Source organism: Lacerta agilis, chromosome 11 (genome assembly GCF_009819535.1).
Source record: "Lacerta agilis isolate rLacAgi1 chromosome 11, rLacAgi1.pri, whole genome shotgun sequence".
Classification (NCBI taxonomy): Eukaryota; Metazoa; Chordata; class Lepidosauria; order Squamata; family Lacertidae; genus Lacerta; species Lacerta agilis.
In genome coordinates, this window is record NC_046322.1 from 33,615,082 (window position 1) to 33,686,363 (window position 71,282).

Below are 71,282 nucleotides of genomic sequence, written 5' to 3' on the forward strand. Positions count from 1 at the left end.
CTAGCCACCTCCCAGGGACGCGGGTGGCGCTATGGGTTAAACCACTGAGCCTAGGACTTGCCGATCAGAAGGTCGGCGGTTCGAATCCCCGCGACGGGGTGAGCCCCCATTGTTCAGTCCCAGCTCCTGCCCATCTAGCAGTTTGAAAGCACGTCAAAGTGCAAGTAGATAAATAGGTACCACTCCAACGGGAAGGTAAATGGCGTTTCCGTGCGCTGCTCTGGTTCGCCAGGAGCGGCTTAGTCATGCTGGGCACATGACCCGGAAGCTGTACGCTGGCTCCCTCAGCCACTAAAGCGAGATGAGCGCCCCAACCCCAGAGTCATCCACGACTGGACCTAATGGTCAGGGGTCCCTTTACCTTTACCTTTAGCCACCTTCCATACCCATAGCCAACACCAGTTCCCAGGGGGCATTACTAATCAGAGTATATTCTGTAACACCAGAAACTAGGACAGAAGGGAGCAAATGTGAGACTGTAGAATTTTTCAGAATTGTCCTAGATCCTGCAGCCCAATCCAACTAAATCTGCTACTTCTTCTTCTGACAAATAAATGAACTGCTACTATCCCTTCATCTTAAATGCCAGGGGCAAGAAATTCCTAACTATTGCCCCTGCTGCCTCAGAGGTCAGCTGGAGTCAGACAACGTTTGGAGTGCCACAGATTCCCTATCTCTGTGAAATGGCATGGGTTGCCCCACAATAACTTCCATACCCTCCAACATTTCTCCAGTGAAAATAGGGACATCCTAAGGTTGCAGGTTGCAGGTGGCACTGTGGTCTAAACCACAGAGCCTAGGGCTTGCCGATCGGAAGGTCGGCAGTTCGAATCTCCACGATGGGGTGAGCTCCCGTTGCTCGGTCCCAGCTCCTGCCAACCTAGCGGTTTGAAAGCACGCCCCAAAGTGCAAGTAGGTAAATAGGTACCACTCTGGCGGGAAGGTAAACGGCGTTTCATGCGCTGCTCTGGTTTTGCCAGAAGTGGCTTAGTCATGCTGGCCACATGACCCGGAAAAACTGTCTGTGGACAAACGTCGGCTCCCTCGGCCAGTAAAGCGAGATGAGCGCCGCAACCCCAGAGTTGTTTGCGACTGGACTTAACTGTCAGGGATCCTTTACCTTTACCTTTAAGGAAAAGTGGGACATTCTGGAATCAAATCAGAAACTAGGACAGCTTCTCTACACCAGGGACATCCCTGGAAGTTAAGGACACTTGGAGGGTCTGAACTTTATCTCACCTTACACATCCCCATTTGTGGACATGACGCGATACATATTTAGCCATGAACATGAAAGGATCAGGCCTATTTTTGTGAACAGAAAAATTGTGATTGATGCCTGTATGCATACCTCAGAACGCTTGCCACAAAAAGTTCTTCTCAGTGAGCACAGCATAATGAAGATAATGTTAGGATTTTTTTATTTTGTTTTGTTTTTACTCTCACAGAGGTGCAGTAGCTCTAGACATATTAGCCGTGTTCATGGACTTTGATGTGGACCAAGTGCTCCCCTGAAAGCAATGTGAGTTGTTAGTCATGACTTAACAGTGCAATCCTAACCATGTCTACTCAGAAGTAAGGTCTACTGAATTCAGTACTGCTTACTCCCAGGCAGATGCCTAACTCTAGATTCAGCTCAGTACAATATCTGGTTACTGGCAATCCCAAAATAGAAAAGCAAAAAAGTAATTTCCCCACATCTAGCAAGCCTTTTGAATTTATCAGATATTTTCCCCCTCACAGATACTCATTCCTAAAATTAGTTGACTGTACTGAAAACTTACATGATATTTGATCCTCATAAAGAAATGTTTGAGATGCTTACAAAGCTGAAATATCATGATAAACTTAAAAACACACGCACACAAGTTATTTCTTAGGTGTTTGATGAGCCCATGACCCACCCAGTGACATTTCACATTTTGTCATCTGACCCTACCTCCGTCTTCACACACTTGTCAGCTTCTCTTGAGTTGTAGGGATCTAAGCTGTCAATTAATATATAATGTGTGCTTACTTAGATGTCATGTAAAGTTGTTATCCATGTGAAAAGACATCCACTGTCCCAGTTTGCTCCCAGGGCTATGGAGTTTAGAAAAAAGAGGGGGGGAAATCATCTCCCATGGGAAACCCAGGCTTGACAAATGCCTGAGGATTAGTCATGGTCAGCTTTCTCTTTGTGATGCAAAATGACACATATTTGGCTTCTTCAAACTGCATTGAATAAAGACACACACTGAAGAAAGTAGTGCCAGCTTTGTCAAGTCCTTTACTTATTTATTTACGGTAATAACTTTGGCATCCCACAGTTACTCGGCTGAAGTGGTTAACAGAATATCAATATCAAAATCAGAACATTAAAATAGAGTAATTCTGTAATATAGTCCTGATGGACAACCTACCAGATATTAGTGAGAGGGTTTTTAAAACAAAAAGGCAAATGATGAGCAGTATCAAAACATATTCAATTTCTGTAGCCCAAACACCCTCCGAAATGACAATACACCGGGGGAGGGGTTCTAATATACAGTGCTGAATACATCAATTTCATTGAATATATGCCTTTCCATTCGTGCACATGCATTGCTCATAGGCAAAATAATACTAAGTTCTTACAATATGTGATAAATGCTTCAGCCAATTGACTTTCTCAGCAATTATGGCTATATCCTAAATGAAACTTCATACAATGTGTGCTAATTAACTGTTTATTAATAGTTTCTGCTGCTTTATATTTCATTTTTGCAAAAGGACTTATTTACCCAATAGTAATAATATCATAATTCAGTGATTGCATTTTAAATAGTACTAAATATAAATTTCACAGCTTTATTTCTCAAACATCCCAGTGTACAAAGCACAGGGAAATTGCCTCTAGGTATTGAAAGTTGTTGCCTTTGTCACACTGTGCATCTAAATTCCCAAGAATGGTTGATTTACTGAGAATTCTACATGTAAAGCTTTTTCATTGTTACATTAAGAGGAAATCACAATCAATATTAATGCCCTCTGCATGGTGCCACTGCATAAAATGTCTTTCAAATGTCTTCACTCCAGGAACACTTGGTTACCCAGGCCAGTACTTAGTTAGGCTTTCCTCTGCATAAAGGATGTATTAGTAATGGATGAGGACTCTGGCATAGTGGAACATAAATACCAAGAATATGCATGTATTTGAATGTTAAAATGCTTAAAAATAAGCAGTCACTTTAGCTGACCAGCATAAGCAGATTATGTATCTGAAAAACATGCAACCACTCATTGCTTTCAGCATCTTGTAAAGCAACATGCTGCAAAGTGATGTGATGTGCCAATGTGGCAACACATACTTTAAGAACCCTCTGCCCTCACCCACATTATTCTTATGTTTTTCTTCTTGAAATATATGTCACTAATGCAAAAATTATGTGCTCAGTCAGTCCCACTGTTGGTGTCAACAGCAGGTGAGAATAAGAATGTCCTGCTGGCTCAGGACAATGCCCCGTCTAGTCCAGCATCTTGTTCTCATAGTGGGCATCAAGATGCCTGTGAGAAACCATCAAGCAGGATTTGAGCGCAAGTGCATTTCCCCCTCCTGTGGTTTCCAGAACCTGGTATTCAGAAGCATGGTTGTCTCAAGCTGTGGCTAGTAACCATTGACAGCCTTCTCCTCCGTGAATTTGTCCAATCACTTTACAAGAGCGTTTACAACCAGCTTACGGGGATATCACCCTCAACCGGAAGTTTTGCCCATATTACAAATTGCCAGTACTAAGCCACAATCCATGAAGCCATAACTCACCTAACTCATTTGCTGCTTCCCAAATGCTACTTATCCAGCTTAAAACCTGTCCTTCTACAATTGCACTATGGTTGGCTGCTTCTTGGAAGAAATAGCTCACAGGACAATCTAACTTGGAGCCCTAGCACTGTTGTTGTACTAAAACCCCTGTCATTCTTTGCCATTGGCTATGCTGCCTGGGGTTGATGCGAGTTGTAGTCCCAAAGATCTGGAGGGCATCATGTTGGGGGAAAGGCTGCCATGGGAGACAGGATGCATCAAGAATGAGCCATGACAAGGACAAGCTCTGGGGAGTGCCTGAGAGACTTGGTTGGATCCCATGGTAGCCAACACCAGAAATGGGAACCACTGGCATGGAAACTCCCTATATCAGCTGGGAGAATTGTGTGATGATCAATACTGCAAGTTATGAAAGGGGTAAAATAGGTTTTTGTGCAGAGGCTGGTTCCAGGGTCCTCCGAACACCACCTCACCTGCTCTGCTTTCATATTATACCTCATTCGGACTGGAGCCGTAAGTTTACCATGTTGCATAGTTAATCAGCTCTTAGGCCGATTAGGGGGTGGGAACAAAATATTGGTGTCTGAGTGGTTGTCCTTGTAAAGCAAAACATCTTTCCATTCTCGTATGTTGCAACCACACTTTTTTCTTCTGTGTCTGCTTCTTTTCTTTGTTTTTCTTTTGAAGGACAACAATTTCACCCATTCTTTTGAAGGACAACAATTTTTTTCTTTTGAAGGACAACAATTTCACCCATTCTTTTGAAAGTCCTTGGGAAGATCTTGGACATATAAATGCCACTAGTATGCATTATGTCACAGATAAAATTACAAATGATTCCCCCCCTTCTAAGTTCAGAAATATTGGCAGGAAGCAAATAATCTATTCTTCTTCTTCTCCGAAGACTGTTTTTAAAAAAAAAAGAAAAAAGAAAAAGAAATCACACATCCCCGCCACCGCCCAGAATGTATCTTCATACCAGTTCACACTTCAAAGACTTTTAGTTTGGTTGCTTTCCCAACATGTAGCATTATAATGATGTAACTTGCAATCCAGTAAATTATATATTAAACGTCTGGACCAAATGCTCTTAAAATACACTCAAAGGATACTAAATGTATCTTGTGCATTCTTTACTAACTCTATGCTATCAAGTAATTGATACATATCCCACAAAGCATCTAAAAATACCCAGGCAGTCTAAGAGATCGCTGCAATTTCTTTTACTCTTTGTAGTTGATGACCACAGAAACCAATTTAAAGATCCAGCTATGGTACCGTTCAGGAAGTTAAGAGGGGAGACCACGTTCTATAATGCCAGTTCTCGCTTTGCACTCCCTTAGTTGCCAACGGCACATTGCGTCAAAAAATAGAATACGCTCAGGAATTAAAACAGAAACACACAATACATCAATAATTTGCATTGTTGTAGATTTTTTTATAATGTAATTTACCAGAAAGGTGCAAAACTGTCAGCTGGGTGAAGAAAAGAAAGAGAGATGTGGCTACAGTAAGCCTAAAGCCAAAATCTCATAGAGTCAAAACACATTGGGTTCAATGCATACAAGTTAAATGTACATAAATTGTGGGTTTACTGTATGAACTTTAAAGCTTAGTGGCCATCTTTTTCTTTCTTTGCCCAAGCAGAAATCCTTGCATGACTAGGATGACTTGGTTGGATACAACCCAATGCACATGCTATTTTTGTAAACCATTAGAGACTGTCCTGGCATTAACCGGTACATAAATGTATTAAATAAATACACTGAAAATGCCATATGTTACTTTAAGATTACATTATGCTCTTACCCTTGTGGTCTTAGATCGTTTGTTTTGGAGTGCTTTGTTTCAAGGGCCATCTTTAGCACCATGGGGAATGGCTGCACTCCATGGTGTTGTTCTAGTACAGGGGTCGGCAAGGTTTACCTTGCCTGGTGTGATGGCCTGGGAGTCAGACTCTGATGCTGAACCTGAGGGATCCCAGCCTGCACAGGATTCCTCGCCTCCAGAACCAGCTGAGCCGGGGCCAGGGCTTGAGCCTGAAGGATCCCCACCTGTGCTGGATCCCCAGGTGCAGGCATCAGCAGAGTCTGCTCTGGCTCCTGATGGGAGGGAGGACCCATTGCCTGCAGGTGCTCCACTCCCAGCCTCTTCAGAGGAAGCTGAGGCAGCCCCTGGGTCCAGTAACCCACCAGCCTCTCCTGAGCTACAGAGGCTCAGGGCAGAGAGGCGAAGGGAGTTAAGTGCCTGCAGGAGGAGTGCTTGCCTCCAGGCCCGGAGGAGAGGCGAGTCTCCGGAGGATCGGGGCGGCCCTAAGCATAGGGCCAGATAAAAGCCAGCCAGACCCAGCCCAAGTTGCGTGAGCAACTTAGTTGCAAGCGTGTGCTCAACCTGCAACCTTGTGCCTGAACCTGCCTTGGACCTCAACCTGCTCCCTGCCTTGCTCCCCGCCGGACTGACCTCCTTTGGACCCCTAGACCCAGGACTGGACTTGGACCTCGCTTCACGGACAAACCCTTGGGGCCAGCACACCTGGGTTGGTTCACTCCAGTGGAGATCCCTCCATGGGCTGGATCGTGAGTGCGCGCGCATGATTTTCAGCGTCTGTGTCTGCGAAGATGCGATTTCCTGTGTCTGTGCAGGCGCGATTTCCGGCATCTGCACAGATGCGCTTTCTGGCACTGCGAAAGCAAGTCCCTGCCAGTTTAGCACAGTGCGCAGGGACTCACCAAGTGAGCGGCTCAGTTCGGGGGCGGCTCATGGGCCAGTTAAACGACCCCCATGGGCCTTAGGTTGTCCATCAGCAAGGTGTAATGGGGAAATACTGAATACTTCTGTGGTTTTTGAGATTAGATGTCAATAATGAACTCATGGACACATGAGCAAATATTTTGCAATGCACGCCTATTGTTTACACTTTCGTTATCTTGTGCAGATTGTGTTTAAATACCTTATCTGCATTATTTTCTGTGAGCTCCTGCTTCTCATTATGGTCCAGTTCCCAGGAGGCTCCCCTCTTGATTGACACACAAAGTAACATCTGGAGCTGCCCTTACATCCTGTTAAAAACATCGGAAGGATGAGCAAGTAAAATCCTCAATGATACACTGGGCAATAGATATTGGCCATAATATAGACATGGAAGCACGGGAACGATCGTGGAATATGGATATAAAATTTACAGCATGTTATGGTTTAAGAGAAAATTATATGAAAATGATATATCATTGGTATCTAACACTGAGTAAACTGGCAAAAATGTATAAATGTAAATCAAACAAGTGTAAAAAGAAAGAAGGTTCTTTTTATCATATGTGGTGGTCTTGTAGTAAGGTTAAAGATTACTGGGAAATGATACATAATGAATTGAAAAGGATGTTCAAAATAACCTTTGTAAAAAACAAACAAACCCAGAAGCTTTTCTTTGGGGAATTATAGGGAAAGGACTACCTAAATTGTATAGAAAATTATATATATATATGCTACTACAGCAGCAAGAATGCTACTCACCTAAAAATGTAAAGAAGCAGAAGTTCCAGCAAAGGAAGAATGGATACAAAAACTTGTGGAATATGTAGAAATGGTGAAATTTACCAGAAGAATAAGAAATCAAGATAACAAACTTTTTTTATATAAAAGAATGGAAATGGTTTATTAAATATTTACAGATAAGTTGCAAACAGATAAAAATATTGGCAGGATTGTTGTAATAATCTGCAGCTTCATAAGGGTATATATTTAAAATAGATAATTAAATGAGCAAATTAAATGAATTTGGATATGCAAAAAATATTTTAAAAAATTAATTTAAGGAACCGCAGAAAGAGGAGGAATGAAGTCAAACTTTGAAATGTTAAAATGATTGTAAAATTAATGAAATGTATAAATTTGAAAAGTATAAATAAAAACTTTTTTAAAAAAATAACAATATAGGAAGCTACTTTGTACTGAGTCTGTCCATCTAAGTGCAGTATTGCTTACAATGACTTTCTGGGCTTTCAGACAAGGGGACAGACACTCCCAGCCCTACCTGAAGACGCTGGACCTAGGACATTCTGGATGCAGTTCTTCTACCACTGAGCTCCTGACCTTCACCTCATTTAGCTCAAGTATTCCAAAACATGTGGAAACAGTCACTGTGTTTGCTCTCACATAGACAGCTTGGGGAAATGACAGGGCTTTATTTAACCTCTCATATAAGGAAACGGAGCCCACAGGCCATTCTGTCTCGGTTCAGCTACCATCGTTTTATTTCCTGAACACTCCTTTCGTTTGTTAGGGAAGTTCAGGTTAGGAACCCACAGCTGTTGTCTATAAGGCAGCTGCCATCAGGATGAAGTAGGCAGGAGTAGTCACAAAAGATAGCATCCTGCTTAACAAACTGGCTTCACCCCTGACTTGACTCATCATCCCAAGGGTGTCACCGCCTTCTTAAAAGTGCAGCTCTGTGAGAAATCCAGCCATTTGGAGATTTTGCAGCTTTGTTACAATTTCCCCCTCAAGTAAAGCAAATGTTTGTCGGCAAAAGGGCATAATGATATTTGTTTGTTTTACAGGAAAAGTTAATACGAGCACCCAGAGGAAAGAGATAAAGAAGAGCAAAGTATTGGGTGACCTTCATCCTAACATTACTCCCAAACGTTGAAGAGTTTGCCTGGTTTCACCCATGGTTTCTGTTCGTTTGCGCTGGCAGTTGCACAAGCCCTAGGGGTCTGCCACCTGGAGCTCCTTGGAGAAAGAAGTGGCATAAAACTGCAATAAATTCCACTATGTACCTTAGTAGCTGCACAACATCTTACAAAAGTGGAATCCAACCATTGGATTTGCCGGTTGCACTAACAGTATGGGCTTTGCACGGGCAGGATGATGCCACTGAATGCAATCCATTAAAAAGTGCTCTGTCCCCCATGCCCTAAATAGGCAGTTGAGTCATGTCTCTGAGCTCTGAAGAGCAAGTATGCTGCTGCTCATCATACAGACAAGTTGCTCACCCAGTCCTACCGAGTACAGGAGAAGAAAGAGATTCTTTCCCTGGCCAAGGTGTGTCTGACCAACGCACCTCTGCTTCCATTCATTACAATGAAGCTGGAATCTGAGACCACATATTGAAATGATGGCACAATTTCTCAGGAAAGCTAGATGCATTATTTGGTTCTCTGCCAGCTACAGAATCCAGAAGAGAAGGTAGGTGATTGTATACAATGATGGTTGTTGGCTTCTGAGCATTGCTATTAATAATAGTGGCTACAGAAACAAAGATACCACCACAATGCATTTCTTGTTTGCACCAGATGAATCGCTGGGAACTTGTTTTGCATGAGTGCTATATGGGTGATTTTCGTGGGTGAAATAAGCAAAAGCATTACTCATTGCCATCTGTGACAAACGATTACCAGATTTTGTCTAGTGTGAGCATATGTCCACAGTAAGCATGTACAGTATAAGTGGAGCTGCATTATAATCTGAAAAGAGCTCACAAAAAAATGGCAAATAATGTAACTGTGAACCTCCTCAAAACACCGCATATATGCATACGTATGTACATGCATACATATGTCTGAGATCAAGAATGAAACTTAAGTGTGACAGACCTTTGAAGAAATATAACAAGGTGGACCAGTTTATGCTAGTTAAAAATAGCTGCAGTCTCCTCCACCCACCCCGCCAGTACAATTTGAAGTAATGTGGTTAATAGTATCACTCAAAGCACCTACAAGCAGTCAGTTCCACAGCATGAGATACCCTCTATGCAAAATTATAGAGTCTAGACTGTTCAGCCAGTCTGGGGGAGTCTGAATAGCCTTAAATATATTGCAATCATAGGAGTGCCTTTGTGTGCATATATAAATATGGGAACTAAAAGTTCAAAGCAGATATTATTGCATGTTATTTCTCAACACCACTAAAGCAGGCTGTTGTGTCCAGAAATCTCTGCATTGAGAAACATATGGGTGGATGGGAAGCAGATCTGGATCTGTGAGTTGATCTCTAGGTGATTATAATTTGCTTATTATTTAGAACAGTGGTTCCCAAACTTTTCCCCGCATGAACTACTTGAAGAATGTTGAGGGTCTTGGTGAACGATTTAATGATTTTCTGCCTGTTGTAGCAATTGTTGTGTGCTGTGTTATATACATTTTTAAATTCTGTTTTACACACATGCTTTGGAGCACCCAAATGAAGCTCATGTAGCATTGGGAACCCCTGATTTAGAGTACTTACACTCCATTGTCTGAATAGGTTCTCAAAACAGTTTTCAATAGATGTACACAATACATTCAGAAAGGTCTCCAAATATAATCTGTAGCAACACAGTGCCAGGTTTATTAAAGCAGCATTCTTTGCCCTCATTTTGAGTCTTCACCAGTTAACTGCCCTGCCAAGCAGCAGATCCACTAAGGATCTCTGAGGTATCTGAGGCTGAGCTGCTGGACCTGAGTAACACAGCCCAAGGTGTGACCAACTCTTTGGTTGTTGGCAGTTCCCAGGCAAGTGTGTTCACTGGGGACCTCTGAGACAAGTTTGAGGTCAGAAAAAGGTGTGGATAAATTATCAGGTGTAATAACACAAAACTGTGAGAGATTGCAGTCAAACATAACTATGTATGTGTGCTAGTTGCAGCAGAAAAGGGTTAAGACCAGAGAGTTCTATATCCTAGACCCAGCTCTCTCCTCTGTGGGGGAGGAAGTGAAGTTTCTTCTATTTCCTTTCCTCACTCTCTTCCAGCCATGTAACCGACCAGGACAGATGTGTCAGAACTTGCTCCAAGTTCAGACCACATCTTTGAAACTATAATGTGCATTTTGCACCCAATAGTAATCTGCATGGAACAATGTATGAATCACACCTTTGGATTTAGTAAGTAAAGGGGTAGAGAGAGGGGGTCAAGAACTTTAAAGCAGACTAAATGGGGTATGCAAAGGGTTTAACAACCTATATTCCACACTATACTGCTGCTTAATTCTAAGACCATTTATAACTCTGCTGGGGGCTCTCTCCTGCGAGAGAGTGTGCAAAGGGCCACATTTTTAATACAGACACCCAGTGCATTCTTTTATTATTTACACATGTAGGTCATAAGGATTCATATAATATTGCTCCCACAAAAACTATACCAAGGTTTATAAATTGGAAAAGTATTTTGTAAGAAATATTGGTAAATGTAAGAAAGAGAGGAAATAATATTGGGTTTAATTGGCAATAACTGTAAATTAGGTTTTTGCATGGAGTCAATGGGTGGGAGCCGGGGAAGTCAACAAGGCTATGATGATACGTGTATTGTAAGGGATTAAATTGGCAAAGTATAAGTGTTTACCCCAGTGAGAGGGGGGTTTATTTGGTATGCTCCTCTTGGTGAGAGAAAGGGGGGTTAGAAAAATTTAATCATGTGCTGTAATTTGACTGTAATTTGGTCATAATTGGAAAAAACCTAATAAATATTTTTTATTTTTTTTAAAAAAAACTATACCAAGGAGCCTTCAAGCTTGTCACTATTTTCAAGTGGAATTTAGTCAAGTACTATCAAATTCAGATTGCTCAATTGTAGTTGATTGGAAGGTCTTCTGTAGCAAACCTACTTCCCAAAAGGATCAGACTTCGTGCAATATGGAAAGTGTTGATGAAATGCACTGGAAGGTATGGGATAACACTTTGCTTTGATGCAATGTCATCTAACCTTCCTGCAACTAAATTGGTATGGATGCTCAATAAACAGGTAGCCTGGAAGCTATGTATAAATAAATAAAAACAAATAAGGGATCTTAGAGAGGAGCAGTTGTATGCACTACGAGTGCCACATTTATGAGGATTAGGACCAATGCTAATTCTTTGGGGTCAAGTCACCACACAGTGATAATGCATCCTCAGTGCTCCTGGGTAAAAACTAGTCTTGTTTAAGTGTTTCCCTGTGGTGATCTCAGATTCACTAAAAGCACTCTGAAGCAGGGAATGCTTCACGTTTATAGGATCTACTTTGTGTTATACTAGAACCCCCAGTTCCACCAACGCGAGCCAGGTGCAAAATTAAAGATCAGGGGTTCTCTGAGCAAGGACTTGTTTTAAGTACCGTAAGTAAGCTCACATTTCTTCCATAAAAGAACTCACTTTCTCAAAAATCAGTTTCTGGTTATTTCAAGCTGTCTTCATTTCAACTGTCTAATGGGTTGGTACTGCCATTTGGTCATTGCTGTTTTTAAATAATTGGGGGGCAAAAACTCAGCAATCTGGTACAAATTACCCAGATTAACCAGTAGATCCTAACCTACTGTCTGCTTTCCTCTGCTTTAAAGTGTTTGGTTTTTCCCCCAGGATGTTGCAATTTGTGAGAGTACCACTTGGCGGTGCTTTCACAAGAAGGCTTTACCTCACAAGTAGGAACATGTGATGACACTTCTACCTCACAATGGGCATTTGAATCAATCTGAATTTCTAATTCCCAATGAAATTTCAAAAAAAAATCTGTGTGTTTAAATTCAAGCTTTTAATATTTTATCCATTAATTAAGTTCTATTCCTAGTGACATTGAGTCCCTCCAGTTTGTTTATTAACCTACCACAGTTATTACATCAGTTGTGCACATTGCAACTGATGTACAACATTCTGCCTCCATAAACTCCAATACCACAACAGTGGGTTTGATACAGTCATCGTACTTCAACTCCCATGCACTGATTCAGTGAGAGGATAAAGCACAGTGCAGTTTCGCTTAGTCTGCAGCGCTTCAAGGTCAGGATTTATTGTAATGTAAATCACAAAGCAATTTTATCTTGACAGAGATTATATACTGTTAAAATATTTCTCGATGAATTTAGCGATGCGTTTGCTTTTTCTTTGCAACTGCTGTGTGAGTTGGACTTTAGCCCAGAAAAGAATGAGATAGCAGCAGCCTGCTTGGTTTACCAGCAACAACTTAAACCTCTCTCCCCAGACCTGTTCAGGGCTCAGAAACAATAAAAGAAAAAAGAAAAAATCCATTGTTCCTGAACCTAGCCCTCTCTCAACCAACTGTGAGTGCGCACACACGTGCATTTCACATAAGTGCATGTGTGTGTGTGCATGCTATGGGTTGTATCCAAAGGTGCCTTTATGCATGCAAACATGCAGTCCTCTCCCAGAGGAATATTTTACACCTTATGTTGCGTGTCATGAAGGAAAGGGGAAACTAGATTCAGCCTCTCACAGAAGCAGAAGCATGAGACCTGCAAAAGATTGCACACTATTTTCCTGACATGTTGGTTGCTCTAATAGAAGTTTTGCACTAATATGGATTTTGGAATTTTACCTAATAGAGGTACTCTTGGGCACTGACTCACAGAAGCATTTTCAGAACTCTCCATTAGATGTTCTCTCCGTTCTTCTCATGATTCCGTGGATAGAATACCACACACTTTGCACAAACACTAATTGGTGTTGAGGAGGAAAGCCACCCGTCCCTTGGCTTTTGTCCTCCATCCACTCACACCACTGAGATATACACACGCATGAGATACACACTTTTCACACGTAAACAGCTGGATGAAGAAAGAATGTAAGAAGAGTCTGCTGGATCAGGCCAATGGCCCACCTAGTCCAGCATCCTATTCACACAGGGGTTAACCTGATGCCTGTAGGAAACCCAGGATTTGAGCACAAGAGCACCTTCCTTTCTCAAAGCCATCAAGGTTGGTGGCCTTTACTGCCTCCTGTGGGAATGAGTGCCATAGTTTAACTATGGGCATCAAAGAGGCTCTTTCTTTTATTGGATGGTTCATGAGTTGAATGGAGCAATCTTAGCTTTCTCAATAAAATAAATAAATAAATGAGTTAAACTCACACAATGCCTGTTTCTTTCCTTATGGAGAATGTATTTTATAGAACACAATAAGATCAAACATGTGTAGATTTTAAATGTTCACTTTTTGTCTGTGGTGCTATAAGGAAATCTGAGATTACTTTAAAAATTAGATGTCTAAAAAAATCAAAGATTACAACAGGTGAAAAACTCTATACCTTTTAAGGTGTCAACACACTGACAGAGTTAAAAGACCACTTTCCCCCTTCATTTCTTCTTCAGATGCTGCTATATAATAACAATAGGTCCCCCTAGTGGGAGGGAAAAGCTAAAATCTATGCTGTTCTACTTCTAAATATATCTGTGCTAATCCACTATAGCAACCTTGATTGTTACATTCAAAGTTCTCTCCCACTCGTAAAAATAAATGCTTGAAGAGATTTAATTAAGCTTTGTATGCCACTTTAATAATATAATGCAAGGTATGCTGTTTCTTCAGTACTGAATTGCTTCATTAAGCAATCACATCAGAAGCCCCACCAGTCCAGATTCAAGCGCAAAAATGGAAATCTACCTGCTAAGTATTTCATCACATTAACAGAATAATCCATTACATTGGATTTAATGTTGATATGTACCAAGTTCCTCAAATAGTATAACAATGCAAAATAAGTGCAGACCTACAACTACATAGTTTTAAAAAAGGATTTGGGGGATATGATGGAAATTAATAGGTAGCATGTTCATGTGTGCTAGTGCACACACTAAAAATGAGTTCTAACATGAAAGCATTGTGTCTGGAAAAGTAAGAAGACAATTCATTTCCCTTTATAATTGGTGAGTTTCATAAGCCTTGTCTCACACTAAGATAATTTATAAAGTAATTTCCTGTTGTGGTGTATATAAAACAGAGGGAACAAATATAACAACAGATAACAATTAAAGGAGAAAAACAAAATTATAAAATGGGCATGTCGAATGAGTACAGTTGTGCATGGGTTAAAATAATGGTGTCCAAGTAAAGAATATTAGCACTATCTGATTATCAAGTACAGTGGTACCTCGGTTTTTGAACGTAATCCGGTCTGGAAGACCAAGTTCCGAAAAGTTCGAAAACTGAAGCATTTTCTTCCTGAAGCATTTACTTCCGGAAACTGAATACGGAAGCCGCGTGGCATGTTCGACTTCCGAAAAGCGTTCGAAAGCCGAAGTATTTACTTCCGGGTTTACAGTGTTCGAGTTCCGAAATGTTCATCAATGAATGGAGACGTTCAAAAACCGAGGTACCGCTGTATATCTTGCCCTCGGCTTGCTACTTTTCCTCCCCTTCCTGGCTCACGTAACAGCTAACTCTGCCCTAAAAATTCAGACTCTGTCGTGACAACTCTGATACGTCACCTACGCCTAGTCTCATATCTAAGTGCTGGAGGAGGAAATATACCCATTTGTCATCTGGCACAAAGCCCCATTTCCTTGGTTCTCTTAATGGCCTATCTGGACTGGCTATTCCAGCATTTGAATTTGTGCTGGATCCAGGAATAAAAGGGTCTCTCATGGAGTCTACTTCCTCTCCACTCTCCACCAAACTGTCCTTGTATTCACAAACTCATAGCGGTATTATTATCTTGGCAAAGTGTGCCAGCATATTTGAGGTGGATTAATAATAGTTTTCAAACACTTTTAAAATAACTTGGGTTGGGGGGGGTTGGCGGTGGAGTAGGGTGGATCTTTGAGTTTTCTGTTAAAAATAGCATGGAGTTCAATGTCAGGATTATGCAACAAAGAGATATTTAAGTCATATTCATGGTGTGTACGTGGCATTGAGAAGCAAGCTGTCTTACGTTTTTGAGATGCAATGCTTACTAGTCCACAGCTAATAGACAGTGCCTGTAGCATGTTTTTGCTAGACAGAAAAGCAAACAATCCTCTGTATGGATTTTTGAAGCTTCGCATGACCTCCTGTTCATCTTTGATATTGTAGCAAAACTACCCAATTGGATTTGTACAGATTTTCCCTTGATATAATGTGGGGATGAAGGAAGATCTTGAAACACTGACCTCTCTTTTTTCTCAGAGAGACCATTTTCCTTTTGTTAACCAATGATGAAAACCTTCTGAATGTCCCTGCAGACTTGCTATAGTGGCAATTATCTCCCAAGACTGGTACAGAAATGATGTCTGGAAGGTTTTGCTGACGACAGCCGCTATCTGATGAAACTCTTGACCTAATGAAAAAATACAACAGTAGAACGAGCTCTGGCGTCTGCACCGGCTAATTCTAGTACAAGACAAATTGTTCTCACTTCTGCACTGGTTGCTTTCCTCATTTAGTCATTAAGAAAATCCAACAATATCCAAACACAGTTTAAATAAAGCAGTAAATCATTCCTTCTGTGTCAGAGATGAATGTGGTTTCTTCTGCAGCCAAAACAGCACCATCCAGGCAGGGATCTGCTAGTGCACATGTGCTCTGCTTCCCATAAAACAGATTTGCTTTTACCTGTGAAATTACTTACCTCATATATGTCCATTTGGCGACTTTGATCTGCAGAATTGGCACTGCCACAGGTACATGGTTCCTTTGGAACTCCCTGCCTATTGACATCAGGCAAACACCTTCACTGTTCCCTTTGGCACCTACTAAAATAATATCTATTTAGGCAAGCCTATGTAAAATTTCCGTTTCCGTGCGCTGCTCTGGTTCACCAGAAGTGGCTTAGTCATGCTGGCCACATGACCCGAAAGCTGTCTGCGGACAAACACCGGCTCCCTTGGCCTATGGAGCGAGATGAGTGCCACAACCCCAGTTGTCCACGACTGGACCTAATGGTCAGGGTTACCTTGACCTTTACATTTATGTAAAATATTGACATGTGCTCTAATCCATGTTTAGCTTATTGTTGATTTTAAACATTTAATCAATGTTCTAAAAAGCTACTGTTAACTGTTTTTACTGATGGTTTCAGAGTTTTCTCCTATTGTAAACTGTATTGAGGTTTGTTTTTAAAGTTAAGAGGTATATAAATTTTATGAAACGAGTAAAATATTCTCCCATGCCTGGAACCAACCCCCTCAGGCTGATCTGGGGGGGGGGGAGTTACCTCATGACTTCTTCCCCTGAACTTTAACTGGGAAACTGACACATGGGAAACATGGAAGAATGGCTATCAAGCACATGTGGTCAGTGTACTTGCTGATTTTCAATTGAAGACCTTCTTCTTTTCTGTTTTTTTATTTAAATAATAATAATTCAGCACTGATTTCTTTAAAAGGTAAAAATACTTCGCTTTTTTATGAGCAGCTGTCAGGCACACAGTAGGCAGCGTCTCCACTTTCCAGTACTTACAAAATAGTGAATGGTAGATGTCATGTTTTCAAGAAATGCAGGCTCCCAAGAAAGTACCAAGTGTACACGACTGAAGAAGTGATTTGTAGAATGAAATAACGGGCACTCTCCCCTGGCAACTTTGAAAGTAAGGCAAGTGCATCAAAAACCCTGTACCCCGTCCATTAGAAATTTGCAGAAATTTCCTAATTTTTGAATTCATTTTCTTTCCCATTGAATGCTAGAGAATAGAAAAAAGAAAAAGAAAGTGGGAGCAATTTTCACCACAGCATTTGCAGCGGCAAGCTTGTGGGAGAAGGTTTGCAGAAGTACCAAAAATGTCTTGAAAAAAGAAAAATCCTAAGGGGAGGACCCTCCAAACAGTGCAATGAGGACTGAGTGTGTTCAGTGGTTGGAGAGCTGATTTTGAGGTGGGAAATTGAATAGAGGGAAGAGCTTTTTTTCCCCCCAGCTGGAACTTTCTGGAAGGCATTCTGACAGCCCTCAGCTAGCCCCTGGAAGTGTGGGGAGAGACATGGCCAGCCTCAGCAAAGGCCCGCTGTGCCTCTGGCTCACGGGGAGACCCTCCCCGGAGCCCGAAGGGGACATCTTCTATAGGCTCCAGAGAGGGTCTCCTCATGAGCCAGAGGTGCAGCAGGCCTTTGCTGAGGTTCTGCAGCCTTCCAGCTAACACATGGGAAAGCTGCACTGAGCAAGCCCCCATCCTGCTCTGGCAGGAGCTGGATAGGCAGGAGGGATGTTAAGGTGCTCAGCTGAGGTGTGGAAACCTCTCTGCCCCTCAGCGGAGCAGCCTCAACAAGCCTCTGGCTCGCGAGGACACACACACACACCCCAGCCCAAAGAGGTGCGTCCTGGCACTTTTTTCTCTAGAAAAAAAGCACTGGGGAAGAGGAACACTCTTCACTGCAATGTTTTGAAGAGAACACAAGGGTCCTCTAGTCCAGCCCCCTGCAATGCAGGAATTTTTGGCCCAACGTGAGGCTCAAACCCACAACCCTGAGGTTAAGAGTCTTATGCTCTGCCAGCTGAGCTATCCACCCGATTTGTCTTCTGTACATGTTAGCACATCATTTGAGTATCAGGAACCCAGAATGAAGTCAAGCAACAAGTCTCTTATCTATCCTACTTTTAAGTATCTGTCGGAGTCTGACTGCAGAAACAACAAGAAGTGCAGAGAACACAGTGGACTCTCACAACTGTGTATACTTTTAAGAGCTTGCTTCGAAGCAAAGCTGCTGTGGCCCTATGGAGTACAATTCCTATTATCTCTAGTCATTGGCCAAGCTGGCAGAGGGTGATGGGAGTGTTTGAAAAGCATGGAAGAATGTACAGTGCCTCTCTTACCATTATAATGTGCATATCAGTTGTTCTGGCATCTTTTCCCCTAGAAAGCAGCTTTCAAATGCTCTGATTAGAAAAAGTAGGGAGGAAAAGAATGCTTGCTTAACTACTTCTCTGCTTGCCATCTTTCCACTCCAACTTGCCAAGAGACTTGACTCCAGTGGCAGGGATCAGCTCCACCTGTAGCTCCTGAGAAAAACTCATTTCATTAGGACTTTGGCTTCATATTTAAGATGCCCAGCGGAAGCCTTGCTTGTAGAGGAACAATTGGGAGTGCACTACATGGTCTTCGTAGGGTTTTATCTGCATCATATCTGGGCATCATATTGCATTTAGTGTGGGACAGGTAGGCTTGGCTAGGGAAGAATTACCTTAGGCCCAATTAGCATCCCTGCTGGGCTAATCTGGCCACAGGTTCCCTATGCCTGATTTACAGGGACACCTAAAATAGGGTGAAGAAGTGTGAATCACTTGCTTCTTCTCCCTTCATGACATGCAAAACATTTTCCCCCAACACTAGGATTGATGTTAGCAGGGCCATCTGTCATCCTTGCATTATGCTTTCAACTTTGTTGTTTAAACTTCAGAGAAAAAAGGTTATCTTGTGTTCGGATATATGAAGTGAAATGCATCTCTCAAACAACTAAAGCAAGCTTTGCTCTTAAAAACAAACAAACCCAGAAGATTCTGAGTATCAACATCAAAATGTTATCTCCCAGTAACTTGTGGTACCTAACTTCGAAGTTGCTGAAAGGGTGTCTACAGCAATGACACATCTAGCCAAATGGAAGAGGACGTAACAGAACATGCAAAGCATGCAAAGGGAAAACAAAAAAGGTACGATAGCTTGAGAACATAGCCTCTGATAGGATCAGTCAGGAATACATTTTATGCAACATATCTAACCTTTTATACTGAGGTTACAGCTAGTTTCCCCAAGAAAAAGTAGTTAGAAGGCAGTTTGCCTCTTCTAAGATTGCAAGTTATTTCCCCAAGTCATACTCAAGAGTAGACCTAATGAAAGTAATGGAACTCAGTTACTTTTCCGTTTATTTTACCTGATTTGGCTGGACAGTTGAAGCCACTATTGCATGCTGACAGCTTCTAGGAGCCACAGGTGAGAGCTGAGTGCAGGGTGGTGGACAAACGACCCCAGAAGCACATGACCCTCACTAGAGGTTCTACTCCTACCCTAACACCTCATACACCCCAATGGTAGCTGATGGGTCTCAAATCCTCAGTGCGTTAGGGGCTTCCTCTGCATGTGAAGACAGGCTCTGGAGTACTGAGGGGATGAAAGCAATAGTGGGTCCAACAGTAAAGAAGATGGTTACCATACAGGCCATAGAGGAAAATGATGGGTAGGTGGGGCTCATCAACCTGGGAAGGTAGCCCATCTAGGAGACAAGCTGATCCTAGAACTCTGCTGCTTTGCAGCTCTACTCATTCCTGAGAAAAGCTTTGGGAGTAAACCCATTGGGGGAAAGGAGTGACACAAAATGTAATGAAATAAATAGTTTACAATTACTGCTACACAACAGAAGCATAACCTAAAAGGCCAAATGTGATTTCACCACCAAATTAAGCAGTACTACAGCTGACAATTACAACCACAATCCATTTGGATTAAACACTCCAACAAGGGTTACAGAATATAAAAAGAATACTTTATTAAAATGGATGTCTGTTAAACTCTTATATAAAAACTAAGGCCACGGCTAATGCTAAAATAATGTCAACTTCAAAAGGTTTTATACTATGATTTAATTTAAAATTCTTATACAAAGCTATTTTACAAATGAGTACTTAAACGTAACACTGCTTAATCTAAAATTTAATGATATAAAATATCAACCTCTTAGTACATAGATTTTGTGTTTCTTTTGGTCCTTTGAGGAAAATTATTTTTTGCATGGCTCCTGCTACAGAAATTAACTTAAACAGAAAGGTGGCAGCTTCAATGTTGAAAGCCAATAATCCTTCCTTTTTGTGCCAAGTACATTTCTTTTCTTGTACTGTTAAACATCTCCAGTCATGATGGCAATAAATTCTTCCTGGTTGACTGAAAAAATGAAGAAAACAGGTAAGTATTGACTGCATATCTTACTTGAAAGCTTTAATCAATCAAATGAGCTCCTTTTGGCAGTCTGAAGGAGGCTAAATACTGAAATTCTCTCAAAAATATTAAAGCAAATTAACATACATTTGGAAAGTCTGTAGTGGACCCTTTTGAAGGATTAACTTGGTATGAAATCCTCAAGAGCAAGCAATTATCACACGAAATTAAAATAATTTAGCTTTACTAAAACAGACTAGTTGGTAATTGCTTACATATACATACATATATATATATATATATATGCTGCTATCATTTCATGCTGCATATTGTTACAAGCCCCAAACCCTCTTGGCCTTGTCTTCTAAATTTGAAGGTACTCTTATATTTATTGATTTCTAAGGAAGATTCTATGGTTATTTTTAGTGACTTATATTGCAGATTCAACAGCATTGTAGGCAGACAATAATAATTCACCCCCATTTTATTTATTCACTGCAAAATAACAGAAGAGGCCAATGCATTCATGTATAACCTATGCCATATAATTTCATACTTTAATAGGGAGAAATTGAATTTCATTCCCAGATCCATGGGTAGTTTGTAGGATTGCATTTCCTGGAGGGAAAATCAGTCACTTGCTTGACCATAAAATCATCACACGGAAAACAAATTAAATGCACTATTTCTATACCACATTTATGATTAGCACATGAACATAGCATTTTTTTGAACTTACTTTCTCCATCACCATCTTTATCAAATTCTTCAATCATTGCTCGAAGTTCTTCATCAGTCATGTTTTCCCCAAGTTCTCTAGCTACACGGCGCAGGTTTCTCAAGCTTATTTTACCCGAATCATCATCATCAAACAATTTAAATGCCTTGAGGATCTCTTCATGAGGATCTCGCTCAAGTATCCAGTCTGTCACTGAAATGAAAACCATTGGGAGATCTGGTCTATTTCTATGAAGTTAACTCTACTTCCGTTGGTGAAAAATATAATAATTCTGCATTGAAATGCTCTAACTCTGTTCCCAACTCTCGGGTTTCTGACCCAAAGAATTTAAAAGGTTAGCTTTCATCATCTACCTAAACTTACTGAATACTTAGCAAGGTAACTGAGTAGTTATACTTCATTTCTGCAGAAAACCCACTCTCTCTTTTGATCTTTCTATAGCAACAGCAAATATTGTAGGAATCTTCTACATACGGCTGCCGAAGTGAAATACAAAAATTGCCCCAACATAATAATTACTTTTCCATAGTCCAAAAGTGTTAAAAAAAGTTGTGGATACAGAATTAAAAAATGAAAGTTTTTAAAAGGAGATACAGGGGGGAGGGAATAGCAGGACATGAAAAACTATAAAATGCTAGTAAAGTTTAAGGTAATCTATCCCCTTTGTTCAGTTTCATAACTACTAGCAGATAAAGTTGGGGTAGAAGAGCAGAAAGTGCAAGCTGCATGCAGAGGGTGAAAACAAAATTCTGATAGTTTCCATATATTATTATTATTATTTTGCGAGGGGAACACAATGCTGTAAACATTAAAAGGCTCATCTGTGTTATCCCTGATACATTTGCATACCCATCCATTAAGAATCAGACCAGCTAAATTACCAGCTATCAATTATTGCCAAATTTCCTCCTGTCAATACATGTTTAAAATCCAATACTCACCAACTTCATTAAAATCTTCAAATGTGATTTTCCCAGTTCCTTCCCGATCATAATCCTTCAGTATCTTTAGCACATCTGCTTTTTTCACATCAAAACCTAAGGCTCTCATTGCCACCTTTTGGGAAAAGACAGAAATGCAACAATGTTGACTCACAAACCATTTATTCGTCGTAGTTCATATTGACTGCAATAGCAAGTTGATAATAAATGACATTTTTACTCATATGAGAATTTCCTAGATGATAGTAAAGAAAAAAATCCTAGGTAGATGTATGGGATTGTAAAGATAAAACTTCCAAGTGATTAAACATTTCTGAAAGTCTGCCCACTTTTTTCACAAATGCATGGAGGGAAAAAATGGGGTTTGTGCAGTTTTAAGTACTTGGTTGGCTGGGGGGGGGGCAGGAGAACATGATTGCCCTACCCAAGCCAACACATCTGGCGTCCAGAGCGGGAGAAGCAATACTTCCCTTTTGCCAGCAAACAGGACATTACCAAGAGGGCTCCTGCAACACTGCAGGGATCTCTGCAACCATCTCAGATTCCTGAGCAAAACGGGTGCTCTGAAGCCAAGCCAAACAGCATTCTGCACATCGTTTATGGACCTATATTTCCTGATCTCCAGCCAAGAAGCATCTGGTGCCTCCAAAAGCAGCACCTGAAGCGCTACTTTGACAGATGAGAGTTCTTGTGATGCCACAGGAGCCACGATGGTAATTTCCTGTTTTCTGGGTGGAGGTTTACCAGTGGAGGGAGACAAAGGTAACTCTCATTATACTTTGGCCTTGCCGGCACTTTTTCAGAGTGAAATTCGCTAGGAGAGCAGCAGTGATCAAGCCAAATGCAGAATGAGCATAATATTTTATTCTATGCTGCTGCTGGAGTGAATCGAGAAAACTGGATGCACCCGTAGATTACCAACTTGCTGTCCTTGTTTAACCTCGTTTACTGACATTACAAAATAAGCACGATGACTGAGTAGAAATGTATTGGTTTGTGCTGTCAGTATCCTAAATAGTTCAACAACAACTTTTATCTCTCCAAGCTCTAAAATTGAAATTTTGTGAGAAAAGAACAAGAAAAAAATAGCTCTATGAAAAAGACACTTTGGGATGGCAACCAGATGGAATAAATTTCCCACCCAAGCTGCCTTTGGCTCTTACAAAATGAGAGTGGAAGATTTGACAGTATGACATTTTGAAAATGAAAATGTTTATTATATTAAGGCTGCATGGGATTAAGCCTTACTGAAATCATGGAGACTTTCTTCAGAGCAAAAAAGTTTAAGATTGTATTGCAGGAGAACCACTGACATCAAGGATCTTAGAACATTACTATATTGCACATAACTCCACATAGCACCCTTAAGATGTTTCTGACAAAGAAACACAGGCTATGGTGTTATCATGTATACCATACCACAAATGCTAAAATTCTAGATCTGTAGTTTCTTCTGGAATGCAGATCTATGTAACTATGAGCACCAAGGGGCATGCATCTTTCTTAGTATTTACTTTTAAGTGTTTCTGCCTTATGGCTGATTTAAATATCATAGAAACAGATGTTGTTGTTGTTGTTTAGTCGTTTAGTCATGTCTGCCGCCAATTCAAGAGCTGCTGCAGTGAAGCTGCTAAAGTGTGAGCTATAAAACTAGTTCAAACCTAACTACATGCAAACCACTTCCTTACAATCTCAGTCTCCTCTACACTATGTGAGCAATACTGGCCTATCTCATAGGAAGGTTGCAAAGATTACTAATATTGTATACTGTATACTTACTGAATATTCAGCAAGTGCTATATAAATGCTATTATGCCACACAGTTTTACTCTGTATGAAGCACAGCCATCTTTGTTCATAGCATGTATACCACAGAAAAATGTGTCACAATATGTAGCTAACACGCCTTATAAGGCTTTATACAACACTGTACAATTATAAAGCAAAATATCAATATTTTTATGAGAAAATCAATTGCCTTCAGTTCATGATAATCTATAGCTCTGTCTTTATCCGTGTCGAACAAGTCAAAAGCATCTTTAATTTCTTGTTTCTGTTCTTCAGTCAAGTCTCTTCTTTTCTTTCTCTTGGTTTTGTCAACAGGAAGCTCAGCTCTAGATGATAAAGACAAATGTAGTCAGGTATGTTTTTCTCTCTCTTAAAGAACACACAATTTTAGTTCTGTAGCATGTCTTAGTGGGTAGGTATGTGTCACCTTGCTGATGAAGAAAACAGAATGAGAATTGATTTCATGAAATCTCCAGTCTTAGTTTTAAGATTTATGATAGATTCATAAACAACTGTATTTGGGCTAGGGCTGGTGTAGGAAAGCTTTGACCCTCCAGATGTTGCTGAACTACCATTCCCCTCACCCTGGTAAGCATGGCCAATTGCCAGGAATGAGGGGAGCTGTAGTTCTTCCAACATCTTGGGAGGATCAAATGTTTGCAACACTTGGACTAGAGTCTACAAAGACAAAACAATATACTCTGTCTGCCATCAAGACTCCCTTCTGCTCTTTTTAGTTCACCATTTCCCTGATATATGTATATTATATTCTTAAAATGGACTTCTGCATTCCAAAAGTCTACAGGTGTTCCTATACTGATTTAGTAAGGAAAGCAAGGGTGCTGATGTTTGCACCTAACTGAACACAAAAAGCCTGCCTTCCACAAACTCAGACCATTCAGCTTTCCAAACTTTTCAGGTTGGTGACACACTTTTAAGACATGCATAATTTAGTGATGGCTCACTTGGTTAGACCATGGTGCTCATAATGCCACGGTTGCAGTTTCGATCCCTGTATGGGACAGCAGCATATTCCTGCATTGCAGGGGGTTGGACTAGATGACCCTCAGGCTCCCTTCCAACTCTTACAATTCTATGACACAGTAATAACGTTTTACTAGCAAGCCAGAGGTTAAACTAACCCCTTTCCAGCCCTGGTAAGGAGCATGGGGAGTGTTTGCGCGACACACATTGCAGACGAGACACTAACGTGTTGCAACCGTTTGGAAAGCACTGTAGTAGAGGCTCTGCATGGCTTCAGATGGCATTCCCTGCCCTGCCTAAGATATACCAAGAACCAATCTGGAAATGTGTGCAGGGAAGGCATTTGCTGCACCACTAAGCTATGGCTCTGCGCACTGTAGTGGCAGCCCACCTCACCAATGATCACTTCCTAATGTTTATGAGATGGCCTGTAGCATCACAGCCCGAAAACTCAACTCTATGCGTGTCCTCCAACATAAGTAGGGTCTCTAGCTTTCACTCCATCCTTTAAGGAGAACGCTGGGCTGCTGCCTACCTATTCACCTTGGTTGCAAGCTTACATTATTCGATGTGCTGAAGTTGCTTAGATTATAAATCTAAATAGCATTAAATCACTTCCACAAGCAGCCTCGAGAACCTAAGCGGGGACACGTAGCATTCTTCCTTCCTCCTCCCTCGCCTACAAAGTCCAACAAAACAAGATGTAAATAATAATAATAATAAAAAGCTGAAATCCCCGACTCGAAAGACAAGAGGAATCGGGCGGCTACCAAATACTTTTGCGACGGGAGGTGGGAAGTGGTTGCCGCGCGCGCTGAAGCAAATATCGCGACAAGGCGGCTCGCGACGGTGGGGAGGGGGTAAAAAAACAAGTTGCGTTGCCATGGCAACAAGAAGCAAAAAAGCCCTTCGCTCGCGGCTTCCCTCCCTCCCGCCAAGGTACCAACCTCGCCACCAAATTCATTCTCCCAGCCCCACCCCTTAAAACCAGGCGGGAAGGGGGGCAGCGTGTCTCGGCTACTTTGGCCACCGGAACCCGGAATCAAGAGGAACAACAGCCTTTCCCTCGAAAGCGGGGCGCGAAAACCCGTTCCCTCCGACAACGCCGCTTCCCCTCTTCGGATTGCGAGCTTTAATTGGACCCCGCGAAGCGTCCCTCCCGCCCCGCCGCTCACAGCGCCATCGCAAGTGGCTAAGCCGCTTGTCAATCAAGTCCCAGGCGCTCCTCCCTCGTCTCCTGTTGAAAATTGGTGGGTACGCAGCCAACGTTTTACCCAGAAGGCGTTGCTGCTTATAGACGTCACAATGAAGCCTGGGAGAAGAATGTCGCGGCTCAGGGCAAATCGTCGTCGCGCTGATTGTTGACGTAATAAGAGCCCGCTGGTCCTTTGTCTCATTGGCTGCAGCCTTGTAGCGCATCCTCCCTATGATCAGAATACGAAAGCAATAGAGAAAGTCGCCGTTTTATGAGGGACAAATCTGAACCTATCAGTCAAGGGCATTTTATACAATGGACAGCATTTAGTAATGAAAGCTTCATGCTCTGGAGGTCGTATATTTGAATGGCCTCACATAGAGAAGGCTCTGCTCACAGAAAATCAAAGCACACGGGAGCACCGTTCGGAATAGCCTTCTTGACATTAATACACACACCCTTCTCCTTTCTATGAGTAGGGAGCTCTTTACACTCGAGTATGTCTTCACACAAGTCATTGCTGTACAGTACTATGCTATGGAATTGGCTCTCACAAGGTAATAGTTATGGGCATCACGTCACCAGGATTTGACAAATGCATGAAAACTGAAGCCATCAACAGCTACTTGACATAGTATATGTCTGTTCATTACATCCAGTACCTGGCCGTATGCTCTTCACTGATAGCTGGTGAACACATGAGAGAGAGAGAATGACGGCGTGAATTTGCTACATCAATGCATGCATGCTTTGCAATTGTTTGGAGGTCTCTGACGATGAAAAATAAGCCACTGTGGTGCAAGGGCTTTAGACCTGGACTAGCCAAGATTTTGGATTTGAATACCTGAAGCCCACTGAGTGTCTTTCGGCAAGTCACAAGCTTTCAGCCTAGTTTACCCCGTTTCTTCCTAATTTGGCGACAGAAAGACCCCATCAAGCAATTCTAGGCTGCATCAACAGAAGTATAATGTCCAAGATACAAGTAGCTATGGTATGTACAGCTCTATTCTGCTTTGGTCTGACTTCACCTGGCATACCATGTCCGGTTCTGGACACAACTGAAGGAGGCTACTGACAAACTACAACGTGAAGAGGTGGTAAGGGCTTGGACCTCAATTCCTGTGTGAATAAAGATTAAGGGAGATGGGTATGTTTATCCTGGAGAAGAGTCAATACGTTTGGCAGTCTTTAACTATTGGGAGGCTGTCACAGTGATGATGGGTCAATTAATTTTGCTTTGTTACTCCAGAGAGTAAGACCCAAACCAATTGAACATTAGGAAGACCTTCTTGGTGGTATGAGCTGACAGGCATTAGAACAGGCTCCCCTGGAAGGTAGTAAACTCTCTGATAAGAGATTTTTAAGCAGAGTTGCTGCAGCAGTGCATTTACTACACTGGCAGGGGTTGGACTAGATGACATCTGAGGTACTCTAAGAGTAGAACTCCCAGGTCAGAACTGGCAACTCCTTCTCTCAGAGCCTTAAGGCACCTACCAGTGAAAAAACACAGATCAAAGATTACTTTTTACAGTCTAATGCAATCCTTCCTCCTCAGCATCTCTTTTCTCAGAACTTAGTTCTATTATGTTCAGTACAGCTAACACACTGTTTGAAATTGCCGCTTGTATTATTTTCATTTCTTGCCTCAATGTAGGTTTTTTTTTTTAAGTTAAGCTCATATGTTACAATATCTGAAGGCTACTCATGGAAGAATCGTATTTTGAACTGAGTCATATCATATCTGTATATATAGAACTAAACCAGCAGATGGCATCTCTTTAAAAAAAGTAATTGCTCAGTATATATTTGAAAGGACAAGAGAACCTTAATATCTGAATAAAACTTTGTTCTTTTTACTCACTTTTTTTTCTCCAAGAGATTATTTGGTTTCTGTGTGAAAGTAAAAGAAACAAAAATTCAAACTAGCCCCAGCCCATTACATTTTCAGACATAAGCTGTAAGGTAAAGGTAAAGGGAACTCTGACTGTTAAGTCCAGTCGTGAATGACTCTGGGGTTGCGGCACACATCTCGCTTTACTGCCCGAGGGAGCCGGTGTTTGTCTGCAGACAGCTTCTGGGTCATGTGGTCAGCATGACTAAGCAGCTTCTGGTGAACCAGAGCAGTGCACGGAAATGCCATTTACCTTCCCGCTGGAGCGATACCTATTTATCTACTTGCACTTTGATGTGCTTTGTAACTGCTAGGTAGGCAGGAGCAGGGACCAAGCAACGGAAGCTCACCCCGTCACTGGGATTCGAACTGCCGACTTCTGATTGGTTTAGTCCACAGTGCCACCCGTGTTGTACATACATAATACATAAGCTGTATTGTCTTTTAAACTACTGCAAAACTCAAGCAACTTGTAACTTTCTAAACTCTGAAAACACCCTTCACCTCTCCCTTTCTCCCTTTTTATGAGAAGCGAGAACGTGTTAAGTTTATGATGAGCTTGTATTTTTCACTTAACATTTATTTGTGATCCTGTCTTCTACAATTTACTCTAGGCACAAACTTTTATTCCTTTTGCATTATGCTCTTACACAGGTGAGCAACAAAGAACGCAAAAAAGCACAACAGAAGATAACTGGAAGGAATCCAGATACAAAGAGAGATGTGTTCATAGGTGATGTAAATAGCATTGTAACTAGGAACATGAGTCCTCAATCTCAGTTAGCGTGGGTGATCTCTTATTATCAGTTAGCTGAATCAGCTATAATAAACACAATGAAAGCATTTTTTAAGGCATTGGAGCAAGATGTGGGATGTAATGGTTTTATGCTCCAAAATAATCCCAAGAAATTATGGTCAATGTTCTCATTTTCACAAAAGGATTTGGGCATTTTCACAAGGAACCCTTTCAACTTTCAACCCCACCCCCCCAAAAAAAACTCTTTCAGAGTGATGGCAGCTGTTATGGCCCGGCTATCACACCTGAGAAAAAATTATAGATTCCACCACTACCATTTGGCATCATCCATTCCATCGCTCAAAAGCAACATATATAACTTTCTCCTTTGGTTGGAGTTACAGGTAAGTAGCCGTGTTGGTCTGCCACAGTCAAAACAAAATAATTTTTTAAAAAAAATTCCTTCCAGTAGCACCTTAGAGACCAACTAAGTTTGTTCTTGGTATGAGCTTTCGTATCTGAAGAAGTGTGCATGCACACGAAAGCTCATACCAAGAACAAACTTAGTTGGTCTCTAAGGTGCTACTGCAAGGAATTTTTTCATTTTTCATTTCCTTTGGTTGGGTTAAAGATGAAATGGAAATGATCACTGGAGAGCTGTTTTGTGTCATAATTCTTTTATTATCAATATCTATGATAAAATAATATACAATTTCCCCTTGAAAACAGTGGCACATTAGTAAAGTTTTATCAGTAGACAGAAAAATGCATTACAACTTTTTAAAATGCTTTTAAATTGCATTTTACAGCACAATCCATGACCTGCTTAAGTAAAAACAGTTGAATCAACAACATATCATTGCCTTACCTCCAAGAACACTGTTGAACAGAATTGCATTTTAAGACTTTGTAAATACTGAATCCAGAGGGGATGTCAAGAGAATGTTTACAAATAAAGCAATAGTAAATGTATCATACTCTGTAATATATAAAGTGAACACATATATTTTGTTGTTTTTTAAAGGCATTACAATAATTAATGATAAAGGTCTTTCAATAAATTCATTCATAAATACACAAGGTCTTAGAATATAAAAATAATTAAGACAAAAGATAAGATTATATATTTTCACTCTAATGTTGTACTTTACTAACCAAAGCCAAGTGCAACTTACTTCTAAGTCAGCGGAGACTAGCCTGTGGTCCCCCAGATGACGTTAAACTCCAGCTCCCAGCAGCCTCACTCAGCTTGGCCAATAATTAGGGATGATGGAAGTTGTAGTTCAGCAATATATGGAGGGGCACAGGTTAGCCACCCCTGTTCTAAGTTAAAGCTCTGACTCGGGCTTACCAAGAATAAAGACTCAATGAACTGAGAGGAACTTGCTTTTGAGTAAACACATGCTTGGGGAGTTTCACAGCCCGATTCCTATTTGACTACATTTCCCAAGAACTACTTAAGACTTCAGAAGATAATCTGGCTTTGTGAGCACTGAAATAGAACAGAAATGTCCATTTTACAGAACGAAAATGTACCAGAACTGTTCCAACAGCAGAAACTCAGATCAGTTCTTAAGAGTAGTCTAACCTTTGGCAATCACAGTATTCCTTAGCTAAATTCTTCCCACAGTGAGCTGTCTAGTATGTGTCACTCACAGTAAGGCGTTTGGAAAAGAACTTTCAAGACACTGAAAAGGTGGGTAGGAGAGAAGGAATAGAGGATTTAGGCAGTTTGCTTTAACTGGGGGGGGGGGGGATCACCATTAATGTCTCAGAATCACTAGCACCTCAGCAGTATTTCAGTAGAACAGAATGACTATGTAGCAGTTGATTCCAAAAGGTGCACATTTCTACAAAATGAACAAGGTACCAGTCTCAAGTTGGCTGCAAATTTGGTGAAGTAGGAACCAGGTTAGCCTTAACTGTGCTTAAATATTGCTGTTGACACAATGCTAAGCAGCAGTTAAAACAGGAGGGAATTCACTTGAGAAGGAAATGGGTAGGCAGGGCATCAACTTGGCCCCTAAACTGTGGATGCCCAGCACGCACACCACAACACCGTGATGTCGAGGTGTGACATGTCATGACCCCGCAGCATTGGAGCGCTAGAGGTAAGGTGGCGACTGGCAGTGGGTGCAGGTCAGGCACCCACAGCAAAAGTTTTGTGGGGAGTGGAGTTGGCACCACTGCAAGGAGGGGTGAATGATCCGGCAACCCATTCCTAATCGCTTGACCACAGTCAAGAGGGCCTCTCCATTATATCTGCACTAGTCTTCAACCTGATGAGTTTTGTATTTGCTAATTTTTAGATTAATATCTTGTAAATTTGCAGGCTCATGGGTGCCTTTTCTCCCTAGCATTAAAAGGTATCAAATTAGTGGCTTTGGCTGTTAATAAATGGTATTTCCAAAGCCAACAGCCAAAGTGAAGCAGTCTGAAACATATATTTCTCCATTAGTTTGGTGAAAGCTTCAAACAAGATAAAGGCTAAAAGAGATTGCTAACCTCATTTCTAAGTGGTCATTCACCAGCAAGTCTGATCTTCCTGTTTACTGTTGTGCTTTAGTCTACAACAGGAAATAGGCACTATTAACATTTAAAGAATTAACTACATCCACCTATCCACCCTTGAGGGCTAAAGTGCTGATTACACTGGGGTCAAGCTGTGTATGTGCAGTACTCTTAGATGCATGGAAAATATGACGCAATAAAGTCACAAAAGGATAAAAAAATAATTTTGTGTGACAGCCACAATCCGAAGCTTTTCACTCTTCTCACAAGACAAGGGCCACTGTTAATATCCTTCCTAATATATCTCAAACTATCAATTTCATTTCAGTGTCATAGTTACAAGATAAAAATCTGTCTTCACACAATAAATTGGTAACTTCCCAGAGGGCTGCACAGGATTTTTATACTGGAAAAGTACAAACAACAGACAAGGAGTTTTTGTGAAGTTGCTTGAAAGTAAACATTATGGAAAATGGAAAAAGAAACAAAAGAAGAATGGCATTTGTAGGTTGCAAAGCTACTACTTGAAGTCCTAACTACACCTGTAATGTGAAAAGAAGCACAGATGACTCTAGAGCTGTAGCTTTTTGGCATCTTCTCTCCCAAAAATTCAATTTACTCTCTCCTGAGACCCAATTTATTCTCTACAATCCACAAAACAATTTGCAACACACAAGTGTTTCTATAGCTGCTATACAGAAGAAACCAAGGATGATTCCGGATGTGCATTATATTTAAAATTATCCGACGGAATCTTTTTAACAGTTATGTATTCATACATACACCATTAGTCACATTTAAAGAGCAAGCAATACACTTGAAATATTCACTTACATTTCGTTTTAGAAACAATAGTCAAATGCAACACACTTAATTCAAGAAGAGTAACAAGTTAGGGTGCAGTGCTTTATATTAACATTTGGTAATAACTTCAGGTTAAATTCACCCCATACAATAAAAATGAAATGATTGGTGCTTTTACCTTAGTGCATGTAATGAGACAGTGGAATGTTATAAGACCAACCTACCCCCCACTACAGCTTATAATAATTTCCAACCATTTAAAATCTACTTTCAACACATATCCCTAACTCAGGATGTCATCAAAAAAGTTTGACACGGGTGCAAAACTTTTCATTTAGCATATATGTTTCAAAATACAAAACAATGAATTTAGAACATCTGTCAAACAGTACTCAACATATGTGCAAACCTGCCTTGAAAAAATAGAAGGAAAATGAGTACCGTAGCTTTGGCACAGCTACTAGTTTATATTGGTATTTTTTTAAAGTAGAAATTATCTTTATGGCTTATCAGCCACCTTTCCCTTTAAATAAACTTACATATGCCATCAGGTTTTACAATACTATTATTATTATTATTATTATTATTATTAAACAGGTTATACTATGAAGTTGTTCTAGAATTTGTGGCCCGGAGTGCTAGGCTTGCAATCGATCTGACTGCACATGTGGAAACTTTGTGGCACACGCCAGCGTTAGAAATGTAGTTGGAAGCCAAACGATAGAGCTGTTCAGCTCCAAATGTGTTAAAATGCCCCGGAAGGACTTTCTCTACAAGACCTCTATTCACTAAGTCTATCAGTCGCTGGCAGGATGTAACGTAGTCATTTATCCTGCTGTAGGGAAGCCAGTCAATCATTGATCCATCATATACAACATCCCCACTGAACAATATCTTCCGTTCTCTGTCATGTAAGCAAATGCTTCCTCTTGAGTGGCCAGGCATATGCATGACAGTGAGCTGTCTATCGCCAAGGTGGATCACATCCCCTACAAACAAAGAACAAAATAATGTGGGGGGGAGGAATCGGACTTTGAAGTATGATCGCAAGAAACGTAACACCAAATTTACTTCATTACAAAGGTTGAGCGCTCTGACAAACCTCAGCATTAGAAGTGTTAATAGGAAGTCAAACAATGCATGCATGAACACCTTGCCTATTGGTCCAGCGCCTCTCCCTGTGTCAGCCAAGCTATACACCCTATGCTAGCCCATATGTACCAAGACTTGCAAGGAAGGTGCTGCTGGATGTCCCACCGCTAAGTAAGGCGCTTGGAATGGTGACACAAGACAGTGCCTTCTCTGTGGTGGTGCTCCCTCTGTGGAATCTCTTCCCCTCAAAGCTATGGTTGGGACTGATGTTCCCTAACTTTCTAGTGCCAGTTAAAAATGTACCTCTTCCCCCAAGCCTTTGGAAGAAAGTGACCCATTAAGCTTAGCAGTTATGTTGATTGCCTGCTGTAAAATATTTTCAATGGTATTTTAATTATGGGTTCAAATTTGTAGTATGAATTTTAAAATTGTTTTTTAATGTAGAAGTGCTTGTAAACTGCTTTGGGATGCTATTAGATGAAGGGTGGTTTTAAAATGAAATACAATAAATAAAAATATTCCCTTTCTAATAAATTTTGCACATGAACACAGACATATTCACAGCAAAGTTCTCAAATGATTCTATGGCACGATTTTTTTTTACCGTATCTGAGTTTCTCATCTGAATGCACTATTGTGCATTATGCATGCTACTTAAAAGGTGAAATTCAGTGCAAGTAAGTTAAAAGTGTTAATAGTTTGGGGTTGTTGTTTTTTAATCTAACCTTCATATTTATGCAGATAGAACCTGAATTGGCTGCAAACACCCACAAAGTGGTCTTGTGTTCATGAAAGAAATGTCACTGAAAATGTCAGCTCAGTGTACTGCAGCAGTAAAAAAAGTCAAATTCAGCTTTAGGAATGAGACTGGAAAATGAAACAACTAGTAGTATAATCTCATAACAGGATTGCCCATATGAAAAATGTTGCATCTCAGAAAGGACCCTGCTGAACTGGAGGTACAAAAGGGGCATTTGAAATAATCGCAGGGTGGGGTGGTGAATGACATTTTTATCACAGAAAGGGGGTGGGGAAATGATAGCAGAGCTTTATAAAAGTGTGAAAAGAGCAAATACAGCTGCTAATTTTGTCAAAATAATAGAAGCTGGTATTATTTAACTAAGTTTACTGGGAGACAGTGTGCAATCACCTCTTAAAAGAATTCACGGGAGAGGCTTCCATTCCCAGTTGTCATTATTCCAACAGGGTGGGTGGACATGTATTTTTCCCCTCTTGGTCATACATGGAAGGGAGACAAAGCGGAACACTATCAAAGCTGAAACTTGCCTCTGACTAGAGCAACAGAAGGTTCAAGTGAGTTCTCATCAAGCAATTCAGCAAAATAGTGCCTGAACTTTTGTCTTATCTACAGATCGGGGGAAATGCTGGGAATCTGCTGCACCAACTTAATGGCCCCAAACACTGGATGGCATGGCCAGAATCTGGGCAAATCCCAAATAACCAGGCCATATGGCAACACTTGTTTTTGCCAGTGATTAAATATATATATATATATATATATTAGATTATTCTGAAATGTTTATCACTAGAGTGAATTTTTACTGGTTGGTGTCACTGGCTTGATTTTCTCAGCAATAAACACATTAGAATTATTTATATTCTTCTCTTTTCACAGTATCAATGATAATAGATATGGGATGAACCAGAGGATAAGGAGTTAAGGGATAAAGTGCATAAAGCTGGGTTGCTACATTTCATAAATCTCATTAGATTTCAAATCTGTTTAATTTTGCAAATCTAGACAATCAAAACTGCTGATAGGAAATCTCATAGTAACAATGTACTTTTTAAATATAAAAACAAAAACTTTAACTTCTGATGCAGTAATACTTTTAGTTGCTTGAAATTAATTTCAGAATATTTCCAGTAGCTATTTGTTCTCAAGTCATCTCAGAAGAAGACATCTTTTTGTCTAAGCAAAAGCACTGTGATCTGGAACCATGCACTTTTTCCTTCCTTACATACCAGATTTATTAAGTCCAGAGATCTTTGTTGTATTCCAGATTTCCCCACTGTGTCCAAAATGGGATAATATCAGTTAACCAGGATATTAAGCTGGGACCTGACCTGGTTCTGGTTTAACATCCTGGTTAGTCAGCCAACATTAAGCCAAAGTTTCCTGTTTCAAATACTCATACATCAGGGAACTCTGTTCTAAAACTAACCTGGATCTCTGGACTGATGCCTGTACATGATGGGAACAGCAAGGAAAGAACATGCCTGTTTCTAACTTTATATTACATGGGTTTATAAATCTGGGTTCGTATGTGTAAAACAGGCCACTGTGAGTTTTCACCGTTGTAAGCCTTTCTGTGTGAGAGCTGGCAACAATAACAACATTCACTATTTCAGTAACGTTTACTTCAAATAATGTGATCTTATGATTGCATACTGAACTTATGATCCCAGGAAATATATTTCAGAGAAGTTTTCCGGGATCTGACACTAACAGAAACTGTGTCCTCCATCTGGAAATGTGAGTGCATGGGATTATGATCTCATATCTCACTCTGACATCTTAATCAAATGGTCTTCTTGGACCTTAGCTGTGTTTTTCCTGTAAGCAAAGAGGCAAGCTGGCAGGCTTATCACCTCTGAAACATCACCTCCCCATGAGAGAAATGTATACTCAGAATCTAATTTCATCTAGCTGCTAGCTAGATCAGAAAATAATATATTTGTTTCTTTTAGTCACCCCTTCTTAAGGACCCTGAAGACAAATCAGGATTCAATAATGAAATGTTACAACCAATAGTATACTTTAATGTTCTCCCAAACACTTTGCATTTTGTATTTAATTGGCAAGAATGGTTAGCAGAACCGTTAGTGTGACACTGTATACACCTAGATGCCCACATGTAGATATACTGTTACTGAGAACTTACTAAGCATGGACACAGTAATATGTACATTTGAACACTGCAAATACACTATTAAATATAACTTAAGGCAGAAACAAATACCTTATTTATTCCTGGCATCCCAGCCTCACCTTTGGGGAAAATGGCTGTAGGGCAATGTGCAGCACATCCTTTGCATGCAAAAGACCTCATGTTCAATTGCTGGCATCTCCAGGAAGAACTGGGAAAGACCCATCTAAAACCAGTGATTTGCTTCTAGTCCGTAAGTCGCCTGGTTCATACACAGCACCAAACCAGGGATGAGAACCCTTTTTAAGCCCAGTAGGTCTTCTCTCCAGCCCGTGGGCCAAGTCTGATTGGTGGTGAGTACCACCCACCTATCAATCATCAGATGTCATAATTTAGATGTTTATTTAGCCCAAGTATGGTTTATATGAAAGTCCAACTCAGCAGACGAACCATTGTTTTCTGGCAACAAACCATAATTTGGTGGGGGGGGGGAACTTGGTTTTTTTTGCTTATCTTTGAGACAACTCGTGGTTGCTGAACAAACCATGGCTTAGTATTATGTGCAAACACAACAACTGTAATCATACTGAACTAGGTGGCCCAACAGCCCAAACTGCAGCAAGGCAGCTTCATAAATTTCTATATAAAATTTGTGAGGAGACTGGAAGCCAAGTAACACTCTTTGTTCTTGCGCTGCCTTCACCCAATGCTTGTTTAACAGGGGAGGGGAGGGGCCGAGGGGCCCTCAACTCTTAGTTTTGGTGTCTGCACTCAAGCCAAAGCTCTGTCCTTTTGCTTCAGATTTGGTTTAAAAACAAGCAAAGAGTCTGGATGGCAAATCGTTTTTTCAGGCCAATTGCCACACTCCCCCATGGGCAACAATGGTAGTTGGGGCTGGAGGTAAAAGCAGGCAGAGCAACCGGGGGGGGGGCATTTTTTTCTGTTTTTATTTATTTTCATGGTACAGAAGATAAATTTTGAGAAAAACAATTGTTACAACCGTAGAGAGCTTTGCACAATAGGCTGTATCCCAACTGTTCAAAAAACAGAGTTTCCTACTGCCCCCTCAAACATCTCTGCATCCTCCATCCCTCCAAGCAAACAGCATTATGACACTTCAGGGATGTGGTCCAGCCAGGTCAAAGGACTTGATATGTCATGAAGAGCCACATTCAGCTGTTGGGCCTGAGATTTTCCTACCCTAAGCCAGTCTAAAATAATAGGTGCGATAGGGGTGGGGTTTGAAAAGACAGATGGAAAGGAGATCTGATTTGCCTTTTGTCACAAGGCTTCCCCATCCCTGTTATATAACATGTACATTTGAGAGGGGAAACCAACCTAATTAATAGGACAGCTAGAGACAATAACAGAATTAGAACTGTAATTAAGACATGAAGTTGTATATCACAATGACTTGGGCTGCCATCCTAAGCATACTTATTAGTAAACAAGCCCTACTAAGTACTGTAGGACTTACTTCTGTGTAAAGATGCACAGGACTGTTAAGATTATTATCAGAGAATGTTACTTTGACTTAAAAGGAATCATAGAATTGTAGAGTTCTGATTATCTGTTCTCTTTACTAATTAATTTAGGTCAATATGTATATATAATGCAATATTTTATACAAAAATAGAAATTGTACATGGACTGATGTGTACCAGCTGAGAGTAAGCATGCCATAAACTAAGGCTGTGGCTTAGTTTCACAGTCTACACATCTCCCCGAAGTGATACCTCTAGAGTAGATTCTTATTGCTACATATATCTGCTGGCTAAGCTTGCATCTACTACTGGGAATTTGTTTTTTCAAAACTCATTGTGGATAGCAAAAACATCTACAAATGCCTAAGACCACCTCCTACGTATTTTTCAGGAGCTACTAGAAATGTCTCCACCCATACTCTCTCATTCACAGACACAGTGCATATTCATGCTGGTTTGCCCTTTAAACTATATCAACATGCGTGGATTTTGCCAGATGCCCGCAACTCCTTCCTGCATATATAGATGCTCAAACCTTAAAGGAGAAAATACCACACCCCACATTACACAAACAGAGCGAGAGGGAGGGCACAAAATGAAGAGCAGGATTGTAATATCCTTGGTTCTCTTTCTCACCCTATAAAAGAGGGAAGGGTGGGCCTTTTGCTTCTATTTTATCAAGCTTTTGAAAAAGTGTCTACAAATACAAAATCCATGAAAAACAAAAAACACTCCCTTTCCAACTCCTTTCTCCACCCTACCAGCAGTTCCATACCCCTGCTAAACGTTTTCTTTCCCAAGGCATCTCAAAGCCTTTCAAGTGAAGCTATGCACTTACCTACCTTTATCCTAGAAATCTCAGAAACTCAGAACTGCCCTTTTACACATCCAGAGAGGTGAAGCCAAAGGAGGAACAGCCCTGATTCTGCTCTCCCTGTATACATAGGACCAAGGCATTAAAAAAAAAAAAAACCTTCCCTTCACACCTTCTCTTGTATACTGGAGCCGACACCCCCGCCGGTCATTCTCCGCAACAGACCCCAAACACACATCCACCGCCAGCCCTGAATATTTATGAAGCACCTATAGTAACATTAGCAATATAATTACATATAGAATGCAACGGACAATGTTAATATTCGTGACATAAACAAGCACATTTGCTAACTATCCAGAGGTGGAGGCACTTGGGGCAATTCATACCACATAGACATTTGCCACTCCAACTGCCTTCGTTGCAAATAATGGGAAACTTTCTAACTTAAGTTGAGGGGAATCCGTGCCATTCTGCTGGCACACCCGAGGCGAGGCCCCATTCAGGCTGCTGCAATTCAAACCTTCCCGCCCGGCCCGTCTGCAGTCCCGCAAGTCCCATACGGTTCCCTGGAGGTGTGAGAGAAAGTCCCCCTGTGCATGGCAAGAGAGGTGCTCTTTCTTTCTTTTCTTTTTATTTCTCCACCCCGACGTCGTAGAGCCCAGCTCCTCCATCCTTCCAAGGAGGCCCCGGAGCCTGGCGTCCCCCCGGGCGGGCGTTGGGCAGCCGGTCGCCGGCGCCGCCCGTCGTGCTCCTTTACTCACCCTCCTGCAAGACGAGCGTGGGCTGCACGGGCCGCACGCGGAACTGCCGGGCGCTCCAGCCCGGGCTGGGCTGGCGCACGACCTCGCTGTCCGAGAGCCAAGTGACGGTCTCGTAATTGTCGCCGCGGCGCAGCGCTCGGGCCTCGGCGCTGTGCACGGCCACCTCGTCGAACTGATGCAGCCCGCCGGCGTGGTCGAAGTGCACATGGGTGGCCACGGCCAGCAGCGGCCTGGGGCGACCGGCGGCGCCCTCCGGAGGAAGAAGAAGCGCCTTCTCGTCGCCGTCGGCGCCCAGCAGCCCGGCCAAGCGCAGGTAGTCGGGGAGGCTGCGCAGCCCCAGGCCGGTGTCGATCACCACGTCCCGCTGCGAGCCGCGCACCAGCCAGATGTTGGCCCGGTTGCCCGACTCGTAGAAGCGCTCCTGGATCCAGTAGATGCCTCCGCCCAGGGACTTGTGCGCGAACCACTCCAGCGCCGACATCGCTGCCCACGCAGCACCAACCTGCCTGCCCGCCTGCAGCGCCTCTCGCGCAACGAGCCGAGCGCGGAGCTGGGGCGGAGCCCGAGGAGGAGGAGGCGGGGACGGAGTCGCCCTAGCGGGACGTGCTCGGGCGAGCGAGCGAGAGAGAGAGAGAGGTCTCCGCCCCGTCCCTGCCCACTGCGGTAGCGCGGCGCCGGGCACGCGAGCAATCGGCCCGGGGATGGCGGGCTGGGCAAGGCGAGGCTGCAGGAGGAGCGGCCTGGCGCGGAGAGGCGTGAGGCTGCGAGGAGGCGGCTGCAATTGGGCTTCTAAGATGCAATGCGACGGTGGTGCTTGACGTGCAGCTGAATAAGAGGCACGGCTCTCCCAATGCTTCCCCCTCTTAAATATTTCGTGAGAGTCAAAGGAGGGTCCTTTGCTCGCGGCAGCTTCGTGCAGTTCCAAGCGTGCACCTTGGGGAAGTGAGTCCCAATCCCATATGCTCCAGCTGCCCCTGTTTATTTATTTTTTTATCTGTTCCTGGTAATGCACTGGCACTATTATGATAAAAAAAAATGTTTCTTGAAGTAGCTTAATCAGTTGAGCCTGAGACTCATAATCTCAGGGTCTTGGGTTCCCGCTGTTGGGCAAGAGATTCCTGCCTTGCTGGGGGTTGGACTAGATGACCCTGAGGAGACCTTTCCAACTCTATGATTGTAGAAGTTAAGGAAGGGAATAGGGCAGCTGCATCTTGGCCCTAGCTGAGATTGAGGGGAGTTGTAGTCCGAAACCTATGGAGAACCTATGCTTGAGGAAGGCTGCTCCAGTGTCTGGTCCTGTAAAGCCAGTGTGTGGTTTCTCTACCCCACCACCAACAGCAAATGTTGCTGAACTGAATTGCAGATACTGTATTCCATGACTAGGTGCATTGTGGGATGAAGCATTCTTAAGGATGGCTTTGTGATCAGTTTAGTATACAACAGGCAGAGATAAGGTTTCATCGGTGCATAAGGTGAGGAGGGTGAAAGGAGCATCAAGTATCTCCTTTTTTATCTGTGACACCTCATCTGGAGGCATGAAGCCCTGCTGGATAGTGGGATTTATTTCTGAGTACATGTGTATTGTTTCCATGCATGTTTATTTAAAGTAAATCAGTTTGGTTCAATGGAACATGGAGTGCTTCCCCTTTAGGCATTTAGCCCTGCTTCATTCACTTGCTTCTTACTGGGCATGCGCACGACACTGTCCAGTCGTTGCCTGCTTATCCTGTGGTTCTTCTGTCCTTTTTCACACAGCAGGAAGACCAGCTACAACCCTGGAAAAAGGTTGCACTCCTCAAAAGTGCTGGTGAGGGCCAAAACTCTGTCCCATTTCCCAGCAAGGAGCCTGTTGCCTTGAGCGTCATTTGCAGGAAACCTGCTTTCATGCTTCCCCATTAGCCATTTTGCCGGATGCTTCTGCTCCATGTGCATCAATGGAAATGGGAGGCATTGGCTTGCATTGGGGGAAGGGGCTGCATTCCTGAAAATGACTGGATGGGGGAAGAAAACTGCTGTCCCTGCCAAGATTCCTTGGGGTACCAAGGGTTCTAGCTGATAAGCAGTGCCTGCGAACCTCCTTTTGACTAGGCTACATTACGTGTCCTTTACCTGATGTCATATGGCAGTTGGGTGTGGCTTTGCCAAATAGCCCTGCCAGATGTATAAAAAGGTAAAGGGACCCCTGACCGTTAGGTCCAGTCGCGGATGACCCTGGGGTTGCTGCGCTCATCTCGCTTTACTGGCCGAGGGAGCCAGCGTACAGCTTCCGGGTCATGTGGCCAGCATGACTAAGCCGCTTCTGGTGAACCAGAGCAGTGCACGGAAACACCATTTACCTTCCCGCCGGAGCGGTACCTATTTATCTACTTGCACTGGCATGCTTTTGAACTGCTAGGTTGGCAGGAGCAGGGACCGAGAAACGGGAGCTCACCCCGTTGCGGGGATTCGAACCGCCAACCTTCTGATCGGCAAGCCCTAGGCCCTCGCCAGCTGCATAGCCCCACTGACTGCAGGTTCTGTACTTGGTTTGTGCTTTTTTATTAATATGACTGGTGTGATAATTAGTAGCAAAAGTGGATTATGTGTTTCTTCAAGTTACTTGTTGTGGTGGCTATTTGTTTTTTTTAAAAAAAAATGCTGCAGAATAAGAATAAATATTAAATGCAAGGTGTTCTTTTCAGAAATTTGATATGGCCAGGTCAGGCCGAGGAAGAGGGCGTGCTGCCTTGACCTTTGACATTGCAGCAATTGGCTTTGTTAAAGGTGAAGCACTACCTGAAGCAGTATTTGGGCCTTCTCCGCTATATCCTGTAAGTATCTAGCAAGTGGCCAGAATTTCAAACCACAAGTTGCCATTGGGGTGAAGTGTTGCACTTGCATGCCATGCCACATAAAAAGAGCAAGAAAATGCCAAGTCCGTAGTTAATCCTATTATTGCTGGTAGACTAATATTGGAAAACAATATGCCAGGCCTTTAGGCTTAAACTTAGTGAAGGTGATGCTAAACAGGAACACAGGAAGCTGTTTTACACTGAGTCAGGCCATTAGTCCATCTGGTTCAGTACTGTTCACATTGACTGGTAGTGGCTATCCAGGTGTTGGTGTATTTGTGTGTGTGTGTGTGTGTGTGTGTGTGTGTATTGGCTGAATTATTTCTCTTAGATTACCAAACCAGCGTGCACTTGGGCTTCTGGTATAAAAAGTGCCCAGGGTTTTTAGCTGCTGTTCTTTGACAGTAATTAAAGATGTCATAGCACTTTGTGTGCTGTACCCTCCGGTACTTCTGTCATTGCTGGAGAAGCATTTTATGAAGATTCCTACAAAATATAAAAAAGGTTACATGAGAGAGAGAACAGAATAAAACTCTATTTTGCAATTGGAGTAATGACGTCACGTTGGAAGTCACTTTCGCTTGCACAAGGAGGGGCAACTGATTCTTGCCAATCTCTCTGGCGCACTGCAGGCCCCCCCCCCACTTGCCCCCGCCCAAAAGCTGCTTCCTCGCAGTTGGAAGCCCCTCTGGAACAAGCCAGGATATGGCGCAATGGCTGTAGTATGTAGCAGGGATTGGATGAGGAAGAGTGTATCTCACCTTACACAAGCAAAAGTGCTTTCCACTAGTGCAAAGCTACCATTAAATACAACCCAATATGTGTGATTTTCACAGACAACAGATTACAAACCGATACCACTGAAAACGGGAGAGGATGCGGATTACCTTTTGGCTTTAAAACAAGAGCTCAGAGGAGCAATGAAACGGACGCCTTATTTTATGACCAAAAAGAATGAAAGTGAAGGTTAGTTTGCCATATCATTTTATTCTGGAAGGTATTGTGCATGCAAATTTTGCCTTAATAGAATTAATCCTATGTAACCAAGGGTGTAATCAGTAATTCCTTGAAGAACAGTGTTAAGGTGCCATTGAATCATACCCCTCCGATCTGGACATGTTCTAACCCGTCTTCTAGTTCTGTTTGTGATGTGATCCAAATCCTTCAAACGAATGTGGTTATCCCCATAAAATCCCCAAGGTTTTGCTTGAGAGCCTTATACAAAATAAATGCACAAATATTTTATTGTGAGCAAAGCAGAAAAGGGATTCCCCCCCCCAAAAAAATAGCCCTTTGTGCATTTTAACTAAATAAAGATTGTGGTTCTGCATTGGCTTTGTCTGAATTTATAGTATGTATATTTGACAACTCTAGGTTTTTGTCTTCAGGTTTTGTACCTGTTGAAAGATACAGCAAAAAATACTTGCAGATGAATGAAAAGGACCTAGAATGGACCCCAGGTAAGGAGACGTAAATTCCAGTTAATTTTTTCAGAGAATTTTCCATTATTTTCCAGTATTTAGATGGAGATCCCATTTCATGGTTGGTTCTTTCTTTGTTTTAGGTTCCTCTGTGCTATTCAACTAGTTTAAAATGTAAACCTAAATAAATACATTTCACCCAGAGCTGAGTGGTATTTTTTAAAAAGTGCATTTACACCTAGAATTCTTTTCCACTTCAACCAACCACAAACACTCATTCAGAGCTGATAGACTCATTCCCAGGCCCAAACAGAGGGGTGTGTGTGTGTGTGTGTCATATGGGCCACTTGGCCCAGGCCTCCGATTCCAAAGGGGGCCTCGGTCAGCATATTCACAATCGCTCACCATTATTTAAATGTAAATACTTAAAATAATCATTTTCCCTATTTTTTTTAAAGCACTATTGTATATCTATATTTCCCATTTTGTCTTTATATGCAGATACGGTTCAAGCCTTGAAATCCCCAGGGTAATAAAGGGGGGGCACATTATCTACCTGGCCCGGGCCTCTGCCTGGCTCTGCAAGGGCCTGCTCAGTCCCATATTTTCACATCTTTCCAGAGAAAGGACTGCTTCCCACAGGTCCCTCAGGAGTACAATACATTCCTTTGTCACACTTATTTGAAAGATGGAAGGCCTGTAATTGTGGTGAGGCAGAGTTTGTCTAGAACAGGGCTAGTGAACTTGTGGCCCACTAGATGTTGTGGGACTCGGTCAGCATGGGCAGTGGTCATGGATAAAGGAAGTTTTTGTTAAGCACCCTTCAGAGAGGCACAAGTTTCCTCATCCCTGGTCTAGAATACGTTGACTCCCCTGAGTCATTTCGAGTCTTCTCAGTCAAAATGTGCATCTTGAGCTGTGTACAAAATACTGAGGGCCATATTTCTCAGTAAATAGCCCACATATCAAACTTCTGCCATTCCCCTTTCTCAGCATTGCCAGTGCTCAAGGAATGATACTACTGTATCTGCATTCAAAAGGAAGCTTGATAGCCAGAACTGGGACACCAATGGCCATCTTGGGCCTCACTTTGCAAGGCTAGGATCGAAGGGCGCGTGGCTGTTGCGTTTGTCCCACGCCACCCTCGAACTGCTTTACGATGCTGGGATCTCATCTGAATCATCTGAAATGATTCACCCAGCAAATCATTCATATCAGATCCCAGCCTCACAAAGCGGCACAGGGCTGGCACGATGGCATGAGCAGCATCCCCCAGAAAAAAATGTGCCTGGGGCCATTCCCCACAAGCCCACACACAAACACTACGCCCCTGAATTGTTCGACTACAATCCCATGATCTCCACTGGCAAGTGCCAGGATGGGAAAGTCTTGCTACTGTTCTGAATAAAATGTCTTTGGTCATAGAAATACCTTTAACATGAAGGAGCATAAACTATTAAAAATAACTAAAACTTGAATGTATCTTTTGTGAAGACTGGAGAAGACTTCCAAGAGAGCTGAAACCAAAGAAGAAGACTGAAAAAGGTAACTTGCATATTAAGTAATATTAAGTAACATGCCTCTTAGGAGTAAAAATATTTTCTTGGGCTGTTGACCAACTCTAATAATGAATAATATTGTTCAGTATGCCTTATTTTGTGCTATAATTCTAATCAGAAAGGGGTGATTGGTTGTTGGATCATAGAAAAGAGAAAAGTGTACTTTAAAACACACACAACCAAAACCTTAAAATAATTTAGGCCTTTGGTTTTGCAAGGGATTGATCTGGTAATCCTGAAATTTTCAAGCATTTGACAAAGGTTTCCACTGTCAAGTGAGTTACAGTGTTGTTGTTTTTCTGGATGTGTGTGTGTGTGTGTGTGTGTGTGTGTGTGCTTGCTAGAGTAAAACTTTTCTCACAAATGAAGTTACTCCTGGGATTTCCACAGGAGAAGTTGGTTCTTGGTATAGTAAATTCTTCCTGATTCCCTGCTTTGCAAACAGGGAGCTTTTCCACATCCCTAATGAGTAAAGTTTGTTATAACCTTGTCTGAAGAGTATAAAGGTAAGAGGATTTTTCTTCAGCAGGTGGAAAACTGAAGAAAGCACAAACTGTAACACCAAAAACTAATGTGGATGTTTTGAAAAAGATAGAGGTACAGTTTACTCTGCTTTACCTTCTTAGGTTTTCTTATTCAGCAGTAGTCACTATTGCTAGTATGTCTCCACTGTGAACAGTGATGTAAAAAGTAGATTAGGCTGTATAAAACTCATTGGGCTGGGGGGAATGACAAACTTATGCATTATTTAGGGCACCTTTGCATAGCTACAAGTTCTTATTTGCCTTAACTGATGGTTGCCTTGAGCAATTTTATGCTATGATATGTGACAGGATGACAAATAAAAAACAACCAACTGGCATGTTCAAATATTTTATTAAAAAAATAATAATTAAAGATTTGAACACAAACCGTTGGGTTGAAGCCAGCCAATTGAAATCATGGCTACAGTATTTTAAGCACCATTGATTTCAGTGGGTCTACCCTAAGTTTGACTAAGCCACTTTCTCTTATCTAATTTGTAAGGTTTCTGTATTTTCCACTGGATGTGCTTTCTCATAGTTCTTTTTTTTCTGACCCTTGAGTAAGGGTCTTTGGAAAGGGATACCACAAATCTGTGTTAAGCATTATTCATTCCCCATTTGGAAAATAAGTAGCAGATGAGATTAAATTAAATTACAGTTATGTCCAAGAATTATGTCATATCATGCTATTTCTAAAATCCTTTTGAACTCCTTGAGTTCTTTGCTTATTTCACCTATCTGTTCGTTATTTGACAAGCAAGATTTCTTTTTAAAAAAAACTTAGCTGGAAGTTCAGATGATGTGACAGACATCTTGCTAACCTTCCCCAGGAGCTAGAAAAGAAAGGAGACGAAGAAAAGTCAGATGAGGAGGAAAAAGATAAAGAGGAAGAGGAGGAGGAGGGAGAGCCAGAGGAATATGAGGAAGAAGAACACGAAGAGGTACTGGTTTTCATAACAAATAAAATTATGTAGACCAAGATGGCGGCAGTAATTATTTTCTTGACATTATACATGATTGGGGGAAGTACAGTAAACCTGGTGTACCTGTGGCTCTTTGAACGTTGCTGAACCACAGCTCCCATCATTTCTTTGCCATTTCCCATGCTGCTTGGGGCTGATGGGTATTGGCGTACAGTAACATCTGAAGGATTGCAGATTCCCTATCGTAAGTAGTATGGCATTTCCATAAGATGTTTCCATTCCTTGCACTTTGTTACAGTTAACGATATGTATTTTCATTGCAGAACCAAATGAAAGAACCATGTCAATCTGTATCTAGTTTACTTTTTAAAGCTGCTTTCTTCCACTTTCTATATTGTATTGTCAACAGGATTTTGAAAGGGGGGGGAATGTTTTTCTGTCATTTCTGAAAATGCTTTATGGCCATAGTATTAACCACACTTACTTGAAAGTAAATTACATTGAAATCAATTGGCTCCCAAGGAAAATTCATTTAGGAATGGAGGGCATGGGTGCCAAAAGCGACTGAAAAACATTTAAATTAGATATGTTGTGAAGACAAGCATTTATATTTATAATTACCTTGCCTTCAACTACCAGCACATGTTTCACTGGGATCTATATTCATTTGCTGCATGTGTAATATTGATTTCCACCAGTTACATAAGGTTTGATATAAACACAAGGAAGTATTTGTGACTGTACTTCTTGCAAGTAGCAATTTACAGTATCTAATATGATTTCCTTTAGGAGAATGACTATATTGCTTCCTATTTTGAAGATGGAGATGACTATGGAGCAGGCAGTGATGATGACATGGATGAAGCAACTTACTGAAATGCTTTGAGTAGCTGGAAAACACAGCTGGAAAGTCTGAACACGCACTTGTGTTACCTCTAGTTATGAAATTATGTAATTTCAGAGGATTAACAATGATGATTAACTCTCATTTTGCTGCAATATGGGAGTATGTTGACTCAATATTTGAAGCAGGCTGTATTTTCACTTCCAATTGATGGAATGGTAGATCGTGTTGGCAACATGCTAAAGCACTCAGTTGTGTCCTATATACACCATGCTTTGTTTTCCTAAACTAATTTGCAGAAATGTTATGTGCCTGACAACATAACACTGAGCTTGCCTGTGCAGAGTACCATATCACTTTGCATTGCTTATGAAACTATGTTGTAGGGAAGGAAGAGAAACGTATGCACTTAAGTATAAAAATCTATCCTTTAAATAATAAAAACTGTTTACTGAAAACAGGATCTGGTGTAGTAATGTGTAATAAAATACAACTGCAGGTTAGCTTGCTTTCTAATAAAGGGTTGCCCCTTTGCGTCATCACCAGAGCTTTGGATAAATAGTACTTGGTTAAGGCCACCTGAATTATAATATAAAAATGCTTACTCAACTTCCAGTTCAGTTACAGGACAACCAAAACTCAAATTGTTAGTACTGATTTATTGCTGTCTGATAAAAGTTCACCAACAATGACAGTCTTGCAGTGCTTCCAAGAAACATTCTAGTAGTAAATTAATAATAATAGTAATAATAATAGTACTTCTTATAGCCCTGCTTAAAAGGTTTTTTTTTTAAAGAAGCACAATTAATTCCATATATCCTACCATCCAGCTTCCAGTAGTGGCCCCTCCCTTTTCCAAATGTCACCCCAGGGACTTCTCCAAAATACAATCTTGTTTTGAAGGGATGGGAGAAACAGCAGTTTTTGCTGGTTGTCTTTTCTATTGTAGCTTTTTTAAAAAAACAACAACAACAACGCTTAGTGTTGTAATCTTATGTAAACTGCTTGATTGGGTGTGTCTGAAAAACAGTACCGTATATATAAACACCTTAAATCAATAATGAAATAAAATTTGGACTAGGAGATCTGCTGCACAAGAAACATGTTGCAGAACAATCCCCTCTTGACACCTCTTATGTGTTGGAGTCTGCTTTTCACAGCAGAACATAGAAATGGGCATGCCAAAACCCTTTGCTGTAGCTAAAGCGGCTTTTTGGATTAGTGTGGAATATTAATAGGGTACATCAATTGATCACTAAACAGGATTAAAAATATATTTCTTTATTTGTATTTTTCTGGAATTAAGAATTCAAAAACAAAATATATTCTTGCCATAAGGATCTTATAAATTCCAAAACTTTTATAAACAGCTTAATTATGTAAAGAACATTTGCGGCAGTGTTCCTTTTATCCAGGGGTCAAAACATTTCACGTGGTTTCATAGTACAATACACAGATTAAGAGCCAATTTCTCTGTTCAACCATGGATTGTATTTAGAAATCTGGTGACCATATTCTAAATATTTTTCTCTTTTTTTAAGTAGAATTCTTAAAATTTACTACTGTAACCCTAAGTATGTAGGCAGAAGTCCCCCTGAAATAAATGAGGCTTGAACAACTTTAGTATTGAGCTAGATTTGTCAATAGGATCCACTAGAATGCACAGTAAAATAATAATAATAATGCAATAATCCATTTTCTGGAACCTTAGGTTATCTTTATCTGCCCTTGCCAAACCATAGATTCACCACACATGATTACAAAGTACTGTACTCATTTCTGCCACATTGAAAAGAGAAATACATACACCAACAGCACATGTGAAGTGCTTTAACATACTTTTTTTTCTTAAAGTTACTGCAAGTCCCATACACAGAAAATAAATCAGTGTCTTTAATAAAACAAGCAGGTCCTCATTGTGATATTTCAACAGACCTACTTCATGACTGCACTATTCACTTTTTCACAAAAGAAACAGGTTTAGCATAGTTAAATTGCAGAAATAAGGCACAGATCCTTGAACTATAGCAAAGTCCAAGGTAGTATTTTTGGTACATAATACTATGCTGATTATTATTTTCACTATTTGACAAGATTTTTTCAGATGCTTCAGTTCAAATTATTACCATAAAAATGATTTAGCTGTGGTACACCAACCAGCCTTGCAAGTTTTATCTAAAAAGTGACAGAGAATTTTAATAAACCTATCTAGTTAGGTCTATAAATTCTCCTTTTTATGTTTAGAACTCCTACACTTGGCTGTGCTTGGTATTCCACTTTACCCCCCACCCCCCAAAAAAATTCAAAAGTGGCACACCTGCAACTTTCTTTTCCTGCAGTTTTGCATTCCCTCAGGTCATTTCATTTGAATTCACATGTGAAACTGAGTGCTTAGAGCACTGATCTTCAGTGGGTGGGTCAGGAACCGCTATAGGTTACAGCCTGATCTAAGATGGGTTTCAAAAGTATCACTACCACCACCATACAAATATGTGGTTTTAAAAAAATAAATTAATAAGCCCCTAAATTTATGCTTGGGTTAAAGGTGGATCCTGGGTCAGAAAAAGTTGAGCCTAGTGGCTTAGTGTCTTTTTTTAAAAGCCTGTATAACAGTCGCCTAGGTCACCTAAGATATAGTAGTTCTTCACTAGGTGAAGCAGTCTATCCAGTTGTATGGATCCTGCTATAATGCTCTTGTCTCTTTTTGCTGCCCACATCAACTGTGATCTAGCCAGAGTCATACAGAAAAAAATGGTATTTGTGTGACTAGTTGCAGCAGAATATGAATGGGGATGACCCTATTCCAATAAGTACCCTATTGAAAGCAACATTCCACTGTTTCCCCATTCTAATCCAGGAGGATGATAAGCTCAAGAGATGCTACACCCAACAGCACATCAAAACAGTCCAAACCCAGCAACGCATCCAAGGGGTAAATGCTCCCCCACCTTTGCATGCATATACAGTGCTGGGCTGCATAGTGATAGTGATACTTTTTTCTTCATTTCTTTTAAAGACAATGAAATTCACAGCTTTCCCATGGGGAACTGAGGAATTTCATGAAGTACATCTCAGTCATTTTCACACATGATTAAGGATAGTAAGGGAGCTTTAAAACACAAAACCAGATGGCTAAGCACCCCTGTTCTTATAAATTCATTAAAAGAAAAAAGTGGAGTAACACATGTAGAAATTCCATAAGCAAGTCACAATAAAACAGAGCAACCACATCCAGGGAAGAATACTAATAATTCAGAATAATGCTTCATGAATCTGATAACATTAACTGTGTAGTCCACAAAATCTTCTGCTATAATAAATTTTTAAGCATTTAGAATGCTATGACTTTGGAATCATTCACACATCATCGCAATCCACAATTAATGGTTGACTGTGAACACACCAATCTTGGCTGCTCCAAAAAACAAACTCTGATCCTTGGCCTTACATACAAAGCAAGGATAGTGGTTGGTTTCACTTCAAACAAACTACAATTTGTTCTTGGCTTACCAATTGTGGTTTGTTTGGTGTGAAACAAACTATGATCCCCACTTGAACATAACACTAAGAATGTTTTAGCATGGCATGTGAGCTGGGCCAGTGATTTTTTTCCTGCAACTGATGAAAGTGCCTATGCCTCAGAGATTTTGTTCAAATTTTAAACATTGTATCTTCTCTACAGATAATATACTCTGTTTTGGGAACTCCATAGCACAGTTTTAACATAAGGGCTATTTACCATATTACAACCAAACTTTAAAAATAAGTTGTAAATAGCATGCTTCTGTGGCTTTTATTGAAAAATAAAGAGTCTATATAATATAGATTTCTGCTGCCATCATTTCACACATGTGAATATTTAACTACAACTATATACTGTCAAGCAACACCTTTACTTGTTCAGCTATAAACCATAATGAAGGGGGGGGGGAAGACATTCAGAGTTGAACCACAAATTTGGCTCTTAATTTCCCTGCAACCAACATAAAAAATTCCTTGTCCAACATCAAAAAGCACACAAACTCACAAACATTTCCCTGCAGCTAAACTCAAGACACATATTTTTCAGAAGGATCTTTATATATAGGACCTTCGGTAATGTTAAGAGGATGCTGTTCACTACCAGTTTCCAGAACACACAGAAACACTGTTCCAAGAGTTACCAGTATATCTTAGAGTGGCCATCCAGAAAAGCCAAGGGCACAGCACTAAAATTTAATTCTATGAAAGCAATTATACACAAAGCCAACATAATTAACTCCAAATAGTTAGTTTTCTTATGGTCTGTCTTAATACTGTATATGAATACACTCTAGAAAATCTAAAGGAATGAATAGTTAACATTAGGGCTGGGCAATATATTGATATATCATCCAAAACCAGCTGGAAGTCCATATCATGATATCTGTTTCATAGTTTTTGACCTGGTATATATTGTGAATCATGATGTATATGTATGTGCTATGCAAAAACTACAACGTGGGAAAAACTGTGAAGCTAGCCGAAACCTCTGCACAGCTCCATCCTTTTTTCAGACATTGTGATATATCATTATATCGCGATGTTTAGTTGGTGATATATTGTGATGTTGAAAACCAGATATTGCCCAGCCCTCCTTAACAGACCAAAAAGCTTTCTCATACACAAAAAACTTTCTGAGATTTAGATACTGCCTGAATCACAATCAGCTCATTATTAAGTTCTCTAGCAAGTGTATATAAAGCAGTAACTTGCTTTTGAGAATTTAAGAGTGAGCCATGAGTTATAGTGACTAGATGTGAAGATGTCTGTGTTGGCATTCTATTATGACAATTTAAGTGCCAAACTTGTATTCTAGCCTGAACAGGAGGCCAGTCCACTCGTGCATGGACATATGCAGCAGGAATACCAACAGGCAGGACCAATACTTTATTTAGATATTGGTCCTGCCTGTTGGAATTCCTGCTGCATATGTCCATGCACAAGTGGACTGGCCTTGTGTTCAGGCTGGAGTTGGAGACTGAGACTACGAAGTTCTACACCATATACATGATGTACACTTTAGCATTACATGTCATGTAAATACACTAATACGACAATCTAAACCATGTCTACTCAGAAGTAAGTCCTAATGAATTCTGTGGTGCTTCCTGCCAGGAAAAGGTGGGGAGCTTCAGATTGCAGCCGAAATCCTGTTCTAGAAGACACATCTAAAAGTATGCAGAAGCAAGCTTATGAATTGCACAAGCTGGCAGCATACTTCTTACTGTTAAAAAAAGAGAGGGAAACATTTATGTATAAATAAGGGGCATATTAAATTAGGATTATGGGAATGTGTGTTTCACTAATTTTCAATTACAGTGGTACCTCTAGTTTCGAACTTAATTCGTTCCAGAGGTCCGTTCTTAATCTGAAACTGTTCTTAACTAGAGGTGTGCTTTTGCTAATGGGGCCTCTTGCTGCTGCTCTGCTGCCAGCACATGATTTTCGTTGTCATCTTGGGGCAAAGTTCTCAACTTGAGGTAACTCTTCCAGGTTAGCAGAGTTTGTAACCTGGAGCGTTTGTAACTCGAGCTACCACTGTAGTCCCAACTAGCAGTTTTTTTTTTAATACTTGGCCATTTTTTCTACTGCATGACTTCTCTGTGGAACTTTTAAACTAGAATACTAGAATATATTTCTTCAAAATAACCAAGAACTGCTTAAGAAAAACTTGGCTTCTATTTTTCTCAACAACTTGTGTTAGCTTGCTTCTCTGCCTTTTAGGATTATTAATTATTAGCAAAACTCCAACTTTGCAGGTTAATATGACATGAGAAGGCATCATGGTTTCATGGTTTAGTACGCTTTTGCATAAGAACATAAATATTTCCTTTTTGCTAGAGGAAAACAATTTAGGGGGCAGTTAGCTGACTCTATGTAGTCAAATGCATTAAGTAACGGTTTTATTCAACAAAGTTCTACTCAGAGCAGATCCACTTTAATTAATGTAATGCAATTTCCATCAATTTCAAATGGTCTACTTGGAGTATTATTAACACTGGATACAGCCCTGTTTACGGCAATAAAAATAAGTTTGACATGTGAGTCACATGTTTGTATGAGTAATCCCTCATCTTACACAGGGGTTCACTTCCAAGGGTTAGGCATACATCACATATAGTCAAAATCCTGGAGCCACCTTGCAGATGAGGGGAAAAGACAGCATCCCTAGCAGTTCCAGAGCTGATGCAAGGCTTAAAACCTATTTTCACGCTAGGTAACTGTTCCCTGTAAAAAGTGTCCACTGGGGCTCCGATGCCTTTTCATTTAAAGGGTAGGGGAGAAGACATTGCCACTTGTCTGCATCAAATTACATATACATTTGCACCTTTGGAAGTCTTCAATAGTAACAGCACTTAGGGGGGGGGGGTCGCTTGGGAGCAGAAAGATTACAAGTAGGAAATGGTTTAAGAATATCCTTCCTTGCTCAACAGCTTTTGCCCTCCCAGAGCTGTTATTAAAGGTAGTAACAGTATCAGTACACTGTTACAGATGTTTGCATGCCAAGTGCAGTTTAGTCTCATGGCTCATTGGTCTTTTCTCATGAAAAAGTACTGTAAATATCATAGTCCATGTAGTGTATGTTAGATCAACAACAGAGCATTGCACTTGTTCTGCATATCTGCTAAGTTAAACTGTTCTTAACCCCTACCTTCATGATTTCTATTATATTCCATGCTAGAAGAGAGTGGTTTATCTTTTATAATGCAGGAAGCTAGCTTGCTTCCAGACTAAAGAAAACCACTTCATTGTTTGCTAGCTTCAATGAAGGTACTTTCACTTAGTGGGAGTTTGCCAGCTTAGATCCACATATTTTGGCAGATCCAAACAATTGATATTCAATCAATAATCTCACACTTAACTTGGCAACAACTTTTCCATTGAAAGGTGACGTATTCCATACCCTCTACAAGAGTTTTTATTAAATGCCACCACAAAGATAGCTACTTTCCAACTCCACACAGGACCCGTTGTTCTTTTCTCTTTGCAGAACACATTGAATGATTGCCCAAGACTTTAGCATGTAAAGCAAAAATTTCAGTTATCATGAAATAGGGTGATTTATTCCATTTTCTAGTGGTTTGGGCTGAGATGGTGCTGTAACTGAAGTATATTCTGCTGTAGAATGGTGGCTGACATCCACTTTAGCTAAAACCTCATAGTATAAAAGATAAAAAACAGGAGTTATTATTACCACCACTACCATTATCACTACAGCTGTTGACCATCTTATTCCCCAGTCTGCTCCATAATGAGGATCTTTCCGCTTGATGGGTTTACCGTCCGGTTCAAAGTTTAACTGTTGGGTTGATAAGGCAGAAACAACTTCATTAAGATTCTCTCTCTTTGTAGCATTACACTTCACTATTTGTTCTATATCACGGTCTACTTCTTTCAAAAAGTTACCAACAGTCTCTGTGGAGAATGGCTCAGCAGCTTGTGATGCATCTGGAGATTCTGTAGAGTACAAAGTAGAGGCAGATCTTGAAGCTTGCCTGCTTTTTGGAAAGCTGTGTGTCTCAGTCAATACACTGAACTTCTTCACTGGAATTTTAATAGTTCGCAGTGCAAAGAAGTCCTGATCTGTAATAAGATTGTTCACCCTTTTGATATCTGCTACCTGAAACACAATAGTTAACAAAGGAAAGAATTAGCATTTTTGCAAAGGCAACTCTTGAGTGACCAGCATTCATTTTCCAAGTCCTAACTGTTGAACTTCTTTTAAAAAATAAATTGGCACATAAAGCCTGGCTACATGTTATTGCAATTGAAACAGCCAGTTATGATTGTGGGTAGGAAAGGCTATGGGGATCTAATCCCAACAGGTCAAAGAAAAAGAAAGAAAGAAAGAGGGGGGCTGGAAGCACTGGCTCACTTTGCCTTTCCTATCTGCCCAGGATGGTAAGAAGAGCCCCTGTGAATCAAATGACTTAGAATGGGCTTCTTACCTCCAACTATATTGTTTTATTGTTTGTTATGGTTCTTCTGCTTAAACTGTTTAATCAGGAGAGAAGCAGAGGAAATTTGTTATTAAAGAGTCAACTACTCAACTGAAAAAGAAAATGATAGCCTAGTTAGCAGCAGGAGTTTGGGTTACCTAGGGCGAACCATGACTCCTTTCTCCAGGCAAAGAGCTATTCTGGGGTTCTTTCTCCTTTCTGAAGGGCAGGGAAAGTCAAGGAGTGAGTCAGTGCTTCAAAAAGCTCCTGATAGGGAGGACTATTCCTTTTCTATATGTGCAGTCATAACATGTAATCCAATGTTTCAAGGGCAAAACCAGATATTGTGTAAATCACAGATGTTCCAAATACACCCAGTCTTATTTAAATGCACTTGTTGTTGGACCGCTAACACTACACATATAAAGTAAAAGTTCCTAAAGGTGATCCTTGTGTCACATGTGTACCTAGTAAGCACTTTACCCAAAGCCTGTTACAACTATTGTGGCCTAAGAAAAAATTAATTTAGTTCTCTTAGTTATTCTGATTTTCAGAATCCATTTTTTTTACAACCAGCATTTTTGTTCTATGAAACTGATTAAATAACTAGCTGTAAAGCACTGTTTCTACTATTCTATTCATCTAAACCAATTACCACTCATACAAAGTGCTTTGACTCCCCAACAACTGGCAAGATGCTGGGATCTGGAAAACCTAAGTTAGCTGCATTCAAGATCCTTTTCTTTAAACAACATGTACTCCCCATCTGCCACAACATATTACAAACTGTCTTTTGAAAATGCCTTTCAATTAAAAAACAAAGAGCTTTCATTTGGTATAAGGGGTTGTTCAGAACTTCTTAGGAACATATAAAAGTAGCAGCTGATGGGATACTATAGAAATTTCAGCTACTATAACCAATGTTAGTCCCTTGATTAAAGATATGGGACCACATTTCTCTGAAACAGGCAATTGTGTTGCCCTTCTTGCAACTTACCCTATTCTAAAAAAGGGGGGAGGTTTTCAGGAATGTACGTCTCTTAAAAAAAATAAAATAAGGGAATAAAATATTTTAAGAAACTTTGTGTCTTAGGTTGCTTACATATGAAACAGCCAGAGGGCTCTGCCTTTTAAAAAAGTATTTGAACATTAATTTGTGTTAGTGCAATATCTTAACTAATAAGTTCCAAACTATGCACTGTATGTAAATACCAGTAGCTGCTAACTGTAGCCCAATAGCCTTTAAGGCTTCAATCCTAAATCCATTTACCAGGCAACAAGGTCAAAGGGAATTTACCTCCAAGCTTTTTCTGGGGATAACAGAGTTCAGACAAAGCAAGGACCTGTGTTCAAACCTTTCCCTGCTCCTACCCACTGCTTCTCTTACCCCCAAGATTTTATATGCAACTTGCATTTAAAACAGTAGGACTTGCTGCTTTTCTTTCCCCATTTACCCCCACCGGAAAATATGTTTTTACACTTAAAAGAATGAATGTAGTTGTAATCTGAGGGGCTGTTCTAACACGTAATTTGGGTCTAGTGGACTAGAATTCATGAGAACTAAACATCTAAAAATCATTTTGGAAACATAATTATTGTGTGCCGACTCACACATACCAGTTTATTTAGGTCTGCAACCATTTGGTTGTTGTAGATCCAAATGAAGATTCATTTGAACATGCATGCACCAAGCTATCACTTCACTGCACATAAGAGCAGAAACTTTCAACCTGCTATCACCAACCAAGTTCTGGAACCTTCTGTGGCAGCACCATAATATACTCCTATTCAGTGAGGCAAAAACCATCAAGGGTTACATTCCTCCAAGTCTTAGTTTAAAATTAATATACCTAAGCTAGTAATGGCCATTCATTTTAATGGGTCTACTCTGAGTAAAAGTTAAATACAATTCCAAAACCTATGCAAGACTCTTGTAGTTGCTTCACTGGATACTTCAGCATGGCACAAATCTATCAAATCAAGCTGTACAATGCATCCTGGATTGTGTCAAACAAGTTTTTTCTATTGCAAGTAAGTTAATATTTTTGTATAAGAATTTAAAAGCTTTCTGTGTACACATGTCACAAAATTCCACTGGAAAAAGTTGCATACAGACTTACTGAACAACAATACTGAAGAGCTATTGCATTTAGTGTGTCTCCTTCCTTTATATCCTTGGTTATAAATACGATATCATCAATCCTTTCTCTTGATGTACTTCTTCGGACTTTCTCCCTTCCCCTGGGTCGCAGTTCATACAGCTCTGTTTCATCTTCCAGCACATCACTGTCAGAACTGATACCATTCCCAAATGTATACAAATGATTGTCCACTGTAGGCTGCACTACAGCAGGAAGCTGGAAACTGAAATTCTGTTTTTTTGCTGTCATTCTGTCAAAAGGTGTCTAACAGAAGAAAAAGAAAAATAGGACAACTAGTCAAACAGAGCATCCCAGCTTAAGTACTAATTTATATAGAACACCTATGAGCAATAAGAGAACAATTTCACCTCCCTGCTGCCAACCCACACATATTCCTTTAAAAAAACAACACCAAACTATTTGGCATGCACAGATTCTCCAGGTTAATAATTGAAAACAAAACAAATAGAAATGGACACTAGAGAGACAACAGTGCTTGCAGGGATGGAGAGCGAAGAACAGAGAATGAAGACTATTGCTGAACCTGCATGAATTAAGAAAACTATCTAGTAATCTATATGAGAAGCAAAGTATTTCAGTAGGAAGCGATCCTATTTCTGATTTACAGTGTATACAAAAACCACCTGCCCACTGCAGAAACACACCTTCTCAGCTCCTAACTAACCCCCATCAACATTATCTGGCCATTATCTTTATAGGGATCCCTACATCACATTTCCCACCAATAAAGCGAATACCACCTATGGCAGCCAAGTTTGCTTCTGACAGCCTTCTGCGTCTTTTCTACAGTAACTATGGCAGTAAAGTCACAAGGTGGAGGGAAAGTGGCACCTGCTGAATGATAGTCGGAAGCTACACATCCTAAACACCCAGGCAGCTGAGCCCAGAAAGGAAAGCTGACAAAACCTAGAAGCGGAGCACTCAGGAGGGCAGGACTTTGGACCACCCCTTGGCAAGATGAGCAGGAGGACCCTTAAAACCCAGGAGGCCTGGTTCGCTTCCCATTCCGAAGGGAAAAAATAACAACACGTGTTGTCATCAAAAGCGCCTTCCCCCCCCCCCAGAAGACCCTCAGAAGTGAGCGAAGCGAGGCTGCCTAAGGAGCCCCCACCCACTCACCCCCAACCAGAGCATCACATGATGAAGGGCATCAGAGGAGTCTGCTGGGCCAGGCCAGGGTAGCCCTGTCTAGTCCGGGCCCCGGGGGCCAACCGAAAAGCAGCATACGAAGGAGGCCCTAACTGCGCCGCCCACCCCACCCAAAGCTCTTTCACCGGCCGGGCTGGGCTTCCGCCGACACCCCCCCCCCTCTCGGGATCAACAAACGCTCCTAACCGTCCGAGGCAAAAAGAGAAGCAGACAGAGCGGGCCCCGTCCCCTGAGACGGCCGCTCTGGGCCCCGCAGCGGCCCGCCTTCCACCCTACCTGCCTCCCTCAGGAAGGGGCTCCTCTTTGTGGAGGGAGGCAGCCCGCGAAAGAGACATGCCAGCCTCCCGCCTCAGCAGCCGGCCAGATGGTGACAGACTCTTCTCGCCGCCCCTCACAGTGGCAGCGGCACCTGTCCCTTCCGACCCGGTCTTGGCAATGGCCGCCTCCGAGGAGCCGCTTCGCCTTATTTCCGCGCTGACAGGCCAGGCCCCGGCCGAGGCAGCGGAGCGGCGCCGGCGCCACGTCCGCAAATTAGCGCCACCCCCTTTTTTTTTTCTTCCAGGGAGCCCGCCGCCAAGGCCCGACGGAGGTTGCTGCGGGGAGTGTGCGCAGGCGCAAAGGCAATTCGCTCCAACGGCGGAGAGGGGAGGTTGTCGCGCTCGGGAGTTTGGAGAGGGTTTCTTCTCCTCCTCCGCTCCGGCTTCACGAAGAGCGGCGCGTTGTGGGAGGGGGGGGGAGTTTAGGGGGTTTTTTTTTTTAGTGGCTGCGTGTCGTGCAGGGTTTCGGCAGGCAGGCAGGATCCTCCCCGTTTCCACGCAGGGAAGGAGGGCAGGGAGCCTCCGGACCGCGCGTGGCAAAAGTCTAGGACTCTAGGCAGACTTTTGTTGTCTGAGTCACAACTTGTTGGTTGAACTCTAGTCCTCCTAACCATTCTCTATAAACGAGTGGGTTGGAATGGTTTTCTGGGGGTGGGGATCGAACTCGGCCCTCCAGCTGTTTTGGGACTACAATTCCCATCATCTCTTACCACTGGTCCTGTTACCTTGGGATTATGGGAGTTGTAGTCCCAAAATAGCTGGAGGGCCGAGTTTGGGGATGCCTGGAGTACATCATGGTTTTAAAAAACAAAACAAAACGTGCCTGCACACCCGATCAAGACACCATCATCCTCCCCACCCGCCAAACCCAAGAGAGTCATTTGCGCTGCAATAGTGTTACGACGAAAGTCCGGGGTCGAGACGTCCTGATCTGAACTGTTGATGAACCCTGAAGCACGACTGCAAGGTGGAAAACATCATGCACACTTCTGCTTGTTTCTTGCTAAGGAAGCAAGGCCTGAGTGGGTTTCCCTTTGGCCCACTCCTTTCCTAGGGAAAATCTGCTTTTTAGGGCATATCCACACTTGCCTTTTTGCCCCACGCTTCCCAGGCACAGGACCCCCCCCCCCGCTTCCCCCCTTTTTTTTTTGCTGTGACGCTTTCCCTGGGAAAACTCGCTATATAAAGCAGTAGTGCAACAAGCAGCAATTCAGGTTTTCTGCACATTGCATGCTCCGATTCGGCATTAAAGAGCAGGTTTTTGCAGGGAAAGCTCTGGTGCAAAGAAAAAGAAAGCCCTTTAAAGCTCCATGTCAGTCAAGAAGCGGGTGTCAGGAATAAATCACATGGAGTAAGTGAAAACAAAATAAAAAATAAAAAAATTCCTTCTAGTAGCACCTTAAGAGAACAACTAAGTTTATTCTTGGTATGAGCTTTCATGTGCATGCACACTTCTTCCCTCTTACTGTAAGTGAAATTACAAGAAACACAGCCAGCTTAGAAGCACCAGGCCTAATGAGCACAGCAACTCTTCTCAGTAAGTCTTACCCCTATGAGAGAGTTGTGGAGGCTAAAGGTCCCCGCTTTCCCACAGCTGCCTAAATCTCTTCCCCATGGTACTTCCCAATCCCAAGCAGTATGAGACTATGTTGATGCTCCTTCTTCTTCATACCTGAATACTTAATCCATGCTGAGGCAAGGAAGAAGGTTAGGTCAGGAAGGACAGTCTACGAAACCTGGAGGTTCCTCTCCTTTTTTGTATGTAGACACATAAGCCTTCAGTGTAATCTAGTTGCATCTCATCGCTTCCAACATCTTATTGGTTTGTTTTTAAGCCTTTTCTGTTTATTTTCTCTTGCAGAGAAGTGATTGCTATCCCATAGGAAACAATTCAGCTATCCAGGATTTTAGTGCATCTCATTGGGGAGTACCGTGTCTTCCAAAACTTTAAAAAGCAAAAGCAAAAAGCAGGAATTTTTAATCTTTATAACTTGGATCTTACTTCATACAAAAAATGTGTTGGGATGTTTTTGTTTGCAAACATTTTAAATATTCATTCATTTTATTTCTATGCCACTTTTGCACACACAAAAAACACAAAACATGCTCAAAGAGGTTTACAGTGAAGAAAACAGGACTACATTTCAAACAAACATGACAAAAGCAATTTCATAATATAGCAAAACAGTAGCATAATAACAATTTCATAATGACATAGCAAAACTATAGCAAATACAATAGCGTACAAAAAGCCACATTTCTATACTATATATATATATATATATATATATATATATATATATATGATTATTTAAACAACATGCAGCATCCAATAGCAAAAATTTACCAGGGAGCTTCACAGTTTCAAACCTTAGTCCTAAAAATACGCTTCCCATGATGCTGCTCACAGTCCCTAAACTCATACCGTTTATCTTATTGTAACTGGTACTGTTCTGCAGTAAAGCTTTGAAGCACATTCTTATGGTAGAAGAAGAAGAGGAGTTTGGATTTTTTTTAAGTTGTGGGTGGACACAGCAGACGACACAGTGATTTCCAAGCAGCTCTTGTTTATTCTCAAACTGGAACAGCCTGCTTATATAGAACTCAGCTACAATGCAACAGTAACAACTTTCTGTAGTTACCCAATCCCTGAATGTCACTTTTCAATCCTTCATTTGCATGTGCGGACCTGAGTGAAAACTGCAGCAGAATGAACTATATACACACACCCCTAGTGGCCTAGGGTGAGAACTTCAATACATAACAGATTTGATATCCCGCTTTATCACTACCCTAAGGAGTTTCAAAGTGGTTAATCTCCTTTTCCCTTCCTCCCCCACAACAAACACTCTGTGAGGTGAGTGAGGCTGAGAGCCTTCAGAGAAGTGTGACTAGCCCAAGGTCACCCAGCAGCTGCATGTGGAGAAGCAGGGAATCAAACCTGGTTCACCAGATTACAAATCCACCGCTCTTAACCACTACACCACACTGGTGATTGAATTCATTTCCACACAAGGTCCAGATCAGGGATTCCTCTTAACAACAGACACTGTACATTGATCATTCTAAACTAATAATCTGAAGGTTCTTAGTTAATCTATGATTATACATTGATTAATATTCATTTAGTAACTATGATTTACTTGTAGGAATTAATAATCTGCCTGCCTTCCCCAAAAAAAAGCATAAGGAGAAAAGCTTGGCTGATTTGCCTGTTAACGGAGGAACTGAAATGATCTTTCTAAACGGAACAGTTCATTTTCCTTGTGATGTCTGTAGATGGCAGAAAAGCTTAGTGGCTAAAGAGAAATGTCAACTGTTAATGTTATTCACCTATTGACAAAGCACAGTTGAAACCTTTTTTTTAAGCCTTTTGTGTTATTTTAAGAACTTAGAACCTGCCTTTTTTCACCAAGTGAACTCAAGGTAACTTTCAGAACACAACCAGAATAACGTAAACATCCTTGAATTGCAAACAACATAGCATAAATCAACCACAAAGTGACAGCTAGATAAACTTTCAGCCAAATCCCTTTTTGGACATGACTATGAAAAAAGTGGAATTGTCAATAGCAAAGAAACTGAGAACTCAGCCCTCATACATTTTTTGAAAGACTGCTTTTTAACACCAGTCACATAGCTGTGGGTGGAAACCAACAGAAGTTTGTAGACTCTCAGCAATTCCTGTGACAAAGCTGGGTGTTTAATCATGCCACATATCACTGCTGATGTATCTTTAGCAGAACATTACTTTTAAAATATTGGGTGGTACAGCAAGGGGGAAGGTCAGGTTAAGGGAATCCCAGCATTTCTTTCCTCTAGACAGGCGCTACAGACACTGTTGGATCAAATAAGCATTGCTAGAGCAGTTAAGGAAAACAAAATAAGGGGGATTTGCTGTCACCCTCCTTTCTGTAACCAATTGTACCTAATGACATTTTCCCATCACCATACAAAAGGGTATATTTTCAACTTGATGAACAGGACAGTAGCTGCACAACCTATGAATACTAATGTGAACATAGCCTTTCTCCTTCCCTATGTAAATTACTTCACTTATCCTAACAGTGCATATTAAGTGAGTTAACAGGGTCAGTATTAATCATTGTGTGACACCTGTGTGTGCAACTGTAGGAACTCAGTTTGCTTGCCCTTCACTACTTGCCTGGGTTTGAAATCAGAATTTGCAAATGAGGAACATATTCGACAATCCTACTAGTATCTTCAAGGAAGAAAGAAGTTAAATAATTGGAAAAGGCAGGAAACTTGCTTTGGAGAAGCAATTTTAAGGGAAGAAATACAGCTCAGTCATGTGGGCAGCTAATCTAGAGCTCATTCAGATGACCAAGCTCTCCTAGGGTAGCTTGGTCAACATTATTTTACCAAGTGTTGAAGTGAATTTTGTCACCAATATTCAGTAAAGGTAAAGGTAAAGGGACCCCTGACGATTAGGTCCAGTCGCGGACTCTGGGGTTGCGGCGCTCATCTCGTTTTATTGGCCGAGGGAGCCGGCGTACAGCTTCCAGGTCATGTGGCCAGCATGACTAAGCAGCTTCTGGTGAACCAGAGCAGCGCATGGAAACGCCGCTTACCTTCCCGCCAGAGCAGTACCTATTTATCTACTTGCACTTTGTGCTTTCGAACTGCTAGGTTGCCAGGAGCAGGGATCGAGCAACAGGAGCTCACCCCATAATGGGGATTCGAACTGCCGACCTTCTGATCAGCAAGCCCTAGGCTCTGTGGTTTAATTATTATTATTTATTAATTATTATTACCTGCATTATTATTATTGTTGCTGTTGCTGCTCATAAAACACTGTTGTTATGCATGGTGTTCTACAAACCTTAGGTAGACAGGTAAGAAACAGCTATGAAAAACAGTATTTATATCAGATGTACTATCTGATCTGTTTTTAGGGTTTTGTGGTGTTTCTGTATTGGCTTCCTGGAGTTTGGGTTGGAAAGATACCCTGCCCAAAAGTAGGCCTAATATAGGCCTAATTTGAGCAAACCACAATCCTCATTTGGACACAATCCCGTAAACCAACGATTGTGGTTTGTTGCATCTGCTTTCGAGGGAGCAGGAAAAACTGGGGCAAACTGTTTGTTCGTAGAATTATACGGTTGGAAGGACCATGAGGGTCATCTAGTCCAAGCCCCTACAATGCAGGAATCTCAACTATGCTTACTATGATGTTCAAACAGTCAATATATGTAGCCTTAGAAATCAATTATTTTATTTTAAATGTTTGGAAAGCCCTTGTCAAAAAAACTCAGAGGTGAGGGAGCATAGTTCAACAGTATGTGCAGGGGTGAAAGGGGCCTTCCAAAATAAGCAAAATGTTTTTAAAAGCTTTCCTTGTGCATTTTAAGTCAGATTTGCTCCACCTACCTTCTTTTGCCCCTTTTGTGTCCACATTGGGACTCCTCCTTTTTACAAGACTGGCAAAATGCTTTAGAAACCCATAGGTTTCCTTTCACAGAGTATCAGGAATGTTAATGCCAACATCTCACGACTCTTCATAAGCCATAATGTAGCTCATCCTGCGAGAAACTAAAAGGGCCTGCAAGATACAAATATGTTTAACGTGACCAAATGAATTGAATGGGGAGGGGGGAAAGCCAGTCTTTTTTGGTTTCATTGGTTTTCTCCCAGCTCCCGAATAATAAATCCTTAAAAGCTTCAATATTGATTCAATGAAATGAATGGCTGGATCATTCTGGAGAGGCCCTAGCAAGTGGACAAATGCTTCCATGGTTACCCCGCGCTATGCAGTGTGGTTGCCGAGCATTGTTCCTTTCCTCCTCCTGCTATTGAAGAAAAATAACAAACCACAGGGAAGTGCCACACATGGTGCGTATAAAGAGGGAGCAACTTAAAAGATCAAGATCATTCTAGGCAGTCTGACGTGGATTTTAGATAGTGCTGTTTCTCCTAATTTTACTTTGTGTACACAAAAAAGTACCCCAAGACATAAGTTGCTCCTGGCCAAATTAAAGCTCCCCACCATTTGCTTCAAGTGATTCCCCTCCCCCCCCCTTTTGCAAAGTTTTACTAATGACCACTTCAAACTTTATTTTTTTCTCACAATCAAAGCATTTCCAGCTCTTGAAAAGTTTGCCTTTAATATTTTTACATATTTTGTAAGAAAGGCCACTTTAATCTATATCATTTTATTAACATGAAAAATCGAGCAGAAAATGAATGAAATATTTAAGCAGAGACAAAAAGGTAGTAGCGTTCCAGAATGTCAAGAAAACATGACATGTTGCTAGCTAATACAAATGGTGTGATAATGCACTCATTGATATGTTATCTGCTAGGGCAGGGGGATGGACTCTGCAATCCTCCAGATGTTATGGGGCTTGACCTCCAATGAGCCCCAGCCAGCATGGTCAGTGGTAAGGGATGATGGGAGACATAGTCCAGCAGCATCTGAAGGACCACATGTTCTCCACCCCTGCCCTATCGTCAGCTCAAACCTTTTGGTCACTTTAGCAAATGAGGCTCTCTCTGTAATAAAAAAAGATGCAATAAAATAAATAAGTGTGATGATGAGTACAGTGAACTCGCATCTTCTGCAGGGATTACTTTCCTGGGATGGAGCATATACATAAAAATGCACATCGTGACACCACATCTGCATGAGCAATCTTAACTTCCAGACCCAGCACACCAAACGGGTTTTACCTTGCAAGCAAGGTGCAGAGCTTTTAAGCTCTCCTTGTTTACAAGGCTTTGGGAGACACTCTTATGAAGCTAAGTCATCACATCTCAGTGTGGCACACATGCGCTGGGCACCCACGGTGTGGGGCATGTTGGCGCTGCTGATTTATTTACAGTACTTCTGAGGACCAGTTGCTGAGAGAGAGTGCTCTCATGCTCAGGTCCTGCTTGTGGGTTTTTCATAGCAGTGGAGAACCTTGGTCTCAAATTTCAGTGGAGCCCTGGAAAATGCCAAAATTTAGCACCCTCTCACCTTTCATTATACATCATCGTTGTGGCCCCCAAGGGTGTGTGCCCAACTCAGTCACACTCCCCTAAATCCATCCCTGCTCATAGGTACCTGGTTGGCCATGGTGAGAACAGGATGCTGGAACAGATGGGTCACTGACCTAATTCAGCAGGCGCTTCTTATGTTCTTATATTATTATGTGCCATCTCCACTCAGGTCAATTAGTTTAAACACTAACCACTGCATGGAGCAATTAGTTTTGGTCTCAGAATCCAATGAATGCAAAATTTATCCTGGTGCTAAGCAAAGATTTCAGATATTTCTGCTGGTGAAATGTCACTTGACGGAAATGCTGAAGGAGGAAAGAGTTGTCTATTCTCCTTCATTAGTTTCTCTTCTAAAGTGTAAAAGACATTGTGCAGAAGCATCTGTTTGCAAAATTGATTAATTGGTTGTGAACTCCCCTGTGATCTTCGGATGAAGGGTTGTATACAAATACAACAACAACAACAACACTGTATTTACTCAAATGTCATGTGCACCTTTTTGGCCAAATTATGTCTTGAAAATTAGGGTCCGCATTAGATTTGATGGATCATTTAAAATTGCCAACCAATGATTTTTTTGTTTCAAGGTTTTGATAATTGAGGTGTGCATTAAATTCGTGTAAATATTGTACTACTACTACTACTACTACTACTACTACTACTACTACTACTAATATATCAAACATTCATGTTTGTATTTGCTACTACCCTCTATTGATTCTTAACCGCTTTGGAGATAACAGAGAAAATGTAAGAGGTGGGAAAGAAGCAATTATTGCTAAATCCTCTCAGTTGTCTGGTAAGTGGGCATTGCTATTATTCTTCGACCATTACAGTCTCACTGTGGAAATCTGGTTGTGGTTGGCAGTGTTGTGAATTCTTCTTCTCATTCTTTGCAGATAGTTACAACATAAAAATTCCAAAGAACTTGGGAACAACATGCCCTTTCCTCAGCATTATATAGGTTATTGTGACAAGTGTCTAAGAACTTAACACAAAACAATCCATTGTATTTATGAAACATCCTCTTTGTAAAATGTCCACTGTGCTCATATTCTGAACTGTGCTATCCTTCAGAACCCCTATTTACAAATTCACTTGTCTTCATTGGGAAAATTTCTTTGATATCTAGCATGTAACTTTCCTTTGATATTGGGCACATAACTTTCCTGCCAAGTCCTTCACACCAAAGACAAGTTATTTCAATAATCTCTGCCAATAAAGTCAAGAAACTGCCTGATGTATAATATTTAAGCCAACCAAATACCCTTCTTGACAGAGGAACATCTCTTACTTTTCATCAGCAGAATTCCCTACAAAACACTTATCTTTTAATAATTCGTCATTTAACATTTATCACTATTGTGAAACCTGCACCTATCATGTTGTGTGCTATATCACCAGTCTCTTGGGAGCCCATAATTATCAATGCACAGAACGTGGCTGGTCACTCATAACTATACAGGGCTGGCAGTGACTTTTTGATTGCTTCCCACAACCTTGGTACCTGCACGCAAAGCAATGTATATTGGCATATAGTTGTTCTGTGTTTGGTGTCATGCTCTCATAAGGCCCCCTGGGATGAAAATCAATGGCACCCTTCTTTCGGACCACCCGCACTCTGCTTCACAGGATCTTACACCAACTTTTTGGTACAATGCCAAGGCTTGTGAAGTTGTGCTGGAAAAGCAGTCGCTGCACACAACCCTGTGGTCCTTTTTATTATTATTACTTAGCACATAACCTATTAAGATCAAGCAGTGTTAGTCACTCTTTCCTTCTCTAAGCTCCTTTCCTCCGCCCACGTTTTTCTTTCAAGTCCCCCCCCCTTGTCTTCTGTCTTCATTCATGCCATGCCAGTAAAAGGAAAAAGGCAAGACTTGAAAACAAACAAACAAACTGGAGGCTGCTGCTTTCAGTTGTGTTTTGTCCTCCTCTGAGGCATTTTTCAAAGTGTGCAGCTCAGTACAAAGAAGGAAAGGGAATGTCCAACCACACAATTAGGACCTATTCTTGCTATATCTTCTGTATTAAGAACAAATTTCTTTTAAAGGCGAAATCAAAGCTGAGCTGGAGAGGACATGTATTTTAAAGCAAGACGAGACCATTTAGTTTTCACCTTTAAAATCTGTAGAGGTTTAAACCGCTATGCAGTCAGCATGTGGAGTCTTCAGGAATGGCTTTGGAGTGCCTTGTGTCAGGCAGCAATAGCCTTTCAGACAGAAGGGCAGGAAGAAGAGGTTGTGGGATGATAATGACAGGCTCCTGTTGACACTGACCAGGCCTTGTCTGACATAAAGCCAAGTCCATCTGAGAAAAGCAGCAATGTAGTAAAAAAAAACACCCCACTGTAAACACTGGCACTATTCCTCAATAAGCAAAGAGAAAAATAAAATTGTCGTTGTGAGGCTGCATGTAGTATTGCTATTATTACCACCAAGAATAATAAAACTCACTGAATTTGAGGAACTTGGCAGAGAGCCAACACTTAGCAAAAAGAGTCTTGTCAATTTAATTTTCCTTTGCTGGACCAGTTGCAATATAAATGCACTCACTTGCAACGACATCCTATTGATAAAAATGTTGTGTACGTCTCAATAAACATTAAGATCAGCCTGATATTTTCAAGACAACAACTGGAGAAGCCTCAGATACTTTGTATCATCACATTGTTTTTAAGTGGAGGCTGTGTGTTCCCAGTCTCTGTTTAAAAGTCCTAACACGTTTTTAATGGCATAAACTTCTAAATTTTGTTTTGTTTTTTTAGGGAAGGGATTACACAATATGCAAGCAGAGGTGGTTGCCAGAGTTTTGCAGGCTGCCATCAAAGCAAAAGTAAAATTGCAGACTTTGCAATCTAACATCCACTATTTCTTTTTGTCAGGGTTCTTAATTGGTTTTTCAATGATACACCTTTTGCATAAGGACACAAAAGAGAAATTTAATAAAACAAGAAATACAAAAACAAACAACTCCCCTCATGCCAGAAGCCATTCAGTTTTTTTCTGACAGAGAGAGGCACCATCCAGCAGGGCCCATACCCGTCTCACAACTGCATCCCATATGACGAATGAAATAGTCCATTGGCCAAGGGTGGCAACTTGAATAAAATATTGGGGGTGGGGGCTTTCCAGGTAAGCCCCACCCTGCATAATCGATCACAAGACACAACACATACACACCATTTGAATGGCAACTTTGGGGAGCCGAAGGGACCTCGGCCTCTAGAAGTTGGCTCCTATGCCAATGACTGAACTACCATGCTGGAGAACCACATTTTCCTTAGGTGGAAAGTAACACTAGAAAGAAGGAAAGAAAGAAAGAAAGAAAGAAAGAAAGAAAGAAAGAGAGGTTCCTGGAACTAAAGTCAAGTCCTGAAAGAATATGCAGTGGTACCTTGGTTCTCAAACGCCTTGGTACTCAAACAACTTGGAACCCAAACACTGCAAACCCAGAAGTAGGTGTTCCTTTGCAAACTCTTTTTGGAAGCGGAACATGCTCCATAAGTGTCACACTTCCGATTTGAGTGTTATGCTGAAGTAAGTCTGTTTTTGCTATTTATTTTGAGTTTTTGTTTTTGTGGTTCTTTTTGTTTTGTTTTTGTGACTGTGTGGAACCCAGTTCAGCTACTAATTGATTGTGTGACTGCAGTACATTGTTTATTGCTTTCATTTTATGGATCAATGGTCTCGTTAGATAGTAAAATTCATGTTAAATTGCTGTTTTAAGGGTTGTTTTTTAAAAGTTTGGAACGGATTAATCCATTTTGCATTACTTTCTATGGGAAAGTGTGCCTTGGTTTTGGAACGCTTTGGTTTTGGAACAGACTTCTGGAATGGATTAAGTTTGAGAACCAAGGTAGCACTGTATCTGGAGTCTCTGCAACACACACACACATTAATACTGGTGGTCAGGGATGCCAACTTGAATATTGGGGGGACCCCTGCATAATTGATCACATGACACAGTGCATGCACACCATTTGAATGGCAATGCTCATAAACTGGGGCGGTGGCCCCCTCAAATACTTTATTGGGGGGTGGGTGAAGACCCCCTCAGCCCCTAGGAGTTGACTCCTATGCTGGTGGTACTTTTATTTTGCAAAAAATAAAAATACTGTCACTTGGCAAGACCTGAGGGAACACTCTGCACATGCTCAAGCGCCCTCTTCTTTCCTAGATGCCTCCCTATCCCAGGGCTGCTGCTGAATCCTTTTGAAAAGTGTCCCAGGTTCAGTCCCGACCAAGAAGCCTTGGTGCGTTGGCGCGAGGGAGGGCGACTCTTCTTCCCGCCTCGCCTGCGGCCAGTTCCCTCAGGAAGGGGCCGCGGGGTGGGTGGCCCCCTTGTCTCCTCCCAGCCGCCGCGAGAGCTGAGAGGACGACGACGAGGAGGTGGAGGAGGAGGAGGAGGAGGGGAGCGTCCAGGCTGCAACGCGCCCGGGCGCCGTCGGAGGGCTGGCCATGGTGGGACGCGGCGGCATGCCGGCGTGAGTGACAGGGCGCGAGCAGGCGGCTGGCTGGCGAGCGAGCGAGCGAGTCGACGGGACGCCCATGTCCACATCCCCGGGTCTAGGTAGGTAGGTGCCTCGCCAGGGTTCCCGGCCGGCCGTGGTATAGTTGCCCTCCTTTCGCTGCGCTCGCAGCACCTGTTGCTCCCTGCGAGCTCTTCTCCTCAGCGCTTTCCCGCTCATCTTTCCCCTCGCGCTGCACCCGGGAAGGGTCCCGCCTCGCTTCGCCGCCCGAAGCCTGCCGCCTGGGTGGGAGCCTCTTACTTGGGAGTAAGCGGGCTTTCTCCCTTTGCAAGAGGCGTGTATAGGGTTGTGCTGGGGGGCAGGGGACGTTCCGGGGTTCAGGGCGAAACCCGCAGCGCCCCAGTCCCCGTTTCGCCATTGCTTTCAATGGGAGGCGCTTTTTCCTTGGGAGCAAAGCAGAGGCGCTGCCTCACTGTCCTCCTCCCGCCCTCAATTCTCATCTTTTTTTTCTTTTTTAAAAACGCTTTTCCATGTCTCTGCCTTGTAAAATAGTCTTTTTGGGGGGTGGTAGGGGGTGGGGTGGGGAAAACAACCATTCGAAGCGATTGTTTTGCATGGCTAGCTGTAAAACAATAACTTAAAGTCAATGCAAACCCCCCCCCCCCCCTTATTTCTAAGAATGGCTTACTCAGCTTTAAAAAGTGTCATTGCTATGCATGGGGATTGGGCAGGCAGTGATGGCGGGTCTTTCGTGGGTGGCATCCGACGCATTCCTGCAGAGTAGACCCACTGAAATCAATGGGCTTAGGTTAGTGAAGGCTAGCTGAAGTCCATTCGTTTTAGTTAGCTCGGCTTCGTTGGCTACAACCCATAATGTTTAATTATACATTACTCAGATGTGGAACTTCAGCCCTCCTGTTGCTTTCGGCCCCTCCTGCCATGTAAATACACCCCCTTACATGCTATGATAAGGATTTGTGGCGGAACATGTGCTTTATACATAGAGATCATAGAATTGTAGAGGTGGAAGGGACCCTGAGGATCATCTAGTCCAACCTCCTGCAACGCAGGAATATGCAACAAGTAGGTGAATGATAAAATATAGAACAAAGAGCATCTACAGATGAAATTCTTCCTGTTTTTCACATGCAACAACTCAGAAACAAGGTATTAACCTGGAAATGTTGAGAA

The 71,282-nt window shown here is 41.6% G+C and overlaps 4 protein-coding genes across 6 annotated transcripts; 1 reads left to right on the forward strand and 3 right to left on the reverse strand.

Annotated features, from left to right (window-relative positions):
- Window positions 1-19,885: 19,885 nt before the first annotated feature.
- Window positions 19,886-25,994, reverse strand: CETN3 (centrin 3). Of its 2 annotated transcripts, none has more exons than XM_033164336.1 (5): window positions 25,921-25,994; window positions 23,952-24,087; window positions 21,974-22,088; window positions 21,033-21,224; window positions 19,886-20,299 (listed from the first exon to the last, which is right to left on the reverse strand). In XM_033164336.1, exons 1-5 carry the CDS (start codon window positions 25,926-25,928, stop codon window positions 20,256-20,258), a joined length of 495 nt encoding a protein of 164 aa, XP_033020227.1. In that variant the 5' UTR covers window positions 25,929-25,994; the 3' UTR covers window positions 19,886-20,255. The 2 variants fall into 2 exon arrangements, with proteins under 2 accessions (XP_033020227.1, XP_033020226.1); XM_033164335.1 differs by lacking the exon at window positions 25,921-25,994 and adding an exon at window positions 25,693-25,882 and having other exon boundaries at window positions 19,973-20,299.
- Window positions 25,995-32,456: 6,462 nt separating this feature from the next.
- MBLAC2 (metallo-beta-lactamase domain containing 2) lies at window positions 32,457-39,439 on the reverse strand. Its single transcript, XM_033164297.1, has 2 exons — window positions 38,928-39,439; window positions 32,457-32,871 (listed from the first exon to the last, which is right to left on the reverse strand). Exons 1-2 carry the CDS (start codon window positions 39,406-39,408, stop codon window positions 32,486-32,488), a joined length of 867 nt encoding a protein of 288 aa, XP_033020188.1. The 5' UTR covers window positions 39,409-39,439; the 3' UTR covers window positions 32,457-32,485.
- A 160-nt stretch (window positions 39,440-39,599) lies between these two features.
- On the forward strand, window positions 39,600-47,743 carry POLR3G (RNA polymerase III subunit G). Of its 2 annotated transcripts, none has more exons than XM_033164633.1 (8): window positions 39,600-39,763; window positions 41,609-41,737; window positions 42,595-42,724; window positions 43,147-43,218; window positions 44,674-44,724; window positions 45,268-45,335; window positions 46,093-46,203; window positions 46,975-47,743. In XM_033164633.1, the coding sequence occupies exons 2-8, from the start codon at window positions 41,618-41,620 to the stop codon at window positions 47,059-47,061; spliced, it is 639 nt and encodes a 212-aa protein (XP_033020524.1). In that variant the 5' UTR covers window positions 39,600-39,763; window positions 41,609-41,617; the 3' UTR covers window positions 47,062-47,743. The 2 variants fall into 2 exon arrangements, with proteins under 2 accessions (XP_033020524.1, XP_033020523.1); XM_033164632.1 differs by having other exon boundaries at window positions 39,601-39,763; window positions 45,265-45,335.
- A 6,203-nt stretch (window positions 47,744-53,946) lies between these two features.
- Window positions 53,947-58,867, reverse strand: LYSMD3 (LysM domain containing 3). Its single transcript, XM_033163866.1, has 3 exons — window positions 58,578-58,867; window positions 57,111-57,395; window positions 53,947-54,671 (listed from the first exon to the last, which is right to left on the reverse strand). Exons 2-3 carry the CDS (start codon window positions 57,378-57,380, stop codon window positions 54,096-54,098), a joined length of 846 nt encoding a protein of 281 aa, XP_033019757.1. The 5' UTR covers window positions 57,381-57,395; window positions 58,578-58,867; the 3' UTR covers window positions 53,947-54,095.
- Window positions 58,868-71,282: the final 12,415 nt, after the last annotated feature.

Excerpts from the sequence above, each read along its gene's own strand:
- CETN3 (XM_033164335.1), bottom strand. Across the intron at positions 22,089-23,951 it reads TAGATTATCATGAACTGAAG|GTGGCAATGAGAGCCTTAGG; the intron begins GCAATTGATTTT and ends TTTTCCCAAAAG. Across the intron at positions 20,300-21,032 it reads TAAAGATGGTGATGGAGAAA|TCAACCAGGAAGAATTTATT; the intron begins GTAAGTTCAAAA and ends TCATTTTTTCAG.
- MBLAC2 (XM_033164297.1), bottom strand. The coding sequence starts at position 39,408 with ATGTCGGCGCTGGAGTGGTTCGCGCACAAGTCCCTGGGCGGAGGCATC. Across the intron at positions 32,872-38,927 it reads CACGCTCGTCTTGCAGGAGG|GGGATGTGATCCACCTTGGC; the intron begins GTGAGTAAAGGA and ends CTTTGTTTGTAG.
- POLR3G (XM_033164632.1), top strand. The coding sequence starts at position 41,618 with ATGGCCAGGTCAGGCCGAGGAAGAGGGCGTGCTGCCTTGACCTTTGAC. Across the intron at positions 43,219-44,673 it reads GGACCTAGAATGGACCCCAG|ACTGGAGAAGACTTCCAAGA; the intron begins GTAAGGAGACGT and ends TCTTTTGTGAAG. Across the intron at positions 46,204-46,974 it reads AGGAAGAAGAACACGAAGAG|GAGAATGACTATATTGCTTC; the intron begins GTACTGGTTTTC and ends GATTTCCTTTAG.
- LYSMD3 (XM_033163866.1), bottom strand. The coding sequence starts at position 57,380 with ATGACAGCAAAAAAACAGAATTTCAGTTTCCAGCTTCCTGCTGTAGTG. Across the intron at positions 54,672-57,110 it reads CTCTTCAGTATTGTTGTTCA|GTAGCAGATATCAAAAGGGT; the intron begins GTAAGTCTGTAT and ends ATTGTGTTTCAG.